Source organism: Calonectris borealis, chromosome 20 (assembly GCF_964195595.1).
Source record: "Calonectris borealis chromosome 20, bCalBor7.hap1.2, whole genome shotgun sequence".
NCBI lineage: Eukaryota > Metazoa > Chordata > Aves > Procellariiformes > Procellariidae > Calonectris > Calonectris borealis.
The window spans coordinates 8793499-8862935 of record NC_134331.1 but is presented as its reverse complement, the minus strand read 5'-3'; the positions used below and the strand labels follow the sequence as shown (position 1 = coordinate 8862935).

General features: G+C 44.5%; 3 protein-coding genes across 3 annotated transcripts in view; all 3 read left to right on the top strand.

The window, feature by feature from the left end:
- Nucleotides 1–14335, top strand: part of LOC142091031 (myosin heavy chain, skeletal muscle, adult-like) — a 17227-nt gene extending 2892 nt beyond the window's left edge. Inside the window, exons 9-38 of the mRNA XM_075169752.1 lie at nt 5–108; nt 189–327; nt 1046–1164; nt 1261–1410; nt 1784–1954; nt 2445–2754; nt 2910–2983; nt 3647–3734; nt 3829–3946; nt 4113–4236; nt 4322–4458; nt 4560–4815; nt 6995–7237; nt 7346–7522; nt 7605–7750; nt 7838–7928; nt 8017–8406; nt 8576–8702; nt 8878–8996; nt 9592–9788; nt 10067–10250; nt 10337–10502; nt 10675–10799; nt 10993–11301; nt 11402–11605; nt 11892–12017; nt 12112–12282; nt 12369–12473; nt 12618–12713; nt 14048–14335. Coding sequence (XP_075025853.1) covers nt 5–108; nt 189–327; nt 1046–1164; nt 1261–1410; nt 1784–1954; nt 2445–2754; nt 2910–2983; nt 3647–3734; nt 3829–3946; nt 4113–4236; nt 4322–4458; nt 4560–4815; nt 6995–7237; nt 7346–7522; nt 7605–7750; nt 7838–7928; nt 8017–8406; nt 8576–8702; nt 8878–8996; nt 9592–9788; nt 10067–10250; nt 10337–10502; nt 10675–10799; nt 10993–11301; nt 11402–11605; nt 11892–12017; nt 12112–12282; nt 12369–12473; nt 12618–12713; nt 14048–14203 — 4922 coding nt within the window. The 3' untranslated portion in view covers nt 14204–14335. The remainder of the gene's footprint in view (nt 1–4; nt 109–188; nt 328–1045; nt 1165–1260; nt 1411–1783; nt 1955–2444; nt 2755–2909; nt 2984–3646; nt 3735–3828; nt 3947–4112; nt 4237–4321; nt 4459–4559; nt 4816–6994; nt 7238–7345; nt 7523–7604; nt 7751–7837; nt 7929–8016; nt 8407–8575; nt 8703–8877; nt 8997–9591; nt 9789–10066; nt 10251–10336; nt 10503–10674; nt 10800–10992; nt 11302–11401; nt 11606–11891; nt 12018–12111; nt 12283–12368; nt 12474–12617; nt 12714–14047) is intronic.
- Nucleotides 14336–34250: 19915 nt separating this feature from the next.
- LOC142091023 (myosin heavy chain, skeletal muscle, adult-like) lies at nt 34251–50535 on the top strand. The gene is made up of 38 exons (XM_075169739.1): nt 34251–34457; nt 34544–34687; nt 34781–34937; nt 36527–36554; nt 36653–36764; nt 36858–36950; nt 37081–37144; nt 37237–37335; nt 37442–37545; nt 37627–37765; nt 38429–38547; nt 38665–38814; nt 39637–39807; nt 40134–40443; nt 40595–40662; nt 41446–41533; nt 41628–41745; nt 42350–42473; nt 42560–42696; nt 42801–43056; nt 43846–44088; nt 44322–44498; nt 44585–44730; nt 44813–44903; nt 44992–45381; nt 45533–45659; nt 45825–45943; nt 46403–46599; nt 47016–47199; nt 47286–47451; nt 47624–47748; nt 47912–48220; nt 48321–48524; nt 48794–48919; nt 49015–49185; nt 49272–49376; nt 49520–49615; nt 50249–50535. Exons 1-38 carry the CDS (start codon nt 34251–34253, stop codon nt 50402–50404), a joined length of 5820 nt encoding a protein of 1939 aa, XP_075025840.1. The 3' UTR covers nt 50405–50535.
- An 11654-nt stretch (nt 50536–62189) lies between these two features.
- Nucleotides 62190–69437, top strand: part of LOC142091029 (myosin heavy chain, skeletal muscle, adult-like) — an 18518-nt gene continuing 11270 nt past the window's right edge. Inside the window, exons 1-12 of the mRNA XM_075169750.1 lie at nt 62190–62396; nt 62484–62627; nt 62721–62877; nt 66717–66744; nt 66837–66948; nt 67148–67240; nt 67371–67434; nt 67527–67625; nt 67732–67835; nt 67917–68055; nt 68719–68837; nt 68955–69104. Coding sequence (XP_075025851.1) covers nt 62190–62396; nt 62484–62627; nt 62721–62877; nt 66717–66744; nt 66837–66948; nt 67148–67240; nt 67371–67434; nt 67527–67625; nt 67732–67835; nt 67917–68055; nt 68719–68837; nt 68955–69104 — 1416 coding nt within the window. The remainder of the gene's footprint in view (nt 62397–62483; nt 62628–62720; nt 62878–66716; nt 66745–66836; nt 66949–67147; nt 67241–67370; nt 67435–67526; nt 67626–67731; nt 67836–67916; nt 68056–68718; nt 68838–68954; nt 69105–69437) is intronic.

The following is a 69437-nucleotide window of genomic DNA, read 5'->3' as shown; positions in this document are numbered from 1 at the left end:
TCAGACATGCTCCTCATTACCACCAACCCTTATGATTTCCACTTTGTGAGTCAAGGTGAAATCACTGTTCCCAGCATTGATGACCAGGAGGAACTGATGGCTACAGATGTAAGTAACTTACAAAACAGGTCATCTGGTGGATAGGAGCGCTGGTACATATACATTTACTTTACTGTTTCTGTTGCCAGAGTGCCATTGATATCCTGGGCTTCACTGCTGATGAAAAGATTGCCATCTACAAGCTGACAGGGGCTGTCATGCACTACGGGAACTTGAAGTTCAAGCAGAAACAACGAGAGGAGCAGGCAGAGCCAGATGGCACAGAAGGTATCAGCAGATTCAACAAACTTTCCAAAAGAGATTGTCTTTGTCACCAAAAGAAGGACTTAGGTGGATTTCAGGCTTTAAATATGCAAAAGCGTAAACTAAAAAAAAATGTGTTCAATGGCTAGATGACAGTTGATACATGTATCTCATCTAATGATACCTGTAATTTTATTCTGTGACCACTTAATAAATAAAAGATCTGGTGTACGCTGCCAGGAAGCCGGGAAGCATGGATGTCAATTCCCATAACATTATTAGTCATACTTTTGTTGGAATACACCTTGCAATCTCTGCTGTATTGTGGAGTAGTGAAGTAGTTCAGCCTTAACAGGATGGGAGGCTGTGCTCCTATTCACCCTCACCTATTGGGGGGAACTCTGACGTGAGATTTGTATTTGATTAGTCTCTGTCACAGCAGGAAGTACAATCCATGCTTCCAACTCTCTGAGTGATGTATCTTCTTGCTATACAACTAGAAAGAAAGTGTGAAGTCCCGTAGTCTTGAAGAACATTTGTAGAAACTGAAGCTCAGAAAGTGGTGTAGACTCTGAATCCTGAAGACAACAGAGAAGAAATTAGCTTTGTAGCTTTGACTCAGATATTTTTGTGCAACTCTGTAACAGTGAACACTGCTGTTACTTTTGAGACAGTCCTGCACGGACCAAATTTTAGGAATTGTCCAATATTTATTTCTCTCTCACTGTTTTCTGGTGTTTAGTGGCTGACAAGGCTGCCTACCTGATGGGCCTGAACTCAGCTGACCTACTCAAGGCGCTGTGCTACCCTCGAGTCAAAGTTGGGAATGAATATGTGACCAAAGGTCAAACTGTGCAGCAGGTAAATAGAAGATAGCTTGAAAATGGCTTGAAAGTGTACTGGAGGATTCTCCTTTGACCCTAGGAGGTAACTCTGGTCCTTTCTTCTCTGCTTTAGGTGAACAATGCAGTTGGTGCCCTGGCAAAAGCTGTCTATGAAAAGATGTTCTTGTGGATGGTTATTCGCATCAACCAACAGCTGGATACCAAGCAACCCAGACAGTACTTCATTGGTGTCCTGGACATTGCTGGCTTTGAGATCTTTGATGTAAGGAACACAGTTTTCCTAGCATTTTCATAGAAGGACAACTGAGAGTAAAGGGAATTTTGAATGAATTCTATTCATTTTTAATAGAAGTTAGTATCTTCCTACACTTATTTGCAGGGCTTTTGGAATCACCTTTTTTAATTCTGCAAAAAAATAATAATAATAGAAAACTAATGTCTTAATTACACTGAATTTGAAACCTTCTCTCTTTTCTAAAAGCAAAGCCTATCCTAGAGAGACAGCATAGGAAAACTACACAGGAAGAGGCTTTGTATTTGAAGTATCACACATGATGAATTAGGATTGCACAAGAAAACATCTTGCTATTATTGCTGAACCTTGAAAATATTGCATGTCTTTTTATGTCTGCCAGTTCAATAGCTTTGAGCAGCTGTGTATCAACTTCACCAATGAGAAACTGCAACAGTTCTTCAACCACCACATGTTCGTGCTGGAGCAGGAGGAGTACAAGAAGGAAGGAATTGAATGGACATTCATTGACTTTGGGATGGACCTGGCAGCCTGCATTGAGCTGATTGAGAAGGTATCCTTCCTGTTCAAATGTATTATACGTTGAATCTTCCATACTTGCCAAGAAACATACTTAAGAAACACGTGAGAATATTCTGGCTTTTTCAAATATATACCCTATGAAAGTGACAACAGGGTGGAAGTGGTTTTGGAGGTCATACTCAGATATCAGGACTTTTGGTGAGAGTATCTATTTCCAGATTACAAAATGAAGTTGTATAAAAGACTGTCGTGTTCTGTAAGTTCCTACCAGTAAAGAAGTTTTATAGAGAGGATAGTATTTCACAATGTCATGCTTGTAATTTTTTCATCAGCAAAGGCATTTACATAAGTTCAAATGAAACAGCAACACTGAAAAAAGTTGAGCCTTAGTTAATTTTCTCTGACTTACTTTCATGAAACGCACAGGAACAGCTTTCTCTTCTGACACCAGCAACTTTCCAACCAAGGGATGTTTCCTTTCTAATCTGTTTCTCCCTCTTGTCTGTTGTAATGTCTTCCAGCCCATGGGCATCTTCTCCATCCTGGAAGAGGAGTGCATGTTCCCCAAGGCAACTGACACCTCTTTCAAGAACAAGCTCTACGACCAGCATCTGGGCAAGTCCAGTAACTTCCAGAAGCCCAAGCCTGCCAAAGGCAAGGCTGAGGCCCACTTCTCCCTGATACACTATGCTGGTACGGTGGACTACAACATCTCTGGCTGGCTTGAGAAGAACAAAGACCCCCTGAATGAAACTGTCATTGGGTTGTACCAGAAATCATCCGTGAAGACATTGGCCTTACTCTTTGCCAACTATGGTGGAGCAGATGCAGGTCAGCTCTGTGAAAATTGTGTTTTCAGTGTGGGACAATGCTGATACAGAATTAAAGCAGTAAACGCTAAACATTTAAAGTTGTTTTGTGTTCTGTAGTCTCCAATATGCAACATCCATACTTTTAATACTTTTTTTCTTTTCTTCCATTTGCAGAGGCTGGTGGTGGTGGCAAAAAGGGTGGCAAGAAGAAGGGTTCTTCTTTCCAGACTGTCTCAGCTCTTTTCCGGGTACAGTACTGCATTTGTAATCTCTTTGTAATATGAAGAAAGGGGGCAAGATAATATTAAATCTGAAAGGGTTATTTTGCATTGCTGTCACAGTAGTAAAATTCTTTGGAAATTCTGCATCAGGTTTTCCAGGATTAATTTCAGTATTGCTAATATGTCATGTTCAAAAATAAGCATTCAGCCTAATCTTTTTTTGTTGGTGTTGTTTAGAGGGGATATTATTCAAATCTTTACATTTTTATGTCTTTGAGTTAGACTAGAACTATAATTTTAGCATTCCTGCATTTCTGTCAGGTTGATACATTGGGAAATTGAAAGTCTCCTTCTAAACATTCTCCAGGGAGATATTTATCTTATTTGAAAAAAACTCACTTTTTTTACTTAAGCAGATTGACTTTAGAAGACAGAACATGAAAAACCTAGAAGTTAATTACTTTGTGTGAAACTGTGAAATAGTACATTAGTTTCCACTGGATCAATAGCAACATAGTACTGTTTCAGTCTATTTCAATATCTTCAAATAGAAAAAATATTTGGTTTCTGTGGCTTTACCTAAGTGTTCTGAAACCCAGCTGATTTTGAGAAATTGTAAAGTCATTACCATGTCCTTGATGCATCAAACACTGGACATAGGAAACTCACATTACTAACTGGTCCCTCTAGGAGAACTTAAACAAGCTGATGACCAATCTACGGAGTACTCACCCCCATTTTGTCCGTTGCATCATCCCAAATGAAACAAAAACACCTGGTAAGACGCTCAGGCAGAAAGAGAGCTTCCTCTGACACATCTATTCCCCTCTGCACTGGAAACTGTGGTATTCTTTTATGCTCTGAATTTCTAGGTGCCATGGAGCATGAACTGGTACTTCACCAGCTGCGGTGTAACGGTGTGCTGGAAGGTATCAGAATTTGCAGGAAAGGTTTCCCTAGCAGAGTTCTCTATGCTGACTTCAAACAGAGGTAAAAGCACTGCACTTAGCATTGTTAAAAGCAACGTTGGTTCATTCATACAGGTTCATTCAGGCTGGACTCTGCTGTCAAAAATAGATATATATATATGCGCCAGTGGGGTTCAGTGTGTGTTGGTTGGGAAAAAATCTACCTATCTTCCTCTTTCTTTTCACAGATACAAGGTGCTTAATGCCAGTGCTATCCCAGAGGGACAGTTCATTGATAGCAAGAAGGCTTCTGAGAAGCTTCTTGGGTCAATCGATGTGGACCACACCCAGTACAAATTTGGTCACACCAAGGTACAAACCCCCCTTGACTCACTCACTGTGTGCCTGTGCTTTGCTCTACCTGACAGTGATGTGCTGCAACATTCCCTTTCTCAAGGTGTTCTTCAAAGCTGGGCTGCTGGGACTCCTGGAGGAGATGAGGGATGAGAAGCTGGCACAGCTCATCACTCGCACACAGGCCAGGTGCAGGGGCTTCCTGATGAGAGTGGAGTACCAGAGAATGGTGGAGAGGAGGTAGACATTCCTCATCTTCAGTTAAAGTCACTGTACCTGGGGGAAAGTGTTGACACTCGTCACACTGAAAATACTCAATGTACATTTTAATTATGCTTCAGGGAGTCCATCTTTTGCATCCAGTACAACGTTCGTGCATTCATGAATGTCAAGCACTGGCCCTGGATGAAGCTGTTCTTCAAGATCAAGCCTTTGCTGAAGAGTGCAGAATCTGAGAAGGAGATGGCCAACATGAAACAAGAGTTTGAGAAAACCAAGGAAGAGCTTGCAAAGTCTGAGGCAAAGAGGAAGGAGCTGGAGGAGAAAATGGTGGCCCTGTTGCAGGAAAAAAATGACTTGCAGCTCCAAGTGCAGGCTGTGAGTTTATCACCATTAATTTATCACCTAGAAAAGGAGTCTATACATTCAGACTGCTCTTTACAAAGCAGAAGGTCAGACTATAAAAGATCAAAAGTCAGCTATTTGGTGAATTACGTACATTATCATATGTACGTGAAGTTGAGGAAACAAGTGTCTGGCAGTGGTGTTGTGAGCACTCTAACAGCCAGTGCAAAGAAGCAGGGAGCTCCAAGAGGGAGTCAGTGCTTTCCCTTCAGAGGAAGGAGGCAGATATAGCTAGCCAACATGAAATACTCGAAGCAGAGTTTTGTCTGAACCCCCAACTCCCTTTGAGCAGATGAGTCCTGCAGGGGGTATCTCCATCTCACCAGGAGGTAGAACAATGAAATGCAAGCCAGAGTTGAAAGTGGTTCTTGTAAATTCAGGTGCAGGAAAAGCCATCCACCCTTTGCTTAATGACTAGCAGTTAATCATTCAATCAGTAATTGGGAAATACAGCTTCAAATTTCTCCTTAGTCTAAGAATATACAGACACAGAGTTCCTGTTTCCAAGAAAAAGTCATACCATCCGGGTGGGGTTCTTCTTCCCTCAGTTGTTAATTACACAAAAGAGCTCTGTATGCTTTAGACATAACTGGTATGAATCAAGGTCATAAATGACATTTATAATGAAGCAAAAGGTTTCAGGTTTTTGGAACATTGTAGTTTTTTGCATCTCTAATCTGGATTTTCTATGGTAGTTCCACTGCAAACAACATCCTGTGGTGGTAAAGTTATTAATATTTAAGATTGAGAGATCTGGCTAAGAAGTTATAGTTATTAAAAGAACATTCCTTTCCACTAAAAGCCACCTTTCCATAATGTACTTGTGTTGGGGTCCCCAACACAGTCTGGGGGCACAATTTAGAACAGCTCAGAGAGAAACTTTATTAACTATAAACACAGTGAGAGAACATTCAGACAGCATCTCTCCCTCTGCTCCCCTGTTCTCTGCCAATTGCAGAGACACAACCTATATGCTGTATCAGAAAAAAAGGAAGTGGTGAGGAAAAACAATCATTTCAATGTTAACAAAGCCAGGTACCCATCCTTGGGAGGGATGTTCTAGTTAAGTAGCTTGCTAACTTCAACAATTCTAAGGAATCAAACAGTAAATAACATGACAATATGGAGAGACTGGCTCTCGGTGGAGCTTATAGGAGTGGCACACCCAGTACTATCTTAGCTCGGAAGTGGGGAGTTGGAAACAATCATGGACTGTTAGCTTTTAGTTGAAAGAAATATTCTTTTAGTAAAGATAACTTCATAGCCAGACCTCTCAATCTTAAATATTAATAATTTTAGCACCACAATCCTATGAACCTTGTCAACACACAGCACTTCACAAAAAAAAATATTGCTTAAAAATATACACAAAAGTATTTGATATTCAATGGCACCTTACAAAGTCATCTTAATCTACTGATTAAATTACTTAAATTACCAACTAAAAATGGAACACAGTACTGAATTACCCAGTTATTTGAACACTCCCATAGAAAATGGGAACCCCGTGTTACCTCTTTTCCCTAGTACATGGAGAAAAATAAATATCCCATTGGACTTTCTTATAAGATATTTGCCTTTCAAATTCATTTGGGACAAAACAAATTCATTACACCGAAAGCCCACCAAAGAGTGAGATGATGTGGTGATCAGCTGAAACCAGCATACGCCACTCCAGACACAGTATGGAAGAATGACACACAGGTAGCTGATTTACAAGGGTAAGACCCCACTTGCACAGCAGCCTTAAGACATTTAGAAAGTGAATAATCTTTTTTCTATTATACTATTGTTGAAACTAGCAGAGCCTTTACTCCCAACATAATAATGGGTTCAGAAGGATTCAGTTACAAAAGGAAAGATATTGAATACTGTGTTTGTGAAGAGAAATGTCTCCAAGCACTTTCTCATCTAGGTAAATGAGAAATTCTCACACCTACCACATCTGTGAGACATTTTAGGAGACAGAAAAAAATTTAGGAATCAGTATTGTTTCCAACTGAGAAGCTGTATAATGCAACCCAGAAAAAAAAATGAAAAAAAAAGCAATATTAAAGTTGCTTGAGGAGAGGCCAACTTCAGGCCACATTTTAACACACACTTATATAGAAAAGTTCAGAAAACAAACGAAAAATCTGTGTCTCCCCACCAGGAAGCAGATAGCTTGGCTGATGCTGAGGAAAGGTGTGACCAGCTCATCAAAACCAAAATCCAGCTGGAAGCTAAAGTTAAAGAAGTAACTGAAAGGGCCGAGGATGAGGAAGAAATTAATGCTGAGCTGACAGCCAAGAAGAGGAAACTGGAGGATGAATGCTCAGAGCTGAAGAAAGATATTGATGACCTTGAGTTAACACTGGCCAAGGTTGAGAAGGAAAAACATGCCACTGAAAACAAGGTATGAGGCAGAAGATGTTACTTTCACAGAAAAGACCTCTGTTTTGTTGTACAGTATAAAGTTTTAAACAACATTTTTTTATCTGCACTTGCTCCCTTCTTCTCAAAGGTGAAAAACCTCACAGAGGAGATGGCAGCCCTGGACGAGACCATTGTGAAGTTGACAAAAGAGAAGAAAGCCCTCCAAGAGGCCCATCAGCAGACACTGGATGACCTGCAGGCAGAAGAGGACAAAGTCAATACGCTGACCAAAGCTAAAATCAAGCTGGAGCAGCAAGTGGACGATGTAAGCATGGTTGTCCAGAAGAACAGGACAGGTATGGAGTTAAACCTGTCTGGCAGAGCACTGATGGTCTTGTTCTGTTTAGCTGGAAGGGTCCCTGGAGCAAGAGAAGAAACTGCGCATGGACCTTGAGAGAGCTAAGAGGAAACTCGAAGGAGACCTGAAGCTGGCCCATGACAGCATAATGGATTTGGAAAATGATAAGCAGCAGCTGGATGAGAAACTCAAGAAGTAAGTGTGGCTGTGTGGCACCTGAGTGCTGGGCTGGTGCACTTGTCTTTTTTCTTTGAACTCTGACATGGTTTGTTTTGTGCAAAGGAAAGACTTTGAAATCAGCCAGATCCAGAGCAAAATCGAGGATGAGCAAGCCCTGGGCATGCAATTACAGAAGAAGATCAAGGAGCTGCAGGCAAGTCTCTGTTCCTTCTCCTCTTTCACCCAGCCTCAGGGCAGGTAAGAGGAGGGCATGGGTGTGAGGGGTCCGTAATGTTCCCCAGGCTCGTATTGAGGAACTGGAGGAGGAAATTGAGGCGGAACGAACTTCTCGGGCAAAAGCAGAGAAGCATCGGGCTGACCTCTCGAGGGAGCTAGAGGAGATCAGCGAGCGCCTGGAAGAAGCAGGAGGAGCTACCGCAGCTCAGATCGATATGAACAAGAAGCGTGAGGCAGAATTTCAGAAGATGCGTCGCGACCTCGAAGAGGCCACTCTGCAGCATGAAGCCACGGCTGCCGCCCTGCGGAAGAAGCATGCGGACAGCACAGCTGAGCTTGGGGAGCAGATCGACAACCTGCAACGAGTGAAGCAGAAGCTGGAGAAGGAGAAGAGTGAGCTGAAGATGGAGATTGACGACTTGGCCAGTAACATGGAGTCTGTCTCTAAAGCCAAGGTACAGAGATTCTGTCAGGTTACTGCCTTATGATACATGACCTGATACATGATTTTGAACCTTCTGATTACATTGTGCTATCACACACAGTTGCGTTGTTTTTCATCATGAGAACAACATGCTAGAATTTAGTGATAGTCCTCTTTCCTTACATGTTTTTTACATATAGGCAAACCTGGAGAAAATGTGTCGCACTCTGGAAGACCAGCTAAGTGAGATTAAGACAAAAGAAGAAGAGCATCAGCGCATGATCAATGACCTCAATACTCAAAGAGCTCGTCTGCAAACAGAAGCAGGTAACACACCCCCACACCTCTCTGGAATGGGAGAACTTGTAACAGATGATGACAAGAAAGAGAGTGATGTTTTACTCAAGTTGGTGTATACTCTGTCAACTGGTATACAGTGCTTTAAAGACACATTGGTTTGGTATTGCTTTTTAAATTACAGTCTATCTGTAAAATTTCTCAGGTGAATATTCACGCCAGGTGGAAGAAAAAGATGCTTTGATATCTCAGCTATCCAGAGGCAAACAGGCATTTACTCAACAGATCGAGGAACTAAAGAGACATTTAGAGGAAGAAATAAAGGTAAAGGTAGTTCCTGTAGGGGGTTTGACTTTGAATTCCGATTCCATTTTCTTTCAGAATATTTCCTACTCTCATGTAAAATCAGAATATGTTAGCCATATCATTTTAATTTGGGAGCTCTCAAACTAGATGGACAATTTGCCACCTCCCTCTCTAGTGTGGGAAGAAAAGTTGAGGAGAGCATCGCCTCCAACCTGGATACTGAGACAGAGAAGGACAACTTTAGGTCTTTATTCGGATTAATGGTGGCATATAAAAAAAGGTTGAGATATATCTAAAAAACTGCTTTTCTTATTTTACTTTTCCATAATGGAAGCTGAAACTTTAGAACATATTTAAAAAGATTCAACAATTCCCAGCTTTATAGTTGTCATTTAGACAACTACACCATCATCTCTCCTGAGGTAACATTCTAGATTCTGATGAATGAAGAGATAAGAAGCTGCTCAGAATATGGAATCAATGTACCTTTTTCCCTTGAGCTGACATTAACTGTCAGATTCAAAGACTTTTCAGCAACTTTCCCTAAGTTAATATTCTGTTGCCCCACAGGCAATTATCCCAATCCATTGTCCCAATCCCATTGTCTCCCCAGGCCAAGAACGCCCTGGCCCATGCCTTGCAGTCTGCTCGCCATGACTGTGACTTGCTCCGGGAACAGTATGAGGAGGAGCAGGAAGCCAAGGGGGAGCTGCAGCGCGCCCTGTCCAAGGCCAACAGCGAAGTGGCCCAGTGGAGAACCAAATATGAGACGGACGCTATTCAGCGCACGGAGGAGCTGGAGGAGGCCAAGTACGTGGTGATAGGATGTGAAGAAGCCAGGGGGGGCTAAAAATTCAAAGGCAATGTTGGAAGAGACACACCAAAATATTTTGAGGAATAAGTCAGGGATTTGCTTTGGGGAAGGGTAACAGAAAGTGGGAATCTTTATCCTATAGAAGTTTTAGTGCTTTAGTAAAGGCAAAGGCTAAGAACAGCATAAATGAAGCCCTTCACACTGTGTGACTGCAGAATGCAAAATGATTAAGAATGACCTTGTAGAACTGTGAGCTGTGCTTATCTCCTCCCAGGAAGAAGCTGGCACAGCGCCTGCAGGATGCAGAGGAACACGTTGAAGCTGTGAATGCCAAATGTGCCTCCCTGGAAAAGACAAAGCAGAGGCTGCAGAATGAAGTGGAGGACCTGATGATTGACGTGGAGCGATCAAATGCCGCCTGCGCAGCTCTGGATAAGAAGCAGAAGAACTTTGACAAGGTCTTTTGGGCTCCAGGCCTGGGGCTGCTGGGCAGAGCGTCCCCTCCTGATTGCCATATCCATACTCACGCCCCATTTCTCTTCAGATCCTGGCAGAGTGGAAGCAGAAGTATGAGGAAACACAGGCTGAGCTGGAAGCCTCCCAGAAGGAGTCTCGCTCTCTCAGCACGGAGCTCTTTAAGATGAAGAATGCCTATGAGGAGTCCTTGGACCACCTGGAAACGCTGAAGCGTGAGAACAAGAACTTGCAGCGTAAGTCCCTGGCCCTCCGCTCCTGGCAGGCCTTTCTCACTCTCCACCACCACCCACCGCTCCACACGGGTCTGTGCCTGCAGGTCGGCAAAGATGCCTGTCACCTTGGTGTGACAGGGCCCTTCCCATTCTGCTCTGTGACTGACCGTGCCCTTGGTCTTTGTTCCCACAGAGGAGATTGCTGACCTCACGGAGCAGATTGCCGAGGGAGGAAAGGCAATTCATGAGCTGGAGAAAGTCAAGAAGCAGATTGAGCAGGAGAAATCTGAAATCCAGGCTGCTCTGGAGGAAGCTGAGGTATATGCCCACAATCACTGGTGTCTGTACTAAAAATATGAGCAATGGGGAAATATGGCTAAAAAATGCTTGGTCCCCCTCTGTTGTGGCTGGGGAGTGCAGCCAGCTGAGATTTCCTGAAATATTCTGTAATTACCTAAAAAGCAAGCAGCAGCTTTATCAACGCCACAAATGTTTGTGTCCGCTTGTCCAGGCCTCCCTAGAACATGAAGAGGGGAAGATCCTGCGCCTCCAACTTGAGCTCAACCAGGTGAAGTCTGAGATTGACAGGAAGATAGCAGAGAAAGATGAAGAAATCGACCAGATGAAGAGAAACCACCTCAGAATCGTGGAGTCCTTGCAGAGCAGCCTGGACGCTGAGATCAGGAGCAGGAATGAAGCCCTGCGGCTGAAGAAGAAGATGGAGGGAGACCTGAATGAAATGGAGATCCAGCTGAGCCATGCCAACCGCGTGGCTGCAGAGGCACAAAAGAACCTGAGAAACACACAGGCAGTGCTCAAGGTAAGTCCAGCAAAGCTACCGAAAGAGAAATGACATCCCTGACACTTTTGGCACCCAAGCACACAGTGTCTCCTTGCAATTTCTCTTATCTCTTTGACAGGATACCCAGATACACTTGGACGATGCTCTCAGGACACAGGAGGACCTGAAGGAGCAGGTGGCCATGGTGGAGCGCAGAGCAAACCTGTTGCAGGCTGAAATTGAGGAGCTACGGGCAGCCCTGGAGCAGACGGAGCGGTCAAGGAAAGTGGCTGAGCAGGAGCTTCTGGATGCCACTGAACGTGTGCAGCTCCTCCACACCCAGGTAAGGGTGTGGTGCAAAAGCAGTTGTGTTGACACTTAACAAACACAGAGGGCTGCTGTATAGCAGAGGATAGGGAGGTACTAGAGTGGCCTCTCTGCTGCTATCCACAAGGGAAGGCAAGCTCAGAGCCCGACACCTGAGCCCACCACTCACATTTTGTAAACCACCATTTTAAAAAGAATTCCAGATTTTGAATTGCAAGCTTGAAGAGTAAAGACTCGGCTCAGGCTGTAGGTTTGGTATTGAAGACCTCAGAGCACAAGTCTGGCAATCTCTCTTTGTGCAGAACACCAGCTTGATCAACACCAAGAAGAAGCTGGAAACAGACATTGCCCAAATTCAGGGTGAAATGGAGGATACGATCCAGGAAGCCCGCAATGCTGAAGAGAAGGCCAAGAAGGCCATCACGGATGTGAGTCAGGGACTCCTTTCACTGCTTAAGATAAGTGCCTTCTCCCCAAAATGTCTCCAGCCCCAAAATGGCTTTGACCTTTTGCTCTCATCAGGCAGCCATGATGGCAGAAGAGCTGAAGAAGGAGCAGGACACCAGCGCCCACCTGGAGAGGATGAAGAAGAACCTGGACCAGACGGTGAAGGACCTGCAGCACCGTCTGGATGAGGCTGAGCAGTTGGCACTGAAGGGAGGCAAGAAGCAAATCCAGAAGCTGGAGGCCAGAGTGCGTAGGGCTGGTATTCGTGCATGAGTGAACACGTCACGTAAGTAACCACCGGGGAAGCTCCAAAGATGGGCTTCTCACTGCAGGTGCGGGAGCTGGAAGGGGAGGTTGATGCTGAGCAGAAGCGCAGCGCTGAAGCCGTGAAGGGTGTGCGCAAGTACGAGAGGAGGGTGAAGGAGCTGACCTACCAGGTAAGGCAGGAAGCCTCCTTGGGCTGACACGCCCACTCGCCTCGCAGGAAGTAAAAATTTTTGCACTTGATTGCCAAGGGGAATTGCTAACTCACATGGTGGGGAAACCAACTCATTCTCTTTCCTGTTTGCCAACTGCTCTAGTCTGAGGAAGACCGGAAGAATATTCTCAGGCTGCAGGATCTGGTGGACAAGCTGCAAATGAAGGTGAAATCCTACAAGAGACAAGCTGAGGAGGCTGTAAGTATTGCTTGTACTGGTAATGATCATCACTTTCTGAGGAGGAACACAAATCATATGGGATATGAATATGAATTTTTTGGAAATCATAGAAACTGGTGAACAATGATGGACTTCAACTGCAGGGAAAGAAATGTCAGTCATCTGGGAATGGTTTAGTGTGTGCCTACAAGAAACACTTCCTTGTAAAGCTTGTAAGGAGTGGTTACCCATGAGAAATTTAATGACTCTAGGAACATAAATCTGAGAGTATGGTTGACATTGCTTTCTTTTGGCCATGCTCCTGTCAGGGATAGACTAAGGGATGTCCTGCAATGTTTTTTATACAGGAGGACAGACTTACAGACACGGCTCACAACCAGCCTCTCAGCTGATAAATTCTTGAGCCAAGTTGCTTCCTGCATAGGCCAGTATAGACAGGTTTTTACTGTCCTGTGATGAGTGAATGATTTGTGAGAGGGACAAGTATGGGTTCAAACGGACTCATCTCCTCTAAGTTCTTCACCTTATATCAGAGAGTGCAGGCCTAGGACACTGAGCCAGAACAGGAGACAGAGATGCTTAGCTCATCTGCTGAACTAGAAATAAGTTTCAATTTCTTCTGCAAAGCAACATTCTTCATAAGACAAAGTGATGAGATATGTGACTGCAGACAGTGGCTAGAAGAGGAGGGTGGATTGTGGGGGGATGTTGTATGGCTATGGAAGAAGAAGGAGATGGGCAGTTACCTGACAGTGCTGTCACAGCACACATGGAGAAAGAAGGAGAAGCTATACTCACGTAGTGGGGAGTGGCAAGAGGGGGCAAGTGCTTCCACCCTGAGGATACCATATAAACTCATGTTTGGGGAGTATACATGTTCTTTCTTGGTAGTGCTGCTGCTCTTTCTTAGCCCTAATCTTTGCGTGTAAAGAATAACAAACTGCAGCCCAAACAGCTTTTTCTAGGGACATGGTGTAGTGGGTATGGTGGTGTTGGGTTGACGGTTGACTCGATGATCTTAGAGGTCTTTTCCAACCTTAATGATTCTATGATTCTATGATTCTCAACATCTAAAAACAGAGGCTGCTGTGCTGTCCATTCCCCTTTACACATTCCAGAGGGCAGAACAGTGATAACAGTTCAAAAGCTGGTTTAGTTGGTTGGGATGGGATACTATAAACAAGGGAGGATGAGGAGGTCTGTGTGAGGCTTCTGGGTTATCAGTGGTAGGTGGGAGATAGGAGGTCTGTGCTTTCCCCTGGGGAATAGCTACAGCCCTGCAAGGCCGAGGCACAGGAGGACTGAAACCCCTGCCCTGGACTCCTCACCACCAACTACCTCTCTCCGCACAGGAGGAGCTGTCCAATGTCAACCTCTCCAAGTTCCGCAAGATCCAGCACGAGCTGGAGGAAGCCGAGGAACGGGCTGACATTGCAGAGTCGCAGGTCAACAAGCTCCGAGTGAAAAGTCGGGAGTTTCACAGCAAGAAGATAGGAGAGGAAGAGTGAGGATGTCATGAGGCAGCAAAGTGACCTGAGGGCTGCACAAAATGTGAACCTCTCAGTCACTTTCTTCTGTAATTAGTCTCTGTACCCACCTCAATGTCTAGAGAATAAAGACTGTAGATTCCTTTGCATACACACTATGAACAGTGCCGCCTTTTTTTTTCCTAATCAAGCCTGGGATATTGCATTGCAGCACAAGTTTTCTTGCTTTTCCTGGCTGGGGGAAGGGAGAAGCTAATGCAAACTCTGGATTGAGGACCCACAAACTTAAAAGCTGGCCATTCCCGTGGAGACTACTGATAGTGCAGCCTGTGCTCTCTTCCGTCTCCAGCAGCTCCTTGCCCTGCTCCTGCCCTCACATACTCTTAATGCTCCTCCCATTGTCCTTTCAGCACATCTTTCTTTGCATGTGAGAGGCAAGAGAGGGTGGTCCCTTTCCTTTTCCCTTTCCCTGCTCTTGTTTCTGATCCTGGCAGTCACAAGCCTTAAACATCAGACTCTGAGTAAGTTATCAGAAGTCACAGTACACTGCACTGTGAAGGACTGACAGTTCCTTGACAGAGACGATATTCGGCACACAGAGCACTGTCACGACACATTGATAGTGCCCCTAAACTGTGCCATTCTCTTACCCTAGATTCCCTCAGCTGCTGCCACCACCTGCTCCTAGTTTCGCTGCAGTGGACAAAATGCTGAGCCCTGCCTGTGGCCGCGTGCTGGAAATGGGCAGCCCTTAGGGCCCATTTCTCGCACACCGCCCTGGTGGGCTCCAACACGCCTCCTCAACACATCACCTCAAAAATCAGCCTTGTCACCTCTCGCACAACAGGTTGCACGTGGCATTGCCTCAGGCAAGAGGAAAGACGAAAACTGATGGGTGTACCCCTCCGCTCCTTCCTCTCATACCTGTGCCTCCCTTCTGGCCTACCTACAGGCTAAACAGACATTATATTTTGGGGAAGAAGGGAAAGGGATGAGGGAAGAAGGGAAGGGGGAAATTGTCAAACACTTTTTCCTTCATTCAGACCCTGATCTGAACAGCAGAGCCACAGTGGGCACGTACAACTGCGAAGTCTCATGTGCTCTATCAGCCATCTCAGCTGGGTTATTCTGACGCGTTAAGCCTTGCCTCTAGTTTGGGTGAAAGACACACGGACAGTGCCAAGGTATGTTAATGACAAGCCCACAGATGTCTGCTTAAGCTGATGTTTTCATGGAACCAACAGCTCTCAGCTTCCAAGTAACTTCTGTCCCTTATTTTCAGGGGGACCACAGGAGGATTTTCTCAGAAACCTCAAAGACTGCAGGGCTGTGTGTACAGTGAATCAAGCACAGGTTAGCGGTTTGCAAGGTTTTCAAGGGAGAACTTGCCAGTGGAGTTCCTTGGGGTCATGGGAAGTGGTAAGGCCTGACACTGTCTGCTTGGTCTAAGCTTGTAGAAGTCAATGCCAGAGGCTTTGTCTCCAAATAGATGCTCACACTGCTGGGAAGTTGCAACCGACAGCTCCGTGGCTGTATGCCTATGAGAGCAATATCCAAAGGGCTCTTACCTTACCTGGCTCCCAAGTGCAGCCTCACCAGCACACCAGCTCTCACAAGGAAGTCCAGCCTGCTTCCAGTGGCACTAGCGAGTGTTGGCGAGCAAGAACCTCTGTCAGTGCTGTCTGAAGAGAGCAATGGGAGATTGCTTTAGGGTTCTTTAGGGGCAGACCTCAGTTTTCAATCACAAGGACCTTAAGAAAGCCACCCAACACCTCGCAGAGATGCCAGACTAGTCCTCTCTTCTCATGCCACTGCACAACTTTTCCCTATGGCTCCCTAGCAGACTCCCAACCTTGTTATCCCTCCTCATCCCCTGCAGTCTTTCTCCTTGCCTGACAGTGTGCATTGCTTTGCCACCACAGCCAGGGTCTCTCGTGGTGAGCCTTGCCTGCCTAAACCCACCTATGAGCTGACTGCTCCTCCTGGGTGGCTCCAGAATCTCTAGCCACACCTGCAGGCTTCTCCAAAACCTCAGGTGGGGCTGGGTAGAGTCTAGATGACACACAACATCTCATGAGTACCCCTGTTAGCTGTAATGACTTGTACAAGCATAAACTTCTGAGACTCTCTGAAATCCTGCTTTACAGACCCTGCACCATCCTTTGCCTCACATTGCCTCCACCGTAGAAGCTTGAGGATGTGTCATCAGAATGGAGGAATGCAGCCAGCAAAGCCAGGCATAAGGGAGAGAGAAGTCGGCAGGAGTGAAGAGGCGTGAGCAGGCTGATGGCTCCTAGCCACACTGGTAAGTGTGGCACCTGGAGATAGTCTGTCTGATGACTTGTACAAAAGAACTGTCACAAAGGGCATCGGTGGGAAAGGACAGCCAAGTCGCTGGAGAAGCAGCTCTTGCATTATGGGTATAACTGTGTCTGTTCTGACCTACCATAGCCTTCTTTAGACTCTGGTTTGCAAAGTCACCTGTTTCTTCCTCTAGCCTCCTGCGTGTTTCACTTGCACGCGGTTACACACCCTCTGGTATCTCTCTGGCTCTCAAGGATGTGGTCGAAAACAAAGCAGGCAGCCGCATGCTCTAAGCTCAGGGACAGGTGCACACCCTCAGGCAGGACTTGCTGTAAGCACGGCTGGGCAGTGCTGATGGGACCGAGGCTTGGCCTTGCGTCCCCAGCAAATTCACAGCTCCCTCCTGGCCCCAGCCTCCTGGGCGGGGTCCCATCAAATCGCCCATCAGCCTTCACAAGAGTCATTCCCAGAGGAGGAGACAAGGCTGCAGAGAGATGTGGACGTTGCCCATTCCGGGAGGATCAGCCCGCCATTTGTCTCCCTTCATCCTCAGTGTCAAAAGCTCAAAATAGCCCCGCTCTTGCAAGACTCCTGCGCGGGGTCATGCCTGTTTGTGTAGATGATACGTTCCACTAATAGCGCTCGAAGACATTCCTCGGCGGGTAGGTTGCCTTCTATATCTCAGCGCAACGTGCTGCCGTGTAGGAACAGGACAGCTGTGTTGTGTCCTAAGACGGCAGATGCTATTCTTATCCCAGAGAGACTTGCTCCGGCACAGCTCCTTTCTCAGCTGAAATGTTAAAAGTCCGAAACAGGCCCGAGCGTGCTCTCCCTGGTGAGAGTATAAATGAGGAGTGGTCCCTTTGAAGTCTGTGCAATGACGCTGTGCCAACCAAGCGCCTGGGGGCTCGCCATGCCCTCCTGCGGTGTGCTGTCCCATGGGGAGCACAGCAGCTGCCCAGGTGCTTCCAGGGGCTCAGTTTGGGGTGGATGGGGGTGTCACTTCTCTTGGACACCAACAAATGAAAAAGGCGGGCTTGGCTGTAGCTCTGCAAGTGTACGATTTTACAGCTGCCTCCCCTTGAGTCCCTGTCTGGGTGAAGATGAAGACAGAGGCAGGGCTTGCTCCGAGGTTCAGCAGCACTGCAGAAGGCCATGTGCCTTTGCTCAGGCTGTGCTTTCACAGCACTCCCTGAGGGAAATCAGTAGGGCTGTACACCAGAGATCCCTCAAGGGCCACCGGAGTGTCAGGGCTGCAGGAGAAGCCCTGGCCAGGCCGGTGGCTATCGTGTGGCGGTATGGAGACCCAGCTCTGCCTGCAGCAAACCAAGAAACCAAGGCCCAGAGACATCAGCTGGGACAGCGGCTGTGCCTTTCGCCTCGCCCCTTGGACTGTAGTTCAAAGGACACAGGCCCCATCAGTTTTATTCTCAGCTTGGGTCTTGTCACCTGACACCAAAGGGACAAACAGGTTCTTTCAGGGATCCTTGGCAGAAAGACGATGGCGTTATTACCAGGGGTTGGGAGCAGGGGGTACCGGTCACAGGGCTCCAGCAGGCTCCTGTCAGTCACAGGGAGCGCAGCCAGGCAGCAGCCGGCTGGGCCCACTGCTCAAGGCACCCATTGCCAGGGGGTGGCAGCATGGAGCCGCCGAGGTGGATCCTCCTGCTACAGACCAGCCACCAGGCCTCACTTAAAAATGGGTGCTCTAAAAGCTGCTGAAACTTCCGGGCCCGTGTATTATGATCAGATCACACCAGAAAGGTTAAAATCCAACCGAGTGAGTCAGCCATTCTCGTGTGTTCACAGAACAGAACAAAGACAGGTGGAATGGGCCAAAGAAGGCCTGGGAATGTTGGGGTCCCCAATGCTAAAAGAAAAGACCCTGAGCTGACAGAAGCAGCCACTGGTCAGTGTGCAGGGCCTCATTTGTACTGGGCACTCTGCTGAGAAAGGGCACCACATAGGTGCTTGGAAGCTTGTGACTATCAAAAGGCCATCACGAGGAATCAATGGCCTGCCAACTCCACCGCACACCTGGTAGAGCAGCCTAAGGAGAACGACTGCAGTACCTCTTTTGACAGCTGTGATCTGGCTGGACCTTCTGTACCAGGAGAGGCCCAGGGCTCTGCATCACCCTCACTCATCTTTGGATGACCATGAGATCCCGCCTCCACAGATGAGGACCTCCTAGACTCTCAGGCCAGCTAGGGCGAGAAAGAAAGCCTTTTGTGGCCTAAGGTGTAGATGAGTCATCCCCATAGTCTACCTTTACGCTGGCTCAAAACACACAAGTAAACACAATATTATTTCCCATGAAGTGGATGTAAAAATGGCACTGTGGAACTGAAGCAAAACTCGCCTAGACCGTCACTATTCACACGCAAAAGCAGAGGAGGGCTACAGTGGGAAGAAGAAATCCTGCCCCTCCTTTCCCTTGTCTGCCTCTCCTGTCCTGAGGTTTCCTCTTGCAGAGGAAGCCTGGGGCTGGGGTGAGAGCAATCCCCTTTCCCGCTGGGACACGTCAGCAGGACCAGCTCTCTGGGAGACAGGGCTGCTGTGAGAGGCAGGGTCAGTCACTAACACACACTTGACACACAGGCTGTCTCTCCCTTAGCGAGTAGAGCAGCACAATAGGAGAAGATCAGTGGGGCAGAACAGCAAGTGCTGAGGACGTGGCACCTGGACTAAATGGGTTTCAGGAGGAAAGGGTGGGAGTTCCAAGAGCTGAATGCCTGTCTGAGGTGGCAGCACTTTAGATGTGCCCCTGGAGCACACCTGTGATGCAAACCAAAGTGTGGGACAACAGGGAGATTTGCTTCAATAGCATTTTCCTGTTTGACACTAAGCATTAATGAAGACATGCTCAAAGACTCCCCATGCAAATAATGCTGATTGCACCATGGCAGCGTGTGCGGACCCCCAGTGAGGCAGGGACTGGGTGACACCCACCCCCAAAGACGCTGTCCCTGTCCCAAAGGGGACGGTCAGTCTGGGAGTCTCTGTGCAGCCGAGGCTGCAGGCAAAGAAGTGCCCTCCGGCTTGCAGTGCCCTAAAATCCTCTCTTTCCTCTTGCTGACAGGGCTGAAGTCTTTTCTTTACGTCTGTCCTGGCCTGTGGCAACAAGTTAGCCATGACTGCAGGAGGAGAGGGCTTTGGGAGGCCAAGCACAGGTGCTTGCCTTATTTAGGTAAGCTGTGCTTCATGCCCTTGATTTTATGGATCGCTTCTGCAAGGAAGAGTCTGTGGCCAGAACGCGACGTTTCCTTCATGATACAGCTACTGAGATGGTAACGGGCTGTCCCAGTGTAAGCCTGCCAGAGACCTGGGTCTCCAGGGCCAAGAGTCTCTGGGATAAAATCCACAATGGCACTTGGGCAACCCATCCTGGGGTTTCTACTGGCTTTTAAAGCAGCGATATTCAGTGCCACACTTAGGAACCGCACCATATAGCTGCCACATGAGCTGCCATTTTAACTGTGATTATCATAACTACCTGCCGTGGTTACCTTGTATGGCTGTTACATTGCAGACTTTGTGAAGGGCCTGAGAGCTTCTGGGAGAGGGGCATCCAAGCACTTTGGCAGGGTGAAATGGGATCAGAATTAAAAGTAGCTCTGGGAAATTGGAGAAATTTTCAGAAGGAAATTTAATGAAGGAAAACAAAGTACTTTTGGGAAGATTAGATGAGATAGACAAATGCACGGTTTATGGCTGTTGAACTAAGAAGGAAAGGAAGTGGGGGTTGTAACATATCATAAGTTAACACTGAAAAAAAAGGACATTTTAATATTTTTGAAGGTTTCTAGGCAATTTTTTCGTCTGTATTGGTGTTTGGATGTTAGTGTTGCAGACCTAGAAGGTTTCTGTTGTAGGAAACAAGTCACATTTCAGTGGGTTGGATTGGTAATTACATGAATATGGAAAAACAGTACCTTTATTTTGGAAAATATATTTTGAACAAAATAAAATCATAAAAATATTTACCATAAATTAGCAATACCATAAAATAGAAATATGATCTGCCTTACTTGAAAATTATCATATTCCTTAGGATTTTAAACTCACATCAGTCCTATAGGATGTCTTATTTTGCAGGGTTTTTTTAGGATCCTTGCAACTTGCTGTAATTTTCAATCTGAACTAATCATCTCAGTCAAATTGTGCTTTTCCTAAAACCATCTTTAGACAGATTATTCTAGCCCTACATATTGTTCTGTGCTTGAATTACAGTGTAGCTTGTAGCTTTATTGAGGATCCGATATTAGGATCCATTATTAGGATACATGTAGAACACCAGTGAGAAAAGTTTTCTTTTTCTTGACTTGTGATTATCTGCTATGTGTGGAGGTCAGGGGTTGCTTTGCACTGATGCACTATTTTTAGAGTTAAGCTGTCTGTCATCTGATCAGTACTAGTGCAAAGGTCCTGAAAAAAATATTGGTCCATAATGGCCATAAAGAAAGACCTCTCAAAGAAAAGTTTAAAATAGATGCAGCTAATGGGCTCAAATAGAGCTTCTCTCCCATATGGATGGCAAAGGATTGGCAAAGGACTGGCAGGAGCACAAAAGCAGTGTTTCAGTAATAGTAGCACAAATGGCTGAAAACATTTCCCATCACACAGTCTTTGTCAGTAAAGTAAAATTCAACAGTTCACGCTGTGAGCTCCCCATCACACCCCAGGCAAGGAGGAAATCACCTAGCACCTGAGCTTTGCTGCTCAGGTTTCATGACAGTGCTCTTACACCTCCCACAGAATAGGCACCTGCCCTGACCCCACCATGCCAGCAGCACAGCCCCAACATCAGCCCAGTACTGCTGGGAGAAATACAGTTCAGCACATTTGAAGGTTTTGCAATCAGAGCCCAAAGAGGTAAAGTCCAAGCTTAGTTAACATGTGAGTCAGACAGCAGCGTGGGGTCATGGGATGGCTCTGAGACCCTACGAGGAGTCCTGCTTCAGGAATATATGGCCAACTGGAGGGATTTGTCAGGGAGCTGAAGAGACTGATCTGTGCCGCCTGGCATGGCAGTGACCAAATGAAGTGGTCATTGCACATTTAGCTAGTTAGGCTAATATTAAAATAAATAGGTTAATTTTCCATGAACACCAATATATCCTGTCCTCCAGTGAAAGGTGTTATCCTATTATTCTCCAAACTGAAAGCAAGTTTTGAGAATACTCTTTTTTCAATGAAAATAATGAATATGGGAATTACCAATAGAAAACATCTCACATGGTATCAATACTGCAAACTCTTTCTGCACTTGAGAATGTCTTGTGTAATTTAAATAGTTTTAACGTTCAGAAGTCTTTCTTGTTTTATGAAGAAAGAAGGTAAAAATTTTGGATATAATTGTAACATCTACTTATAGCAACAAAAAGGTAGTTGTGAAAATCTAAACAAATCCATCTCCATAATGTAGCTTCTCCCTGCTTCTCTCACAAGTGTACTGTCAACAGAGAAACAAGCCAATTAATCAAGTGTCTGGTAATTTTAGCTTTTATTGCTGTCCTCATTTCTTCTCCTTTCATGCCACTCTCCAACTCCTTTTGCCTTTTCCTTGCCCTTGCATTGCCGTCAGAGTCTGTCCACCCCACTCACCTGTTCTGTAACTGAAGCTGTTCGGCTGCTTTGGCACGTGATGGAAAGGGCATCCTGAATGTCACCTCCTCAGCCAGGACCTACAGCTCACATTTCTCTGGCATTTGCTGTGGAGATAAGAGGAATTCGGGTAACCATAGAAATCTCATGCACACTCAAGAGCTGTTCCTCTTTAAGTCTAAAAGTGCTGTGTGTTAACTGTCTCTAATCTCTAACTAATTTTGCCCTCCCTCTTCACTTCTTTTCAAGACTGTTACTTTTACGCAGTAGGCAGCTACTTATGTGTCATCAGAGCAAAGTAAAGATGTTCCTGGGTTTAAAATCTACTGTTGAAACTTCCCAAGTAGAAGTCACTTCTTTTTTCCCTGCTGTGAGGTCAAATAGTATCGAGGATTGCAGAAATTAGTCTCCAAACAAAGGAACAGGATCAGAAGATAGCAAGGCCATCTCAGTCCATTCATAGGTAGCGTGAGATACAAGGATGTTCTGAAGAGCAACAGACACAAAGGTTAGCTCACTTGTGTTTTGTCTTTGCAGTAGCCAAACCAGTAACTGGCCCAATGTACCTTACATATTACCAGTTAGTTAGTCTTTTATTTGTTAGGCTCATCACTGGCTGTTCCCTAGAAATAATCCCCAACTCCTTTCCTATTCCATCCTTTTTAGCAGTGCTCATCTGAATGATAGCTCAAATCCCTGAAGGACATGTATTGCCCAGATAAACCACAAGCAATTACCTAGATATGCTAGACTAGATATTCTATGCCAGGAACAGAGAAAGCACTCATCATATTCTATTTAATTCAACACAATGCCCACCTTTCAGTAGAATAAAAAGAACTTTTTATGTGAAAAGTGTCCTTACCATCTCCAGGATCCAGTGCCCAGCCACATCTTAGCAGAAGTGTCAGAATGAGAAGCTTTGCACCAGAGAATTAGTGTTCTGGCACTTCTCCTTGTCTCATGCCAGCATTCCTGAGAGGTCTTATTTTACCCAGGGATCTTCAGTCTGTTCATTAAAGATCCACAGGCACAAAGATCCCTCTTGGCATGTTTTATAAATATTAACAGCATAGCTGAGAACAGCATTTGCAAGCTGCAAATCCCATCAGGAATTTTCTTCAAGATTAGTGTAAAAACTAACACTAAGCAATAAAAAATACTGAACATCTTTCATTTTTAACAGAAACTTGGGTGCTTATCTTTGCATTTTGTGAGCAATTCAGCATTATGAGACAACCTACTTTGTTGCATGTTGATAATTTGACTCCTTTAGTTAAAGACTTGTCATATCCTAGCACACTCATTCCCAAGATAAATTATTCTAGTAACCCTGTGGGTGTTAAATCCATTTCCTAAATCCAAGTGTTAAATAACCTATTTTGGCAACAAGAAGAAATGTGTATGTATTCCAGCTGTAGCATTTGGATTAAGTTTTTTTTCTGGGTTCAGTCTACGGAAACTAAGCTACTTCTATAACCAGAATAGAGAGAATGATTTAAAATGTTCAGAACTTGAGAGTTTTTGCTTTACTTACACAGGGAGGCTTTAGATCTCAAAGTGCTTGGGACACAAAGGAATTGTATAGAAAATTTGGAGAAAGGGTATTTTGTGCTATGAAGTATGGATTTCTCAAGGAAACATCTCATACATCTCATCTCAATCTATTCACACATCACCTGGAAATCACTTGATTTTCTGAACAGATGACCGCTATTTTCTCAAAAGCCAGTGACCTAACCCTGTGTTTTACCCACTTCACAGAAAAGAATGAAACATTAGTTGATCTGTGGAGAGCTCCTGGACTATCCAGCTTTAGAGGAACTGTGATCCAGAGTAAAGCAACAGGGACATGTAAAATTTAACTCGAGGATCTCTGGTCATAATGATCATCCCTCTGTGTAGAACAGAACAGTACTGTATGTTTTTGTCTTGCTATTTATTCAAAACATTCTGTGGTTAATGTCTTACACTGAATCCTAGACCTCTTGTTTTCTTCTGTGGAAATTTTTCCTTCAAATAACCTTCTCAAATGGTAAGTTCCTGCCTAACAGAACTGCAAGTGCAGGATGGCCACTTTGGGGTTTAAAAATAATCATAGGATATGATGAAGAAAGAACAACAGATGATGTTTCAGTTAGATGTCTTTGGAAGATTTCACAGAGAGTGAATAACCTAAAGGTTTTACTTAGAAAGTTTGATTGTAATGCCCACTTTTGTGTTTGATTTCTGGAGGCTACAGGCTGTATGTGACTCTAATGTACTGCCAAAACTTGGAACTGATGAAATATCAGGATGCCCATTGAAAAGCTGATACATTGCTATCCTCAGCTTAACAATAGGTTTTGATTGTTTCTCTTCAACTCTGCAATTAATGGAGTGGTATTTTGTTAAAAGACTGTGACTGGGGAGGAGACGGGAAAGCCTTGTCCTGCCTGCTTCACTGTGGGTCAGGTGAAGTCTTCTGAAGGGAAGACTGGACCTTACCTGATAGTGGTTAAGGAGGACAGGAAGATGAGAGGTAACTTCCAGAGTGAAGGGGAGAACAGAGGTGCAAGAAAGACATCTGAACATAAGGGCCTGCAGCAGACTGCTCAGAATAGCAGAGAGCGGCGCAGTCAGGTCTCAAAAGTATCAGCTAGAAGGATGTCCAGCAGAAACATTTGCAGAACTTGCTGAATCCAGACAATTAAAAATTCCACAGCTGAAACCAATACTGGAGAAAAAGGCCGGCTCCAGAAGGATACAAAGGGCAGGGAGAATTTTTTATTATATGCTTTCTTACTCTGACTTTTTTTCTAACGTAATTTTTCTGTTGACCTAACCAGGTTCTTCTTCCAACTCCCCAGGTCCTTTCTCCTCTGAGGTTAGCAGAGGTTCTGTCAGAGGTACTCTGACACCTCAGTAAAATTTAAAAGTTATTATTTGATTATACTGTTTTAGTAAAAGGGACAAGATACAAAGTCAGTGGCATAAATTTATGCTTCCATGTCTAGGGAAGAGCTGCAGTTAGCCTGTGAAAAGAAGCAACACCCTAACATGAAAGGCATGAGTAAAGATCGTCTGTTACAATTTTTTAGTGATAAACCTTCCGGTGTTGTTTTCCGTAAGCATATATTAGAACACTAATATATTTCGAGCACTCTTAGCAAAGGAATTTAACAGTATTAGACACAGACTGTATACTTACTGTGTACTTCTGTTATGGAAACCTAGCTGTTTCCTGCAATGAGCACATGTGAATAGTATGAGCACGAGATATGGGTGTCCAATGACACCTCAGGCAGTCCAGACACAGCTCCTTCTCTAACATGGCTCTCCAGAGGAGAAGTGGGGAGGGAATGAATTGTGAGCCACCGATTGACGATGCCCTGTTCAGATGCCAGGGCTGTTCTGGAGTTGCTTCCCCCAGATCTGCTATTCAAGTTCACTGTGGGAAAACGAAGGGATGCAGGATTTCTGCAGTGTGTCAGTAGGAACCAGGCCTAAATCAAACTGTTTGGAGTGGGAGGACAGGAGGTTACTCTGTGGGAGCAAAGAGCTAGGCAGGCAAAACGCCTTTTTTCCTTCGTTATGCTCTACCTCAGCTTTTCCATTCCTTCTTCTTGCTGGATCTGATGCCTTCCTACCCATCCAGGCAGGTCTGTTGTCCCTAGGAACAGCTGTCACCTGCAATGAACATCTGCAGGGAAGGTCTTCTTCGATATAGATGTCCCAACATCACACTTGAAGCCAGCTTGGAGCCCTAGAGCTGTGCCTGAGTAGCCCAGTGCAGAAAGCAGCCACTTGCACCTTCAGCAGGATTTTCTGGAAGTTGTGTTATTCTGATAGTGGTAGTTCCTTTTGTTGAAAATCGTGTTTGTTACCGACTCGTGCTTGACATTTCCAGCCACACAAAGTGGATGACAGCCTTTCACACACACTATCTGAATATAGTTCTGTTTGTATACATATAGGACAATGAATGTAGTTATGGCCCAGTAGGAAAGCAGTGTTGGCTGCATTTGTTCTGCAGAAAGCTCTTGAGCCCAACCTCTCAGTGAGGGAGTCACAAAGAAACATTGAAATCATAGAATCATAGAATCATACAGGTTGGAAAAGACCTCTAAGATCATCGTGTCCAACCGTCAACCCAACACCACCATGCCCACTACACCATGTCCCTAAGGGCCTCATCTACACGTCTTTTAAATACCTCCAGGGATGGTGACTCCACCACTTCCCTGGGCAGCCTGTTCCAAGGCCTGACCACTCTTTCAGTAAAGAAATTTTTCTTTAAAAAAAAAGAAAAAGTTATGCAGAAGGCCAGTGGAAAAATGACATTTCACAGAAAGACAGATGATTGAGTTTCAGCAAGGATTTCTCATTTCCCTGAACTGCTTTTTGACTTCGTTGCAATGAAATTAGATGCCAGGACAAGTTCTCCCCAGGTGGGACTGCACAGACTGCACTGCACTCCCACATGTCGTTAATACAGAACGCAATGCACTCCGAAGCATTGTGTGTGTAAGAAGTGTGGGACTGCAGCAGTCTTGCGAATCTGCATGAAAGGGGACAGAATTTCATCATAATTCTCAACTTTCATCTCCAAACAACACAGCTCCTCTTAGAATTTTTGCTCTTTGAGACTGAAAAAGAAATGTTAAAGAGAAGAATGGAGCAATTAAAAAACACTCCATTCCATTCTGAAATGAATGATGCTGTAATGAGTTTGCCTCTTGGATTCCTACAGGTGCGATAGCTGAGATTAGCTCAAGCCCTTTCCATTCCTGCAAAACTATTGCTGCATCAACTTCTCATATACAACGCACCCACATTACTGCAATCTTCTCCCTCCATTGCCTGTCCCTCCATAGAGGTTTCCCACTCATTTCTTCTTCCTCTCTTTACATCCCCAATCCTGCATTACCCCATCTCAGTTTCCCCACTGATCAGTGTCTCTCATTCTTCTCACTCTCACTCACCCAACTGCGACCTGTCCTTGGCAGGATGTCCGTCGCACTGCACGCCAGCCCTTTCCCTGCTCACGTGCAGGGTGGGACAGGCACGCATACACTGCACCTCTGCTCTCCCAGCTGCACCCGTGCTTAGTTCATGCAGGCCCATGGTCTGTCAGAGAGCAGCACATCCATGCAGACATTCCCAGTCCCTGACAGGCCCTGAGCACCTCCCAGTTCCTGGTTGGGGCATCAGGGATCCTGATCACTTGAGGAGGAGCCGCTGAAGTGACCTGTCCCCAGGCACAGGAGACACTGCTGTCTGAGTAGGCACCTGAGCCTGCTCTCCAGGCCATCGACCCACAGGAGGAGGTTTCCTACCGGAGCAGAAGCTGAGCAACTCTCAGCTCTCTCCAGCCTCACTAGCAGGGGTTGTTTGTTTTATCCCGTGAGCTTCATGCTGAGGGGAAGATAAGTAGGTCACTTGGAGTCATGCTTTTAATCTTCATCTAGTGGCAGTAGTAATGTACTTACCTATACCCAATTTCACTCTGCCATGCATCTTGTTATCCCCCTGAATTTCTTTCTACCTGCATCTTTCCCATGCCATGCCACTGTGTAAGCAGTAAAATCTTGCAAGGCATAGATCAGAGGACTTGTTCATCATATAAGTACAATCAGTGTTATGTTGGAATCTACTAATGCTTATTGACTTGAATGAATTCTCTCTAAAGACAGTCAGTAAGAAATAAATGCCATAGCAGCCAATCTTCAGGAAAAGTTGCATGACAGAACTCAGAAGACACAATTTCTCAGTACAAGGCATGATGCTACCTAACTTTTAGAGGCTCCTTTATGACTGGAATGAATCTATAAACTAGGACTTCCTAACCTACTGCCCACTGAGCAGGTGCCCTAGTGGATAAACAAATCTCCCCAAGACGTGTTTGAAATTCTTGGGACTGTACTGGGAAACCTAGTGAAAAAGTGGAAGCTAATGAGACTGCCAAAGGTATTTGATGAGCATATAAAAATTATAAATTGCACAGAATTTCACTGCTGCACTGTAATGAAAGAAGAAATGGGACCTCACAATTTATTCTCTACTGTACTGGAATTCGATGGCTGCCATAGGGCAATCTGTTTATAGTAAGATTTTAACCTAGAGAAAATGAAGACCTTCCTAGCCGAAAGTAAGAAATCAGCAGTCTTTCTCTTCAATCACTTCTTTCAAGTTGTAAAACAGAATAGATGAGTACTATATAAAGATCTGGTGCCTGTGATCACTCTTTTCCTAGGTTTATTTTTGGCAGGAGGTTCTGACACGTGAACAAGGGCCATGAGGTTTCTTCCACCAATGATCACATTGAAACTCATGGGTAAAAGTATTGAAGAAGGTATCACACTTCCAGGCTGTGAAATTTCCTTCCACGCTGTAATGTTATAAACTCGAGTCTCCAGTTCACAATGCATATCTGAAAGTAAAACTTGTGGTGAGATTCTGCCTGGCCATAGCCTGGAAATCTGTGTCTATGTACATATTTTCACTTTGACTGTTATGTGTTGCTGAATATTCTCTCTCTCTCTATCTGCTAACACAGAGCCTGATGGAGGAGAAGTCATATCTTAAGGGCTGGCAGAGAGTGAGGCAGCTGCCTGATCTCTGTCTCAAGATGGTTCTATTTTCAGCATGCCTGAGTCTCTTCTTCTCCATGGGAAATGTCAACACTGCAGCACCTTGCCCACATCGCATTGCTGAGCGGGATATTCTGTATCCAGGGACTGCTCTCACTCTGCCTCTTCTCTTTTTGATTGTGCTGTGCTTTGCTTTCAGCTGCAGTGGAGTACAGCCTTGCAGAGAAAGTAACAGGACTGGGAAAAAGTTAGTGGTGGGCAGCATCTATTTAATTTTTCTTTTTGCATTAAATCATTGTTGCTTCTTTCAGCAGACCCTTTACCAAGAGCTAGCATTCAAATAGCTGCCCTTCATGACATACCGTAAGTATTTCAGAAAGATAGCAAAGCAAATGCTGTGTAGCCCAGAAGCTTTTCACAAACACTTATGTGAGTGGCTAGATGATTAAACACTACAATTTTATTTGCAGGAGTTTCCTGTCGTATGGAACAAAGGCTTTCAAAGATAGGCTGCCTGCAAGCTTTCATTAATAACATTATTAGTCTCTAGAAAGAACCGTTAGAGGATATGGCTACAAATGATAATCATACCACAGACATTCTCACTGGCAAAGAAGCAATGAACTTTTTTCCTCTTAGTCTTTTTCACATGTATTGTTCTTCTGATCTCTTTTCCTTTTGCAACGTCTTTAAATCTAATTCAAGTGGCAAAAGTCTTTCCTTTCTAAACCTGTACTGGGAATTCATATGTATCTTGTGGTCAACATCACATGCTCTGTCACAGCTGCCATTGCTATCAATCATTTTTTCTTGCTTAAAATATATGCATTTTAATAGCATCTATGGAAAAGCAGGGAATTTTTGGTTGACGAGAATTGGAAAAAGAAAATTGTATGATATTACAGTTTTCAAATGAAATGTTAAATGTTAAATATGTCTTATTTTTCCTCACATTTAGCAAAAGTTTTTAATTACTGTTGACGCCAGCAGGACTTACTGAATTTACACTGTCATTCATTTTATTGGCACTGAATTGTTTAATGTCAAGCACTGAGCAGTTTATTGTTCAACCCCGTTGAGCACCTATATCCTTGATGGGCCTGATAAATTAACTCTCACCTTAACTGTACAACTCAACTAACAGAAAAATACACAAGTGCACTAGTGTCCTTACAGACAGTAAGGACAGCTCAAAGGTGGGTACACTTTTGAAGAACCTTTGTAATTAGATTTTTAAGGAAAAAGACAAACCCCTAAGTCTGCAACCATATGATGAATTTTGCTAACTTTTAGGAATCTCCCTAAATGTGATTTAATACCAATTTCTTGTCATGACACTTTAAACTCTCAGTTATAAAGCAAAGCTTGAGAGACCGAACAGTAAAAAGAGCTCAGTTGAAAGTTGAGCTCCCATTTAACAACAGCTTGTTCCTTTTTGAGCAGTAATCTGCACCTATACGCACACCACATGTGACTAGCAATTGGTTCCAGAGACTCTGCCTATGTAGGACCTATGAAGGGTCTTAAACACTTCATTTTAACAGCTTTCTAGATCTGCTGGTAAGGATAGTCCATTTACTGGATGAAAACATCTAAGCCAGCCCAGCTCTTGTGGAAATCTTCCAGTGCTCCTATGTAAGCAATGTTCCTTTGTCTCCTAATCAGATGATTGTAGGCCTTGTTTGCCTGTGAGGGTGGAGTTTGCAACCTGTAATCCCAGAGCAAGGAGAACAGACAGGAAATATCCACTTTTTGGGGTGTGTGTCAGGAACACAGTATCTCAGTGAATTCCTGAAAATTTCTGTCAAGACGCGATGAAAGGCCTGAAGAATTTGCTGATATGTGTTCATATGAAATCATTTAACAGATATCAGATGCCCTTACACCACTCTATGTCTGGTTAGTTCCTTAGTCTTATGCTGAAGTTACAGCCATCTCACTCAATGCATGTTCAACTTGTAGTGCTCATCATAAGTTTAACCCACAAATCAAACAGATTTCTTTTTGGCAGCGCCTAGTTGCCAGACAATTCAGATGCACACAGTGTGAAGTTCCTACACCATGCAAAATGGCAACTGTGATCCACTGGCACAACTCTGGCACTCATGTATCCATTTTCAATTATACTTCTTTTGCTGATTATCTCCTATCTAGGCAAAACATGGACAGTCTTGATCTCTTCATTTTATTTAAGTAAAAAATGCATAGTGAACTCCTCATAGCCATACTTTATAGAGAACAAGATTAAGCTCACTCATGAAGAAGAAACATTACTTTTTCTTTTCAGGAAACTTAGGAACCAAACTGTATGTCTGCAAATTCCTAATTGTCTATTTGGGAACTCTGATATATTACCTTATTTTAAGGTTAGCCTTTCTGAAGGTCTTCTGCAAGCTAAGGCAGGATGTGAAAGTAACAACATTAATTGGTCCAAGTTGTAGTACTGTCTGTAAGAGTCGATGTCTCCTAGAGGCTACTGAAGGTTTTGGATCTGCTTATGCACAGCTCCAGGAGAGTGAACCATGCAGTCTCAGCACTCCCCATCTGACAGCCTGGATTTAAAAACATGTCTGTTCATTCGCTGTGGACTACTCTGCTTAACCAAGTAGACCATGTTACATGCATGGTCCTTCCTTTTAGTTCTGTAGAGATCTTAGTGCTAGTTATCTCATACTGTCTTTGGTACTTCATAGCCCTATTGACTAGCTGATCTAAAAACTCCATTTGCTGACCTACTGTGTTGTTCAGTCAGTGGGGGAGGAGTTATGGAGATGGGCAAGTGAGCAACAATTCCTCTTCTTCCATTTTATGGGCTGTCTCACATAGGAAATGTTACCATTGTCTGAGTCTAAGAGCACTTTCAAAAAATGTTTTAGTTTCTAAAAGTGGCTTGTATGGGCAGAGCAGATGCTACACCCAAGCCCTCCATCCTAAAAGCACTGCTGAGTGACTGTCAACAGCTGGAGACACCTCAACTCACTGGCTGCTTCCCTTTCAAACTAGACCTTCCCTTGGCTGACTGCATGCCCAGAGCTGCCTGGCCACGTGCCTCACTCCTGCCTGTTACACAGCTGCATCCACATGCTAGACAACCCAACGCAGAAACCCAGAAGAGCACTACTGAGGACTGGCTTTGTCATTGACCACCGGGAAGTCAAAGATTTTCAGTCCCCAACCTGAGGGGAGAAAACCCCCAGCTCCCACACCCTGAGAGAGGCCTCAGCCATCCCTCACTCTTCTTGCATGGACGTCTTAACCTCGGGCTCTGAGCTACCAAGACCTTTCTGTCCCCTCCTCAGTCAGGACCGATAGCCGCCAGGCTGCTGGACACCACATGGCACCCCAACACCCCAGGGACTCAGCTGCAAGAGCCCCTCAGAGCAATGCCTGGCTGGCCCCACACTGGGGAACGCTGGATCCCACGGGAGGGAGGTGCCCCCACCAGCACCCCTTGGTGCCTTCTCCCCCGAGAGGCAAGAATTCACATGCACCCCTGTGCTCACCATTTCCCACTGGCTGGCTCTGGGCTCCTCCTGCGCAGGGTGCAGGGTGTTTCCATCAGCTTCCCAGTGCATGGAGCCCAGCAGTGAGCTCTGTACCTGGGCTCAAAAAAAGTGGGCACTGCAATGCTGCAGTGCTCCTTAGAATGGGCTTTACAAGCACAAGACATCACCTGATGCTGGATATTGCGTTAGATCCATGCACCATCTATGCATGTGTTATCCACTGAGCTCTTTTAACAAACCAAATGCCAATGACCAGGAGAAGAATGTGTTCAGATCTGACACAATTTAAAGCAGCTCAAGTAAGAGTTGTCACATATTTCCTCTGGCTGAACTCTGTAAATCAGGAATTTCATCTTTTTGCTCAACTGAAAACATTTCCTTTTTTACAGACATCGGGATGCTGTGATTTTTAGCTGTTAAAATCAGAAGGCACCTTTTGACCTTTTCTTCTCCTATGTTATATAGTAGATGCCATAACAATTTTCAACTCCTTCTTCATTATTAGGGACATGCAGAATGTCTTTAGGTACCTTCTGGGAAATTTAGTATCTTTTAAATATAATATCTTTTAAATATAATATACCTTTATATTTATCTTTATAATATCTTTATATCCATCAGCATCTGTATTTATCTCAAGACCCTGGAAATCACCTCAAGCACTCTATACATGAGCTGTATTTCAACAATTGATATGTTGTCCCTGCAGGAATCTGAGCTACAATAGGTTTCTGGTTTTCTATTTTCAAGAAAAACACCTTGATTTTAGTCACAATGATTTGTAGGTTTTGTTATACTCTTATTTTTCAAGTATTTCTTTATAAACCTCACAGCATCATGTGAAGAAGATAAATGCTACTACCTGCATTGTATATTTGAATTGTTGCAGCACAGTGTACCAAGCAATCTACTTGGATGGATCAGAAAGTCACGCAGAAATATGTGAGCATTAGTCCTGCATCCAAGTTCTCTAAGTGCCTTAACTGATCGAGATTCCCTCCTTATTTCTCTTTTCAAATTATTTATAGTCAATATAGCCACATAGCTGGTAAGATAAAAAAGATTTCTAATTATATCTAGTCAAATCAAATGACAATTATGTCTTTAGGTAAGTTGCCAAACAATGCTTTGCCAAAGAAGGTTGGCCAAAAATGCTTTGACCGAAGAAAGAGGAAGAATCCAGAGCATCTGCATACCAGACTCTATAAAATCTCCTGGGGACTATTTTGCCTTGCTCTCACTGAAAGTTTCAAGGTAAGTGTATGGGTTCTGTAGGATTGCAGAGACTGAGCAATTTCTCTTTATCTTGCATGTCTCACTGCCTTCTGATTGCTTCTGATAACTGGAAGGGAGGGCTTGCTGCTGATAGCTGAAATTTTCAATCTGCTTTCTATGGCATCTTTTTATTTCCAACTTAAAATTTATCTCTGGAATACTATGGAACATAAGAAGAAAGTTACCAACTTGTTAATATACTAGCGACTGATTAGAACCACTGATGTCATGACAGGCAACACCTTATTAACTGTTAGTCCAATTACCTTAAGGTAATTTTTCTATATTCATTCCCCATTTTTCATATTCATACCCATTGCAGAAAAGATTGGACTGAGCCTGATAAGACATATACAGTGTGAAAGTAAATAAGTTAACTTTCCACAGATTGTGAGCAATGAAAGGACTTCTTGAAGACTCATCACTGATAATTATGGGCAACAGAAGAGAGAGATTTGCTTTAGGTTTAGTTCTTCAGTATACAATAGTAAAATGGCAAAACACCCACCAGTATGATAATATTGCAAAATTATAATCAATATTAAAAATTCTGTTCATAGCTAGAAGACTAAAATTATTTAGAATGCTGTCTCATTCTCAAGTGGAATGTAAGTACTTAAGTGTTCAAATCTAAACTAGCTTTCAAAAGATGTTATTGAAAATTACATACCAGTTTAAATACTGGAAAAATAGAGACTGTAAGAAATTTCATCACCCGCACAGAAAACTATTGTCTAACTGAGGGAACATATCTTCTTTCCTCGTCAGAGTCTTCTGCTGACGTGTCTTCAGTAAAGTGCAGACATGACTTCTCCAGACTCTGAGATGGCCGTCTTTGGGGAGGCAGCTCCTTACCTCCGAAAGTCAGAAAAGGAGAGAATCGAGGCCCAAAACAAGCCTTTCGATGCCAAGTCATCCGTCTTTGTGGCCCATCCTAAGGAATCCTTTGTGAAAGGGACGATCCAGAGCAGGGAATCAGGGAAGGTCACTGTCCAGAGTGAAGCTGGAGAGGTGAGCAAAATGCAAGGCTTGAGAACATAACTTAATTCCCACTCCGGGCTCGTAGCTCACATACATCAGTCTCTCTTCCTTGGCAGACCCTGACCGTGAAGGATGATCAAATCTTCCCCATGAACCCTCCCAAGTACGATAAAATCGAGGACATGGCCATGATGACCCATCTCCACGAACCCGCTGTGCTGTACAACCTCAAAGAGCGTTATGCAGCCTGGATGATCTACGTAAGTACCAGCAGCAGTCTTCCTTTGGGAAGCTCGGAGGAACTGCTCTGCCAGGCTAAGTGGAAGCCAACGTGCTGTCTCCCTTCCTCGCAGACCTACTCGGGTCTCTTCTGTGTCACTGTCAACCCCTACAAGTGGCTGCCGGTGTACAACCCGGAGGTGGTGTTGGCCTACCGAGGCAAGAAGCGCCAGGAGGCCCCTCCACACATCTTCTCCATCTCTGACAATGCCTATCAGTTCATGTTAAATGGTGAGTTGCTTGATAACCCTTTAAATGATATTGTAGTGTGCACTTCAGGAAAAATCTTCCTTTTCCCTGCAGATAGTCTTTGAACATATGGAGTCACGTTTACATCATATATGTCAGTTGAGTAAACTAGAATGCCTGTCTTTAAATGAGATAAGCAGCACAGAAAGCACACTGGGAATGTTGTAGAGGGAAGTCTAGAAATTGTAATTGTGGAGTAAAAAGTCTGATGGAAAGCAGAATTAGCAATGCTACAGAAATGTTGGTGCTCTATCTTAACAAAAAGCATGGAATCAAACATTGCTAACATAATATCCATATCAGAAAGTAAGAAAGAATCACTATAAATTGAAGTTCCAAATCCAAATAAGTGCACTGTCAGAGCTTTTTTACTGCCTTAGAACCCCAAATGGTAAGGGGTTGTCAGATGAAGGAGAGAGAGCCTAAAAGGCAGGAGATACAATGGAAAATGGAAGATTGGCAGAATGGTTAGCTAAGAAATGGCTATTACCTCTCAAGAATAAGATCTCAGACTTACAATGAATAATACCACAGAAATTTTGGCTCAGTGCTCATTAGGGCAGAAGAAAACAAAATGAACTTCAGGAATTACTTGGGGGAAAAAAAAAAAAGAGAACAAAAAGAGCGGTAGCTCCATGGTATCATATTCCATTAAAAAGTGGAACATTGACATCTTGAATAATGCCGTCAGTTCTAGTTTTCTTGTGTTAAAAAAGGAGACAGTGGACCTGGAAAAGTTCACCAAGGGATAAAACAATATTCACAGGCATGAAATAAATTCAGTACGCATAACACTTTGGTGGCAGAGAAGAGAAAACTGAAGGGATATATGACAGAAATTTGTAAAATCAAGAGTTGTATAGAAATCAAGGGTTGAATAGAAAGCAGAATCAGAATTCATTCTTTCCTTCTGTCTAACATTTGAACAGCTAGGAAGCATCAAAACAACTCTCAGTTGAAACATTTTTAAAAAAGCAAAGGGAATCACAAATTGCATACAACAAACTTAAGTCCTGGATATTCTTTATCAAAGAAAATCATATGTTCTAAAGGTCTATTTCAATGACTTAAGTAAGGAGATGAATTCATGCAAAGTCTACCCAAACCATTACATACAACTATACTATGCCTGCCCCAAAAAATCCTTGAACCCAGGAGGGCCTATGGTCTGATCTTGGAAGGCTCTTGAATCTCCAGAAAGTGTCAATTCATTTTATGTTACATGTTTTAGTCACTTTAATCTTATTGACATTACAAAATAATATTTGGGTTTGGTTCTTTCTTGTATACAGAAATATCAATCTTGATTTAAAGAGAATTCTCTTAAAAAGAAGCTAGTATAATTTATCTTGCACCCATATCGAAATAAGACTTTATTTTTTTATTGAGGGAACTTCAAAAACTCCTGAAAGGGATTGAGTGTTACATTTCCAGGGCGTTTTAATTGGGAATTGGCTGTCTAGTGTTCCTGCACTCTTAATGACGCTTAAGTTCACAGTTAGTTTCTCTCATAGATTTTGATTTCTCTGCAATTGAGGAGCACTAAGAAAACTCTTTCTGTCTTTTCACAGATCGTGAGAACCAGTCAATCCTGATCACGTATGTACACCCCCTGCTCGGGTCCCTGCAAGACTCCTAAGTGCTAGGGGACCACCTGCCTGACCAGACGCTCTCTGCTTTTCTCTTTGGTTTGACAGCGGAGAATCCGGTGCAGGGAAGACTGTGAACACAAAGCGTGTTATCCAGTACTTTGCAATAATTGCAGCGAGTGGGGAGAAGAAGAAGGAGGAGCAGTCTGGCAAAATGCAGGTAAATTAATAGATGCTGGCTTGAATCAATGCTTTTCTTTGTTCCTGACATGATTTTTGGAAAGGACAACAAGCAATAATTATTGCCCTGCAGGGAACGCTTGAGGATCAAATCATCAGCGCTAACCCACTGCTGGAGGCCTTTGGAAATGCCAAGACCGTGAGGAATGACAACTCCTCACGCTTTGTAAGTTGTTGCTTTGGACAGAATCTCTCCCTCTCATTACAAGATAAGTGATGGCCCTAGTAGTATTCCACGTAAAGGAGACGTCAAAAGAACCCATCCAGGCTGAAATGCTGCCTCTACTCCTTAACAGGGTAAATTCATCAGAATCCACTTTGGAGCCACAGGCAAACTGGCTTCTGCTGACATTGAAACCTGTAAGAGACTCTCCCAGCCTGATCCTCTTCCTTCCCAAATTCCCACCTCCATGTGCGTTCCTGTGCCTAACTCTTTCTACCTTCCTTGCCAGATCTGCTGGAGAAGTCGAGAGTCACTTTCCAGCTCAAGGCAGAAAGAAGCTACCACATATTTTATCAGGTCACCTCCAACAAGAAGCCAGAGCTAATTGGTAGGAAGGATCATTATGTCTTTTTGAGGATGGCCACTGAGCAACAGGTCCCTCTATTACCTGGTTGGCAAAACTAAGCCTGTGCCTTGCCTCTTCCTGCTTTCAGACATGCTCCTCATTACCACCAACCCTTATGATTTCCACTTTGTGAGTCAAGGTGAGGTCACTGTTCCCAGTATTGATGACCAGGAGGAGCTCATGGCTACAGATGTAAGTACTATAAAGAAAATATTTTTAATGAGATTGTTAAGGCTGTTAGGTAATGCTTTTAATTCATTGTTTCGACTGCAGAGTGCCATTGACATCCTGGGCTTCACTGCTGATGAGAAGACCTCCATCTACAAGCTGACAGGGGCTGTCATGCACTACGGGAACTTGAAGTTCAAGCAGAAACAACGAGAGGAGCAGGCAGAGCCGGATGGCACAGAAGGTCCTTAGCAACTGAGCTTTTAATAAAGAAATCAGTTTTGGGAAGATACTTTATTTAGACAGGACAAAAACCGTAACTTAATCAAGTGAAAACTAAGTAATGTTTCTTTTAGTGTCCATGAAGCTGTAAACCTGATTCTCTGATCCCTGGCCTATCTTACTGAATGGTACTCCTTTGGTTAGCTTTTTGATGGGCTAGTTTCATGCATTTTTCCAGTTAGCATGCAGGGGGTTTTGACAGCCTTTTTTGAAGAGCCAACTTCCCTAGTTTCATACATAGGCTCTGGCATGTACATACTTCTCCTATTGGCAGTGCAGACCATGGCCTATTTAAATATAAGAGCTTTCTTAGATCTTGACTAAGATGTCAAGTTGTAATCTTCATGTATTTTTAAAGTGAAAGTTATTAAAAGCATTGTTTCAGTTTATAAATTTAGTTAAAATATTCAAGGAAAGGTTTCTTACGGATAACTAATTTCAAAAAAAATACCAGTCTTGGCTTTCACAGCTTACCTGTATTCAATACGCTTGCTGCGATACTACATTAGAAGATATGCAGTCAAGAATTTTGAACATTGGTGTCATTTCTGAGACACACACCCATCAATCGAAGTCCAGTCCTTGTCCTATGATCAGTTTTTTCTTTGTCTCTCTTGTCTTTCAGTTGCTGACAAGGCTGCCTACCTGATGGGTCTGAACTCAGCTGACCTGCTCAAAGCCCTCTGCTACCCCCGAGTCAAGGTTGGGAATGAATTTGTGACCAAAGGTCAAACTGTGGAGCAGGTAAAATAATTGGTTACCAGGAATACACGGTTATACGTCAGAATTTCTCTTCAGATGGTCAAAATTCCTTAAAATTTCTCTGTGCAGTAACTTTTGCACATTTCCCCTTTGCTTCAGGTGAACAATGCTGTAGGTGCTCTAGCAAAGGCTGTCTATGAGAGGATGTTCTTGTGGATGGTTGTTCGTATCAATCAACAGCTGGATACCAAGCAACCCAGACAGTACTTCATTGGTGTCCTGGACATTGCTGGCTTTGAGATCTTTGATGTAAGAATTTTGCAACAGCTTCATGGAAGGGACAATGGGTGTTAAGATAATTCTAAGACTTCTTTCATGAAGAGTCAGAGTTTTTGTAAAAAATACAATGATCAAGAGATCTCACTATGAAAAAGATTGGCCTTTTCAACCGCTAGATCTTAATAGGAAAGAAACTAATACCACAGCATGCAAGAATATTAAGCTTAGTTAAAACAAAAGAGAAAAGGAAGAAATCTGTGACAAAGTTATATGGGCCAAAGGTGTGGAAAATATTGAAAGATATTAGAAATGTTCGTGCTGTTGTTGGAAATTATTGAAAGAGATTAGGAAATGTGCATGCTGTTGGTGAAAGAACCCCAAAAGCTTCCATACCAGCGCATGGAAATATCTAAAGCCACTCTCTTAAGAACAGAAAAATATTTGAGCAGCAAATTAAAGCAGTCTTCATGATCGGGATGTTGGGAGATGCAAAGTCTAGTAATAAATTTGTTCCGATAGGAGAAGATCTGCTGAAGTTATTTCCTAAATTTGCTTTAGAATCAAGGGATTCCAAAGGGATAAGGGATAATTATCATAATTAAAGTATCCATATTATGGAGTGATAACAAACAAACAAAAAAACAAAAAAACCTCTACATTACAATGAATTAGAAGTCGTTTCTCTCTTCAGAATGCAAGTACAGTCCCACTGAAGGATTTCTGGGAAAAGGGATAGGGAAGAGGCCTTGTATTTTTCTGAAGAGATACATGAAGGATCAGAACTACACAGGGAAAAGCCTTGTGGTGACGGCAGAACCTTGAAAACATTGCATCTTTTTTTACATTTGGCAGTTCAACAGCTTTGAGCAGCTGTGCATCAACTTCACCAATGAGAAACTGCAACAGTTCTTCAACCACCACATGTTTGTGCTGGAGCAGGAGGAGTACAAGAAGGAGGGAATTGAATGGACATTCATTGACTTTGGGATGGACCTGGCTGCCTGCATTGAGCTCATTGAGAAGGTATCCTTCCTGCTCAGGTGCATTAATGTTGGAATTCTCTAGTTACTGAGGGATATATACAGAATTTGTTTATGTCTGGATTAAAATGATAAATTTCCTATTAAAGTGCTCTGTATATTCTGTAATTTGCAATGTTGCCAGCAATGGTTAAAGGTAGTTCCACAAGTAAAGGTGAAACACCAAGGCTGAAAAATGATGAACCTCAGTTGATTTTCTGTGACAGAAAGAACAGAAACAATCTTATCTTCTGATTTGTTTCACAGCTTTCTGTCCTAACACTAGCCTCTCTCCAATCAAGGAATCTTGTCTGTTGTAATGTCTTCCAGCCCATGGGCATCTTCTCCATCCTGGAAGAGGAGTGCATGTTCCCCAAGGCAACTGACACCTCTTTCAAGAACAAGCTCTACGACCAGCATCTGGGCAAGTCCAGTAACTTCCAGAAACCCAAGCCTGTCAAAGGCAAGCCTGAGGCCCACTTCTCCCTGATACACTATGCTGGTACAGTGGACTACAACATCACTGGCTGGCTTGAGAAGAACAAGGACCCCTTGAACGAAACTGTCATTGGCTTGTACCAGAAATCATCCGTGAAAACACTGGCCTTACTCTTTGCCAACTATGGTGGAGCAGATGCAGGTCAGCTCTGTGAAAATTGTATTTTCAATGTGGGAAAATGTTGACAGGAAATCAAACGGAAAACCTAAATATTTAAAAATTGTTTTCTATTCTGTAGTTCAATGTTCAACATCAATATTTTAATATTGTTTCCCCCTTCTTTCATTTACAGAGGGTGGTGGCAAAAAGGGTGGCAAGAAGAAGGGTTCTTCTTTCCAGACTGTCTCAGCTCTTTTCCGGGTATGTACCGGTTTCCTCACTTTGTCTCTTTTTGCTTGAAGAAATGGAATTTAAAATATGAAAATTGTTGTTATAACTCTTGAAGTCCTATAGCAAGAGGATGAAGAAGATTATGTACTATAGGTAAATTTTCTTTCCATTTAAATGATGGACTAGTTTCTTCTCTTTTTTCAAGATGGAATGATATACTTTCATTAATATATGAAAATGAAAACTCTTTCAAATGGTTGAGGATGTTGTCATTCAGATCTTTTTCCATACACCTCTATTTTTTAAGCTAACTATGACATTGAAATAGGTCAATTTCTTTCAGCCATCGCACACAGTTCAGAATGTTTTGCCAAATAGAGATTTTGGACTTCTGAATCTTTTCAGTACTGCTACCATGCACGATTCATAAGTAATGGAGCAATTCTGAAAAACAGAGAGGCTGGCTTTAAGATTATCACACATAAAAGCCTAGCCAGTATATTGATTCAGGAGGGCAAGCATAAGGAATTGTTCATAGGGAATGAAACTCAGGCTATCAAATGAGTTTATATCCCGTTTTTTGTAAATAATAAATTATGGTGACACAGTAACCAAATTATATTTCCTCTTAATAGTAATGTTCAACAGCAAAATATGGATGAAGACATAAGCTTTTGGACATTAATATGGAAATTTTGCAATCTTGTTTAAATCTGACAAAATATTAACTCCTTTCCATGGATGAAATACATGCAGCTGCAGGGACGCAGGTCTTTCATTTGTTGATCTAAACTTTACCTTGTAATCTCACAGGAGAATTTAAACAAGCTGATGACAAATCTACGCAGCACTCACCCCCATTTTGTACGATGCATCATCCCAAATGAAACAAAAACACCTGGTAAGGGGATCCAGTAGGAGGAAAACTCGAGCCACAGAAGCTCTTCTCCTGAGTATCAAACAGTGGGGTAGTCACTAATGGTGGTGTTTGTTAGGTGCCATGGAGCATGAGCTGGTGCTGCATCAGCTGCGGTGCAATGGCGTGCTGGAAGGGATCAGAATTTGCAGGAAAGGATTCCCCAGCAGAGTCCTGTATGCTGACTTCAAACAAAGGTAAGAGTGCTCTTCCTTCCTCCCCATTCTTTTCCTATTCCACACCTTCTATGTCTTAAATTACTTAAGTATCATATTTACTACACAGTTTGGTGTATACACTCTGTAATCACATCACGTTACAGTAGTGTACTACTGGAAAATGATGAGGTAACGCAAAAGGTTCCTTCACACATCCACTTCACATTTGAACAACAATACACGTTTCCACCTAATGTCCTAAAAATGCCTCTAAACTGTCTTTAGGGATGTCTGTCCCCATCAACGACGCAGTCAGCTGGTGCTGAAAATGACCAGCCGAGAGCTGCTGCTGAGAACAGACTGTGTATCCTAAGACAGACATTTTAACAAGGAACTGAGCTGTAAAATAAAAATGTTTCACTACCAGTTCATGATGATATGACATGGCTGATGATAAGGATTCCCTTGGACTCTGAGTTAACACTATGAAATCTTCACTTACACTGTCTTGAAAGAATGGGCTCTCCCTAATCCATGACATTACTCAGTGAGACACTCAGCTGTTGCTGCAAAGGCTGTGGGGTTCAGTCGCAGTGGTGGTTTCAGTAATGTGGATTTCTTCATGTTCTGCTTTCTCCTACAGATACAGAGTGCTTAATATAAGTGCTATTCCAGACGGTCAGTTCATGGATAGCAAGAAGGCTTCAGAGAAGCTTCTTGGGTCCATTGATGTGGACCACACCCAATACAGATTTGGTCACACCAAGGTAGAAACAAGTCCTGCGTTCACCCACTGCGTGCCTCTGTAACGCGCTACCTGAGACTGAAGTGCTACAATGTTCCCTTCCTTAAGGTGTTCTTCAAAGCTGGGCTGATAGGTCTGCTGGAGGAGATGAGAGATGAGAAACTAGCAGAGATTATGACCAGGACACAAGCCAGGTGCAGGGGCTTCCTGATGAGAGTGGAGTATCAGAGAATGGTGGAGAGGAGGTAGGCATTTCTCACCCACATATCATGTTCTCATGGTACTTGCCTAATGGAGTCTAAATTCACCACCCACAGAGTATGTAATAGCCATGTGAATTTTACTCCAGGGACTCAATCTTCTGTATCCAGTACAACGTTCGTGCATTCATGAACGTCAAGCACTGGCCCTGGATGAAGCTGTTCTTCAAGATCAAGCCCTTGCTGAAGAGCGCAGAATCAGAGAAGGAGATGGCCAACATGAAACAAGAGTTTGAGAAAACCAAGGAAGAGCTTGCAAAGTCTGAGGCAAAGAGGAAGGAGCTGGAGGAGAAAATGGTGACCTTACTGCAGGAAAAAAATGACCTGCAGCTCCAAGTACAGGCGGTGAGTATCACCGTTCATTTGTCCCTGGGAAAAGAACAATAAACAGTCAGAATGCTTCTTACCCTAAGCAGAGACCTGCAGGAAGCTGACTAATGTGCAGTAGAAAACAGTCTAGATCACACACTCTAAAGCTGAGTAAACACGCACTGGCAGGGTCATGGTGAGTCTCATGGCAGCCCCACATGAGACTCAGCATTCCTGCTGTCTGAGGAAAGAGCCGTGTAACACTAGCCAACACGTAATCCACAGCAGAGAGCTCTGAACTGGAAGGGAAATATCTCCATCTACTCAACTTTCAAAGCAGCATATCTGTCTGACAGAGTGAAGGCAACCTGAGAAGGACCCACTTTTCCTACTTACAGCTACACTAGAATGCCTTGATTACTTTCAGAAGCATGGATACTTCTTATTCAAACCCAATTAGAAAAAGGCAGTTTCTTAACACCAAACAAAACACTGCTTGCTCCACTAAATTATTCTCACAAAGCCTTTACTCCCCAAATATTAAGAGGTTCATGATGAATCAATTAAAAAGAAGCAGCTATTGAATACTTTTTCTTTCAGCTACACTCTCTGTGAGGCATTTTTAAGAGGCACAAAAAATTTGGAATCAATGTTGATTCCGGTTGACAAGGTTTCCCAGTAGACACCGGGCAAGATCTTCCGGTTGCTGGAGTGGAAGGCCACGTTCAGCCCCCATTTGAACACATGCCTACTTAGTGATACAAACGACAGAGCAAAGAAACTTCAAACTATTACAACGCACAAAAATCTGTGTCTCCCCACCAGGAAGCAGATAGCTTGGCTGATGCTGAGGAAAGGTGTGACCAGCTCATCAAAACCAAAATCCAGCTGGAAGCCAAAATTAAGGAGGTGACTGAAAGGGCTGAGGATGAGGAGGAAATTAATGCTGAGCTGACAGCCAAGAAGAGAAAACTGGAGGATGAATGTTCAGAGCTGAAGAAAGATATTGATGACCTCGAGTTAACGTTGGCCAAAGTGGAGAAGGAAAAGCATGCCACTGAAAACAAGGTACAGACATGGGGAGTCACAGAAAGGGTGAAGGGACAGATGCCTCCCACAGCAGCAGCCTGGTATCCTCAGAATGAAGCTAGGTTTGGAACATACCGGGAGCATCACAGCAGGGCAGCTAGGCAGCCCAAATGAAGAACAAGCTCCTGGCTAAGCAATGCAAGGTGAAAAGGTCAGTGCACTAGCAGTCCTGTCTTCTACACAGACTTTTGGCACTTTCTTACAATCCACAGGTGAAAAACCTCACAGAGGAGATGGCAGCCCTGGACGAGACCATTGCCAAGCTGACAAAAGAGAAGAAAGCCCTCCAAGAGGCCCATCAGCAGACACTGGACGACCTGCAGGTAGAGGAGGACAAAGTCAATACGTTGACCAAAGCTAAGACCAAGCTGGAGCAGCAAGTGGATGATGTAAGCACAGGTGTAGCTAAATGAAAAAGAAAACTTTGTAGAGGAAAGCGTAGCCAGCAGAGCACTGATGGTCTGGTTCGTTGTAGCTGGAAGGGTCCCTGGAGCAAGAGAAGAAACTGCGCATGGACCTTGAGAGAGCTAAGAGGAAACTCGAAGGAGACCTGAAGCTGGCCCATGACAGCATAATGGATTTGGAAAATGATAAGCAGCAGCTGGATGAGAAACTCAAGAAGTAAGTGTGGCACCTGAGTGTTGGGCTGGTGCACTTTTTTGTTTGTTAGTTTTAGCTCTAACATGGTTTGTTTTGTGCAAAGGAAAGACTTTGAAATCAGCCAGATCCAGAGCAAAATCGAGGATGAGCAAGCCCTGGGCATGCAATTACAGAAGAAGATCAAGGAGCTGCAGGCAAGTCTCTGTTCCTTCTCCTCTTTCACCCAGCCTCAGGGCAGGTAGGAGGAGGGCATGGGTGTGAGGGGTCCGTAATGTTCCCCAGGCTCGTATTGAGGAACTGGAGGAGGAAATTGAGGCAGAACGAACTTCTCGGGCAAAAGCAGAGAAGCATCGGGCTGACCTCTCGAGGGAGCTAGAGGAGATCAGCGAGCGCCTGGAAGAAGCAGGAGGGGCTACCGCAGCTCAGATTGAGATGAACAAGAAGCGTGAGGCAGAATTTCAGAAGATGCGTCGCGACCTCGAAGAGGCCACTCTGCAGCATGAAGCCACGGCTGCCGCCCTGCGGAAGAAGCATGCGGACAGCACAGCTGAGCTTGGGGAGCAGATCGACAACCTGCAACGAGTGAAGCAGAAGCTGGAGAAGGAGAAGAGTGAGCTGAAGATGGAGATTGACGACTTGGCCAGTAACATGGAGTCTGTCTCTAAAGCCAAGGTATGGAATTGCAGTAGAACATGCTCACAGGGTCACGGTATGGCACATAGGCTCCATCTACCAGCCACATGCTCATAAAGAAATCCCTGCTGTGAGGATAAGGCAGAGTCCAGGTGTTCATCTCCTTTCCTTCCTTGTCTTTGCTATGTAGGCAAATCTGGAGAAGATGTGCCGCACTCTGGAAGACCAGCTGAGTGAGATTAAAACAAAGGAGGAGCAGAATCAGCGCATGATCAATGACCTCAATACTCAAAGAGCTCGTCTGCAGACAGAATCAGGTGAGACATCCTCATTCCTGAGGTGCAATGGGAGGACCTGCACACCATGAGGATACCACAGGGTGCAGTATGAGAACTTGTGTCTCAGAGCTACTGATCACAGGTGCTTACAGGAACAAATAGTATTAATAGTTTAGTTACCTTTTTTCATTTTACCCTTCCCAGGTGAATTTTCACGCCAGGTGGAGGAAAAGGATGCTCTGATTTCTCAGCTGTCTAGGGGCAAGCAAGGATTTACCCAACAGATTGAGGAACTCAAGAGACATCTAGAGGAAGAAATAAAGGTCTGGAAGTACCCTACTGTCCACAACCTACATCACTCCTAAAAGCATCTAGAGAATCCTGTCTGATCCAAGATCGGTTCAACAGTTGTTCCCCAAACACATGTAGTACTGGAGGGAACACCACTAATGCACATACCCCAACTCATAAGCTAGAGAGGGAAGGAAGCATGATGGTTTTGATGCTGGAGGAAGTAATCCACAAGGCTTTCATGACATTCTGATGATGCTCTTCTAAGACAGGATTCAGACACATATGTCGAAACACTTACAGAAACAGCAGATTACTGTCCCCAGAGCACCTGTCACTAACACATCCTGATCCTCCAAAACACATTGATGAAGGCTTCATCAGCTTTGCAGTTGCCTAATTAGAGTTTCATTCTAATTTCACTGTCAGTCTCGCTGTCAAGAGGCATCTCAAGACAAGTATTCAGGTTACCAATGCCAATGCCCCCACAGGCCAAGAACGCCCTGGCCCACGCCTTGCAGTCTGCTCGCCATGACTGTGACTTGCTCCGGGAACAATATGAGGAGGAGCAGGAAGCCAAAGGGGAGCTGCAGCGCGCCCTGTCCAAGGCCAACAGCGAAGTGGCCCAGTGGAGAACCAAATACGAGACAGATGCTATTCAGCGCACGGAGGAGCTGGAGGAGGCCAAGTACGTGGGAAGTGGGATGTCGAGTGCCTGGAGAAGACTGAGACTGTCAAGGGAAATTGGAAATTGTTGTCTCTGAGAGTGGGTTAGGACAGGAATGTGACAAAGGTAGGGGTATACTGTCTTTGTGGTAAAGAGGAGAGAGGGAGAGAGAGGAAAAGTGTGCTGTGGAAAAAGCTAGGTTGGAAGGGCAAACACAGCCTTTGGGGCTAGAATGGTTAAGACAGGGCGAATACTCAGTAGATGCTAGGACACAGAAGCGATAGACCCTTTAGACTGCATGCAGTCTTGGAACAGAAAAAACACCGTGAAAAGCGCAAGGCTCAAAGCCCCCAAAGTGGCCAACGGCCCTCTCGGGAACAGTACAAAATTGGCTCCCCTCTAAGCTCTAACCTGGAGCTGTGCTTATCTCCTCCCAGGAAGAAGCTGGCACAGCGCCTGCAGGATGCAGAGGAACATGTCGAAGCTGTGAATGCCAAATGTGCCTCTCTGGAAAAGACAAAGCAGAGGCTGCAGAATGAAGTGGAGGACCTGATGATTGACGTGGAGCGATCAAATGCTGCCTGCGCAGCTCTGGATAAGAAGCAGAAGAACTTTGACAAGGTCTTTTGGGCTCCAGGCCTGGGGCTGCTGGGCAGAGCGTCCCCTCCTGATTGCCACATTCATACTCACGCCCCATTTCTCTTCAGATCCTGGCAGAGTGGAAGCAGAAGTATGAGGAAACACAGGCTGAGCTGGAAGCCTCCCAGAAGGAGTCTCGCTCTCTCAGCACGGAGCTCTTTAAGATGAAGAATGCCTATGAGGAGTCCTTGGACCACCTGGAAACGCTGAAGCGTGAGAACAAGAACTTGCAGCGTAAGTCCCTGGCCCTCTGCTCCTGGCAGGCCTTTCTCACTCTCCACCACCACCCACCACTCCACACGGGTCTGTGCCTGCAGGTCGGCAAAGATGCCTGTCACCTTGGTGTGACAGGGCCCTTCCCATTCTGCTCTGTGCCTGACCGTGCCCTTGGTCTTTGTTCCCACAGAGGAGATTGCTGACCTCACGGAGCAGATTGCCGAGGGAGGAAAGGCGATTCATGAGCTGGAGAAAGTCAAGAAGCAGATTGAGCAGGAGAAAACTGAACTCCAAGCCTCCCTGGAGGAAGCTGAGGTACACACAGTGCTAATAAATGGTGTCCAGACTGAAAGTAAGGGAATGGCTATCTGCAGAGATGGCAGGAAAGCAAGCCTAGATTTCATGAGGTTAAACTGCGTAAGAGATTACGTAGCAAGGAAGCAGTAGTTTAAGTCACTGTTCCTGCTGACTTGTCCAGGCCTCCCTAGAACATGAAGAGGGGAAGATCCTGCGCCTCCAACTTGAGCTCAACCAGGTGAAGTCTGAGATTGACAGGAAGATAGCAGAGAAAGATGAGGAGATTGACCAGATGAAGAGAAACCACCTCAGAATTGTGGAGACCATGCAGAGCACCCTGGATGCTGAGATCAGGAGCAGGAATGAAGCCCTGCGGCTGAAGAAGAAGATGGAGGGAGACCTGAATGAAATGGAGATCCAGCTGAGCCATGCCAACCGCGTGGCTGCAGAGGCACAAAAGAACCTGAGAAACACACAGGCAGTGCTCAAGGTCCGTTCAGCAAAGCTACCGAAAGAGAAATGACATCCCTGACATCTTTGGCACCCAAATGCACGCTGTCTCCTTGCAATTTCTCTTGTCTCTTTTACAGGATACCCAGATACACTTGGACGATGCTCTCAGGACACAGGAGGACCTGAAGGAGCAGGTGGCCATGGTGGAGCGCAGAGCAAACCTACTGCAGGCTGAAGTTGAGGAGCTACGGGCAGCCCTGGAGCAGACGGAGCGGTCGAGGAAAGTGGCTGAGCAGGAGCTTCTGGATGCCACTGAACGTGTGCAGCTCCTCCACACCCAGGTCAGGCACTCTGCTGGAAATTAATCCCATCAACAAGGGTTAACAAAGAATACGGTTGCTATGCATCTTGTAAGTGATTGCTATGTAAACACTTGAATAACCATGCTGTGATACGGCCAATCTAGCCAGCCACCCATGTCTGGTTTGCTGCTATGGCTCTAAAGAGAACTCGTGCGTTAAAGACTTTCATAAACAATACTCACACTTTCAACTCTTGATGTAGAGGCATTAGGTCTAACAGTACAAATCATGTCTTTCCTGTTGCACAGAACACCAGCTTAATCAACACCAAGAAGAAGCTGGAAACGGACATTACCCAAATTCAGGGTGAAATGGAGGATATGATCCAGGAAGCCCGCAATGCTGAAGAGAAGGCCAAGAAGGCCATCACGGATGTGAGTCGGGGACTCCTTTCATTGCTGATGGGGGATGTATTCTTCCCCCAAATGTCTCCAGCCCCAAAATGGCTTTGACCTTTTGCTCTCATCAGGCAGCCATGATGGCAGAAGAGCTGAAGAAGGAGCAGGACACCAGCGCCCACCTGGAGAGGATGAAGAAGAACCTGGACCAGACGGTGAAGGACTTGCAGCACCGTCTGGATGAGGCTGAGCAGTTGGCACTGAAGGGAGGCAAGAAGCAAATCCAGAAGCTGGAGGCCAGAGTGCGTAGGGCTGGTATTCGTGCATGAGTGAACACGTCACGTAAGTAACCACCGGGGAAGCTCCAAAGATGGGCTTCTCACTGCAGGTGCGGGAGCTGGAAGGGGAGGTTGATGCTGAGCAGAAGCGCAGCGCTGAAGCCGTGAAGGGTGTGCGCAAGTACGAGAGGAGAGTGAAGGAGCTGACCTACCAGGTAAGGCAGGAGGCCTCCTTGGGCTGACAGAGTTTTCTCACAGCAAGTCAGATTTTGTGCACACCATCCCCAAGGGGAATTGTTAACCTCACATGGTGGAAAACCAAGAATTCATTCTCTTTCCTGTTTGCCAACTGCTCTAGTCTGAGGAAGACCGGAAGAATATTCTCAGGCTGCAGGATCTGGTGGACAAGCTGCAAATGAAGGTGAAATCCTACAAGAGACAAGCTGAGGAGGCTGTAAGTATTGCTTGGAGAACGGGCAAGAGCCACCTTCCATCAGGGCAGCGCACTCATTGAGATGAGTATGAATACCAGGAAAGGAGCATGAAAGAAACTCCCAAGACACAACAGTCGTGGCCACGTCGTTTTACTATCGTGTCATGAGGCCTTGCTGAGTTCTGGGCACCCTGCAGCTGTCGGGGAGGAACTGAGGGAAGTTCTGCAGCCTGTTTTATACAGGAGGTCGGACTAAACAAACCCAGGGGCCGCATCCACTGACTGAAGTTAACTGAAGTCCCTGAATCTCTGGTGCTGATCACCAGCAGAAGGCTTCAGGGTCTTTCTCAACCTGATAGATCACACTGCTAGTTGGGCAGCAAGTAGTGGGAGAATAAGTACACAAATGACAAATCCACGTGACGAAATTGCTCCTCACGCATGACACGGTAGCGGTGAAGTTTTTCACAGTGGGGTCCTGAATAAGGGAGGATGAGGAGGTCTGTGTGAGGCTTATGTGTAAGCAGTGGTGGGTGGGGGATGGAAGTTTGTGCCTTCCCTCAAGGAAGAACCGCAGCCCCGCAAGGCCGAGGCACAGGAGGACTGAAACCCCTGCCCTGGACTCCTCACCACCGACTCCCTCTCCCCACACAGGAGGAGCTGTCCAATGTCAACCTCTCCAAGTTCCGCAAGATCCAGCACGAGCTGGAGGAAGCCGAGGAACGGGCTGACATTGCAGAGTCACAGGTCAACAAGCTCCGAGTGAAGAGCCGGGAGTTTCATGGCAAGAAGATAGAAGAGGAAGAGTGAGGATGTCATGAGGCAGCAAAGTGACCTGAGGGCTGCACAAAATGTGAACCTCTCAGTCACTTTCTTCTGTAATTAGTCTTTGTAACCATGTGGATGTCTAGAAAATAAAGAATGTAGATTCCTTTGCATACGCACCGTGAGCACCAGTTTTCTTTTGTTTCTCTTTTTACTGGTTAGGGCTATGTCATCGCTAGCTTTTGGGCACAGCTTTGGCTTATAACTTTTGTGCACCTATGTCACGGTACAGCTTTCTGTCATCTAGTTCCTAACTACTTATCCCTTCTTTACTTAGTGACTGGGGCAGGAATAGAAATTTAACTTCACATGAAGAGAAACCAAGGACACTAATTCCTGACAGTGACTCCTGTCAGGTCAGCTTTCCTACTGTTCTGTCCAAAAGAACATCTTATGTTATATTTACCCACACAGCACCTCAGCACTTTCCAGTTGTGCAGCAGGTCAGGTGTGTGCTGCTCCTTTTGCTGGCCACCATCCAAGGCAGATTTGTGGAGGGCTGATAACCAATCGAATTTATGGTTTCTGGGGAAGCTGACAGAATGTGGTCTTTTGTCTCCACTATGTTTGCTTCATGAATTTAATTAGATAGGGGGACTGGGAAGAGTATCACCTCCCCTTGGACTAAAACTGGAGAAGGCTGGCGACAGTTCTGTGACAATGCCTTTAATTCCCGTAAATGAGATCAGTGTCCACAAAAGCTGAGTCTCTGGCACACTACCCTCCAAAACACTACCCTGACTGGGGGAATCCTTCTTTCCTGATGAGAGAGCCCAGCTGTTCAGTGTGGTGCTTTCCTTAGTGGTATTGTAGAAACTCAAGGCCTCAACCAGGAGCTTCTCTCACCAGCCTATGGCAAGACAGGTCAGAGCAGAGAAGAGGTAGCTGCAGTAGCGCGTCAGTGGAAGGGAAACACAGCGGTGTTCCTTAGTAGCTGACATGTCCCGTCTAGCCCACTGACTTTCCACTCCATGTGCAGAAAAAGTAACAAGGAAGCTGGGCAGACAAATGGCAGCTTGATTCTGGGCCTGAGCAGAGCTCCACATGAACTGACAATGAAGACTTGAGAGCAGGGGTAAAAAGCCATCATGCTCAGTCTCAATCACTGCCTGTTGGGGCAGAGCTCAAAGGGCTGGAGCTCACTGTCACAGCCACGGCTTCTGAATTCCCAGTGAGCACTGGACCAACCCAGCATATGTAACACCTGCTGGGAAAGAACTGGTATGGGGAACTGAGGTCAGATACTTTGTGTCCTTCCAAAGGGAGTATTCCATTAAACTCAAGTCAGCCTTATATGTGAATCAACACAGAAACTTTGAAAGGGTAGATGAGCACGTGGACAGGGAGATCCAGCTGGCATAATTGACCAGGATTTCCAAAACCTTTCAGCAAGGTGCCCCAACAAAGGCTTTTACAGAAGTGATGAAGCCATGGGATAAGAAGGAAGCTTCTCATTCAGATAAATAATGCTCAAAGACACAGAATGAGGGAGAAAAGTTATATGCGCTGGGGCCTGTGTTGTTCAAGCTATTGATAAAGCAAGCTGAAGAGGTGTTGAACAGGAAGGAACACAATGTTTCCCAATGAAATAGCCCTTTTCCAGGCAGTAAGGACAATGACTGATGCCTAAGAACCACAGAAGGCTTTCATGACGCTGAGCAAACAGTGCCATTAAACAGCATGCAAAATTCAGTACAGTTAAAACCACAAAACTATACGCGTGGGGGAACTTAATGCAGTGTCACATATAAAAAGATGGACTCTGAGCTGACGATTACCCGTCAGGAGCAAGGTCTTCCACAAGTGCTGCATAACTGTGTGAAAATATCCGCTCATCTCTCAGCAGTGGTGGCAAAAGAGAAAATGAAAAGAGTCAAACTGAATTTGCAAGGAATTATGATTCCAAAGGCAATAAGGTCGATCAGACGCATGGAGGGGCTGCCATAGGAGGACCAATTAAACACACCCGGAGACTTAAGTTAGGAAAGGAGACCACTGAGTGGGCATACAAAGCAGAACTATAAAATCAGCACAGTGTGGAGAGGCTTGACAGGGATCAATGTTCTAACTGGCTCTGGCATTGAAAGAAGCAGGAGAGTGCAGAGGGCAGAAGGTGGAGGACAGTGTGTGTGTGTTTCTGTGCGCAAATCAAATGAAACTACCTGAAGGCAAAGTATTCAAAACCACAAAGACACATGGGTTCTTCACAAAGTATGCATTTAAGCTGTGGTACTCCTTGTCACTGCAACCTGAAGTATTAGGTGGATTCAAAAGAAACTCGGTCACGTTTATGGAGAGAAAATCTACTGGACGTAACTACAGAGAAACCCTGTCCATGGTGCAAAGGCTCAGAGCTGTACGGAAAGACAGAGGTTACCAGAACACTTGATGGTAACAGCTGTTACCATTTGGGAGAATGGAGGGCATCCTCCACTCCGAACCCATTTTGTGGGTAGAAAGTGAGGCTGCCAGTCATAACACACCCATCAAATGAGGTACCCCGAGGAGACACAGGTATAAACACATAGTTGCTGAATCCCACTGTTTTTATGCAGGAGATGTTTGGATTGCCACAGTAACAGCACTACTGGACCTCCATAGGAAAGCTGGGAGAAATACAGTCCAGCATACATGACAGCTTGGAATTGGAGCCTAAAGAAGTAAAGTCCAAGCTTAGCTAACGTGTGAGGCCGAGAGCAGTGTAGGGTCACGGGATGGCTCTGCTCTGAGACCCTATGAGTCACCCTGCAAGATACTGGCTAACTGGAGGCACTTCTCAGGGAGCTGAAGAGACTGATCTGGAAGGAAGGCAATATACACCTGTGCTGCCTTGCAAAGCAGTTGCCAAGTGAAGTGGCCATTGCAGCTTGAGCTGGAGAGGATATGAGGCACATTTTCCCAAATCTACTTGCTTAGAGCTCAAACAATGTCCCCACCTCTCGGGTTAAACTCAGACCTTGCCAAGTACAAGCATCGTGGAGAGAAAGGTGTATCCCCAGCAGCCTTTAGTGGAGTGAGCAGGGAACCTCCTCAGGACAGGGGATGCAGGCGCTGTTAGAGCACCCTGACAGTATGGCTGCTGGCCATCTGGTGGCACGTCGCCATCCTTGCTTCATTTCTGACCCATTTCCTTCCCTGTTCTTACCCAAGAGGTCTGTTCTCCTCCTCACCTGCCCTGTAGCAGGAGCCCACCAGCTGCTTTGATGGGTGATGGAAAGGGCATTTGGAAGGTCACCTTCTCACCAGCCAGGATCCACTGCCCAGCAGCGATTGCTTCCAGAGACGTTAGCTGAGAACATAAGAGGCGTCTGAGTAACCGTGCAACTCGGGCACTCGTTGAAGTGCAGCCCAACTTCAAATGACAGGTCTGTCCTACCAGCCACTCTGCTTACCTTTCCAGTAGACAACCTGGTCCTCCTCCACTGAGATGCTTAGTCTTTCTCAGGCTGCAGGAAGCCATGTAAGAATGTCATCACTGGAAAGCGAAGACACGACCAATAGAAAAAGCTGTGAATCAAACTCCCTAGAGGAAAGATGCATTCAATTCCCATTTCCCGCCTGTGAGGTCAGGGAAGACCTGCAGAACCTGGCCTCTGAGAGGAGAAGCAGCATGAGGAGATGGCAAAAGGCCATCCCTGTCTCTCCGTGGCTATCCTGAGATAGGATATATCTTAATCAGGTAACCCACAAACACCTACGTGGAGTAGACATGGTATGCTAGGCATGGAGAAAGTACTCCTCATATTTAATCCCACATGACTTAATGCCCATCAGCAGAATAAACAGGCTTCTTAATAAGGAAAGTGTGCCCGTACCATATGCAGGCTCCAGCACTCAGCCATATCTGAGCAGAAGGGCAGGGAAGAGGAGTTTTCCTCCAAAGGATTAGGGTGCTGGCATTTCTGTTCAGCTTCGGCTAGCATTCCTGGGAGTTCTCCTTTTACACACAGGACTGCTGTCTGAAGAAACACTGCTGAAGTGGAGGCCGGGCATTCCCTGTCAGACCGCCCATTGGGTCTGGTGACGCCTCTCTCAGATGCCTAACAAATAATTGCAGCATAACTGACAACACCATTTGAAAGCTGCACTTCTTACAGTGGATGTTTTCAAACCTCCTTTGTCTCTGCTCATGCTGGAAATGCTTCTGCTCCACCTCTAAGCACCTTGGGTTCAGTGCTGAACAAATGCAATCCCTACCCATTGCTGAACGGAGGTTTACGATATCTTTATTTTTTCACCTAAGAAGTGCCATACAACATCACCCGTGAGAGACACCATCCCACTAACCCTGTGAGCAGGAAATCCGCTCTGTGAAACAAATTAAAAAATCTGGAAGGAAGGAAGGAAGGAAGGAAGGAGGGAAGGAAGGAAGAAGGAAGGAAGGAAGGAAGGAAGGAAGGAAGGAAGGAAGGAAGGAAGGAAGGAAGGAAGGAAGGAAGGAAGGAAAGAAGGAAGGAAGGAAGGAAGGAATTGTGGATGCTTTGGTGACACACTAACATCTCACCTCTGCTGTAGGTCCCACTTCAGCAACCAGTGTTCTCTATCAAGTCTGCTTTGCCACACACTAGCTCAAAGCTAGATCTTCCATGTCACACGATCCACTGGTGATTCTCAGGGAGCACTGATCCCTACAGGCATGCTCTGCTAATCCGGACAGCATGGTTGGTAACACCAGCATGCTGCAAATCCCACAGGGACTGCTTTTTCAAAGTCATCTACCAGAACCACAAACTTTACCCCATCTTTCTGGGCTTAGCAGAAGAGTAGTAGATTCAGCTCTGTCTCACAGAAGCATTTTGGAAACAGCCGAGAGAGGGTTTGACCCCACCCTGGCCTTTCATGTTTCCGGGCGTGGCTTCTTACTTTACCAGGGACGTGTTAAGTATTGAACTTAACAGTATGTGTAATACCTCTGTGAAACAATGGTTCCAGCAGCAACTGGGGGGAAAGCCCGCATTGGCTGGGAACAAACACTGTGGGGCCCAGGTCAAGGAATAGTTTTCTGCGAAGCCTCAAAGGGCTAGCTGAGGTATGAGGTCTGGCAGCCATGTCCACCGGCTGGTACAAGTCAGTATCCCTCCTGCAGTGTGCAGGGCCAGCAGACACCTTCCTGCTTGCAGACGGTCACAGGCTTCGCTGCCAACAGGAAGCACAGTGTGACACAAGGAACCAATGGGCAGGCCCAAAGTATATTTGATCTGCGCTTCGTAGTTGGTTGTATTTAGGGGCACAGGCACATCAGTTTCTTTCAATCAGGCCCATTCAGCAGCACAGACTTTGTGCCTTCTAGTTGCTCCATGGGATCTTGCTAAAGGCAGAAGATTTGGAAGAAGTTGCTTGGCCATCAGTGCTGCAGGTAATGCCTTCAGCTATCAGCTATCTAGAACTGTCAGCAGGGCACGAGCAGCTGGGGGGTGGAGTGTAAAGAAGGAAGGCCGGGCTGGGGAGATTGGTGGAGGAAGGGGTAACTAGTTGGAGGAACTACTGGGAACGGAGCAGCTAACAAGAATGGCCAGGGTAGCAGGATCAGCTAGCTGGAAAAATGGGCAGCTCAGTTTAAGCCACGCCATCCATTGGCTTACGACAGTTACGGGACTTCACCTCCACAAGCTGTGCTGAGGTGTTTTCCAGGAAGAGGAACAGTCGGCTGGCTGCTACTTAGTGGCCTGACTAAAACTTCAGAGAAGAGGACTTTACATGATCACTGAGGCACTTCAGGATGGCTTGGGAAAAGAGGGATGGCTTATCCTATTATGTTGCCCTGAATAATACCCCTCCTCAAAATGCCTGTGAAATCCATGGTGCGGCTGCTTTAGGATGGCTTCATGGATAAAGGAATCTAATGAGAGTAACAAAGGTACCCAACGCTATTGTGAAAGCATGAACGGCGTGAGGGTGACCTTCAAAGACTTAGATGGGAGCTCACCAACTCAGCTACCTTTCTGCACTGGAATTCACTGCTGCCAAGGTTAAATTTTACACCACACGTACTGACACCCAAGAGTACTGACCCCTTCTTGAACTTTGCTCGTTGATTCCCACGTGGTCCAACTGGGTTTGCTTTAGTTGCTTCTCTCTGGGCAGAAGGGAAGACCTGTGGTCCTGAAATGGAGGCCAGAGGCTTGCAACCATGCTTCTTCTCCTGTTATTGCAAGCTGGCCAGGAGGTCCTGGTCAGCTTGGTCAGGGGTGGAAGGAGTGGAGGACCTAAGCAGGAGGCCTGAAGGTGGTTCCTTCTCCACGACAATGTTCTCCATGACAATGACATGGAGATACTGGGCCTGGAATTTCCTTCTAACTAGACGGGTTACAAGGCTGATGCTGCTGCTCTAAGAATTAATTCTCATTAATTTCCTAAAGGAAAAGTTACAGCTTATGTTTATGAATGGTAGGCATGCTGAATGGGTAGCATGACTGGGAATGGGACTTCTCCAGTGTTCATTGCTGCTTCTGTTTACTTTGTATTACAGCGAAATGTTTAAAGCTGAGCCTGGAATAGTGTAATGCTCAACCCTGTCATCACCACCGCTGGGCCTGACCTACCGAGCTTGTACCATATTTGCGCTACAAGACAACTGAAAGAAGGATAAGAAGACACATCTGGTGCCACTTGCAGAAGTCACACAGTGGTGGGGACACCACTATTTCATGGAGAGTTTTTGTGGTTTTTTAGCTGAACTCACTAGCAGAAGCATTCTCAGTGCCAAGACTGAACCTCTACATGCAATAGTTTGGAGAATTTTGCTTGCTTTCAACAATCCTCCTGACTATTACTTGATTAATAGCAGTCACCTTTCGAGGTATGTTTTGCTCCGTCACACCAGACACAGCCCACACATCTGTAACTGCTTTATGTTAACTTCCATTGCGTGTACCTGGGGACTAAGGTATCAATGCAGAGCTATTAATAGACAGAAGTCAACTTCTGTGCTGAGCACAGAAAGTCCAAATAGAGCTCCATTGCAACTGCAGTTTCTTCTTCAAGAGGTAGCCAGCGCATACATTCACGCTGTGGATTTGTTATCTGCTGCTAGCACTTGACCAGAGAAATGTTCCGTCAAAGGACAACCTCCTCCAACACCTTCCAGCTACGTGCAGGGTGAGGTGGGACAGTGTGCCGTGTGCTGCAGTTCTTCTGCACCCTGAGCAGTCAGGCAGCCTTCCACATCTTCCTTTCAGGAAGCAGCTGTCTGTAGTTTTCTGGGTTCTCCTTTACACATCTCCTAGTCGTCTTCTCAGCTACAAATGGTCTTCTCTTGGAATATTTTTCCTTCTAAATCTGAATGGAAGTCAGCTCATTACCTCTCCCTGACTCTGCCCACAGTCAGTTAGGGAACTTGCAGATGAAGTTGCTAAGCCACTCTTTGTCATATTTGAAAAGTCGTGGCAGACTGGTGAAGTTCCCAGTGACTGGAAAAGGGGAAACATAACCCCCATTTTTAAAAAGGGAAAAAAGGAAGACCTGGGGAACTACAGGCCAGTCAGTCTCACTTCTGTGCCCAGCAAGATCATGGAGCACATCCTCCTGGAAAGTATGCTAAGGCACATGGAGAACAGAGAGGTGATTGGTGAGAGCCAACATGGCTTCACGAAGGGCAAATCGTGCCTGACAAATTTGGTGGCCTTCTACGACGGGTTACAGCACTGGTGGATAAGGGAAGAGCGACTGACGTCGTCTACCTGGACTTGTGAAAAGCGTTGGATACTGTCCCGCACAATATCCTTGTCTCTAAAATGGAGAGACAGGGATTTGACGGGTGTACCACTCAATGGATAAGGAATTGGCTGGATACTCGCACTCAAAGAGTTGCGGTCAACGGCTCGATGTCCGGGTGGAGACCAGTGATGAGTGGTGTCCCTCAGGGGTCCGTATTGAGACCAGTATTATTTAACATTTTTGTTGGGGACAGTGGGATTGAGTACACCCTCAGCAAGTTTGCAGATGACACCAAAGCTGAGTGATGTGGTTGATAGTCTAGAGGGAAGGGATGCCTTCCAGAGGGACCTTGACAAGCTAGAGAAGTGGGCCCGTGCAAACCTCATGAAGTTCAACAAGGCCTGGTTGGTGCAATCCCAAACACGGATACAGGCTGGGCAAAGAGTGGATTGAGAGCAGCCCTGTGGAGAAGGACTTGGGGGTATTGGTGCATGAAAAACTGAATATGAGCCGGCAACGTGCGGTTGCAGCCCAGAAGGCCAACCGTATCCTGGGCTGCATCAAAAGAAGTGTGGCCAGCAGATTGAGGGAAGTGATTCTGCCCCTCTACTCTGCTCTCGTGAGACCCCACCTGGAGAACTGTGTTCAGCTCTGGGGCTCCCAGCATAAGAAAGACATGGACCTGCTCGAGTGGGTCCAGAGGAGGGCCACAAAGATGATCAGGGGGCTGGAGTACCTCCCCTATGAGGACAGGCTGAAAGAGTTGGGGTTGTTTAGCCTAGAGAAGAGAAGGCTCTGGGCAGACCTTATAGCAGCCTTCCAGTACTTAAAGGGCACCTACAGGAAAGATGGGGAGGGACCCATTATCACGGAGTGTAGTGATAGGATGAGGGGTAACGGTTTTAAATGGAAAGAGGGTGGATTTCCATTCAATATTAGGAAGAAATTCTTTACTGTGAGGGTGGTGAGACACTGGAACGGGTTGCCCAGAGAAGTTGTGAATGTCCCTTCCCTGGAAGTGTTCAACGCCAGGTTGGATGAGGCTTTGAGCAACCTGATCTAGTGGAAGGTATCCCTGCCCATGGCAGGGGGGTTGGAGCTGGATGGTCTCTAAGGTCCCTTCCAACCCAAACCATGCTATGATTCTATTTTATGATTCTATACACGGTAGGAGTGAGTGCACCCTCAGCAAGTTTGCAGATGACACCAAGCTGAGTGTTGCAGTTGATCCAAGAGTGGGAAGGGATGCCATCCAGAGGGACCTTGATGGGCTTGAAGAGTGAGTCCATGTGAACCTGATGAAGTTCAACAAGGCCAAATGCAAGGTCCTGCACCTGGGTCAGGGCAATCCCCACTACCAGTATCTACCAGGGGATGACTGGATGGAGAGCAGCCCTGCAGAGAGAGGTGATTCTCCCCTTCTACTCTGCCCTCATGAGACCCCACCTGGAGTACTGTATCCAGCTTGGGGGCCACCAGTACAAGAAAGACATGGACCTGCTCGAGCAGGTGCAGAGGAGGGCCACAGAAATGGTCCAAGGACTGGAACATCTCTGCTACGAAGAAAGGCTGAGAGAGTTGGGCCTGTTCAGCCTGGAGATGAGAAGGTTCTGCGGAGACCTTATAGCAGCCTTTCAATATATAAAGGAGGCTTACAAGAAAGATGGAGAAAGACTTTTTACCAAGGCCTGTAGCGACAGGACAAGGGGCAGAGGTTTTAAACTGAAGAGGGTAGATTCTGGCTGGATATAAGGAAGACACTTTTTAAGACGAGGCTGCTGAGACACTGGAACAGATTGGCCCCAGAATTTGGGAATGACCCACCATTGGAAGTGTTCAAGCTCAGGTTGGATGGGGCTTTGAGCAACCTGATCTAGTCAAAGATATCCCTGCCCACAGCAGGGGTGTTGCACTAGATGCTCCTTTTAAGGTCCCTTCCAATCCAAACCATTCTATGATTCTGTCCTCTAACTTCTGCATGTCCATGGGAGTCAGAGATTGCCCAGAGAGGCAGGACTTCAGATGCACCCCTGCGCTCACTGTTTCCTGCTGGTTGTTTCTGGGCTCCTCCTGGGCAGGGCACAGGGCGTTTCCATCAGCCTCCCCATGCCCAGCGGGGCAGGGAGCCCAGGGGGTGAGCTCTGAGTTTGAACTCCAAAAAAGTGGGTGCTGCAGTGCCAGAGCCCTCCTTGGAACAAGCTCTTCATGCACAGGCCAGTGCTAGATGCTGGATATTACCTTGGATCGCAGGCATCATTTTCCTGATTTTGCCCCTGTGTTATTCACCGAGCTTTACCCACTGAGCTCTTTTAATAACCAAAATGCCAATGACCAGGAGAAGAGCGTGTTTAGATCTGACCATGTTTAAAGCAGCTCAAGTGACAGTGCCCTTTTCCTAGAACTAGATCAGTCACTTCCCAGGACTACCGGCAAATTCCCCCTTTCTCAGAGTACCAGCATTGTACAGGACTGCCTACCACCCCTCATGTTCTGGTATAGGCAGCACTGTGTTGATAGCTTTTGTTCTTTTGTTGCTGGAACTGTATGAATGTGTAAACGTGCAAGATATTTGTGACGGGATGGGCGTGCTGGGCTGAGGATGTATCAGAGAGCAGAGCATCTCAGACTGTATGCTCTGTGTGTGACTGTGTGTGGAGTCGTGTTTGGATGGAGGGGTGCTTTTTTGGAGTTGTAGGTAGTGAAGGGCTACAGGGACCTCCCCTGCTTCCTGACTTGGTTCATGACATTGCTTGATATATGTTGACAGTGGATACACGTATGAGGAACAGGCTTAAGCTGTTTAGAAGGTTACTTTGCATTTTTGGCTCTGTCATGCTCTTAAAAATCTGTACTAAAGGTGGAGGTACAGTAAAATCTTTGTTAGTTACTTTAGTGCTAGTCACTAAATATTACATATTTATACTTAATGAGCTTTGTACCTAATGCATTTTTGTATGTACGTTATCCTTCAACAGGAATGTTTAGAAAAAGAATGTAATTGTTTCTTTGTCTTGGGCTGCATCTCAGTTCCCAAGAACGTTGTATGTAGGAACTTGGACTGTAAAACATTTTGTTTCTCTTGTTTCAAATATTAGATAAACATGAGTTAAATTCATTTAACAAGAACATTTTACCTTTTTTTTTCACACAGTTTATCTACTGCCTTTAATGCATTTCTTCATTAGCCTCAGAACATCATGTGGAAAACATTAATGTTATCTGCACAGTACAGCTGAAAGAGTTGCAGCACAGACATGCAATACAAATTTGCCTTGAGTCCAGGAGGAAATCACTGGAAATGCAGCAATAGAATCCATAAGTCCTACATCCAAGTTCTCCAAGTGCCTTGACTAATTGAGATTCTCTCCTTAAGTCTCTTGTCAAATTATTTATAGTTGATACATTCACATCAGTGGTAAGATACAAAATATTTCTAAATATATCTGGTCAAATCAAATGACAATTATGCCCTTAGTTAAGTTTGCCAGACAATGCTTTGCCAAAGAATGTTTGCCAAAAAATATTTTGACCGAAGAAAGAGGAGGAATCCAGAGCATCTGTCAACCAGACTCTATAAAAGTGTCTTTGCAGCGCTCTGCCCTGTGTCCAAGAAAAGTTTCAAGGTAAGTGTGCTGGGTCTAGTGATTTGTTGAAATTAGGCACCCCCCTTTATTGCATATTATGCAGTATATTCTTCCCTCTGAAACTGGTTTCCAAATAAGTTTTTCCATCTGCTTTCAAGGCAACTGTATATTTTCTACCTATACCTTTTTTTGAATTTTACATAAGAATAAGAAGCTTCTTTTAACATAATTCATATTCTCAAATATGACACTGTACAATCTGTACAGTGTCATAAGACACAAATAACAACAATTTTTAAAAGGTTATTTCTGTATTATTCAAGGATGAAAACAAGATTTTTCTCTTCTGGGTTTAAATCAGTAACAGAAGGAAGGCTAATTTTGATCATTTTAGCAATTCTAGTATGTGCTTAATTTTAAAACATTGGAAAAGGTCTCCTTGCAAGCAAGGTACTTTAATGATCTATTGATGCTACATTTCTTTTCTCCCACAGGCTTCTCCGCTGACTTGGCTTTAATAAAGTGCAAACATGACCTCTTCAGACTCTGAGATGGCTGTCTTTGGGGAGGCAGCTCCTTACCTCCGGAAGTCAGAAAAGGAGAGAATCGAGGCCCAAAACAAGCCTTTTGATGCCAAGTCATCCGTCTTTGTGGTGCATCCTAAGGAATCCTTTGTGAAAGGGACAATCCAGAGCAAAGAATCAGGGAAGGTCACTGTCAAGTCTGAAGCAGGAGAAGTGAGTAAAAACCAATGCTTAAAAACTGTGCAATTCCCAGTCTCAGCTCTTAGCTGACATACATGCATCTCTCTCTTCATCTGACAGACCCTGACTGTGAAGGAAGATCAAATCTTCTCTATGAACCCTCCCAAGTACGATAAAATTGAGGACATGGCCATGATGACCCACCTCCACGAACCCGCTGTGCTGTACAACCTCAAAGAGCGTTATGCAGCCTGGATGATCTACGTAAGTACCAGCAGCAGTCTTCCTTTGGGTAGCTCGGAGGAACTGCTCTGCCAGGCTAAGTGGAAGCCAACGTGCTGTCTCCCTTCCTCGCAGACCTACTCGGGTCTCTTCTGTGTCACTGTCAACCCCTACAAGTGGCTGCCGGTGTACAACCCGGAGGTGGTGTTGGCCTACCGAGGCAAGAAGCGCCAGGAGGCCCCTCCACACATCTTCTCCATCTCTGACAATGCCTATCAGTTCATGTTAAATGGTGAGTTGCTTGATAACCCTTTAAATGATATTGTAGTGTGCACTTCAGGAAAAATCTTCCTTTTCCCTGCAGATAGTCTTTGAACATATGGAGTCACATTTACATCATATATGTCAGTTGAGTAAACTAGAATGCCTGTCTTTAAATGAGATAAGCAGCACAGAAAGCACACTGGGAATGTTGTAGAGGGAAGTCTAGAAATTGTAATTGCGGAGTAAAAAGTCTGATGGAAAGCAGAATTAGCAATGCTACAGAAATGTTGGTGCTCTATCTTAACAAAAAGCATGGAATCAAACATTGCTAACATAATATCCATATCAGAAAGTAAGAAAGAATCACTATAAATTGAAGTTCCAAATCCAAATAAGTGCACTGTCAGAGCTTTTTTACTGCCTTAGAACCCCAAATGGTAAGGGGTTGTCAGATGAAGGAGAGAGAGCCTAAAAGGCAGGAGATACAATGGAAAATGGAAGATTGGCAGAATGGTTAGCTAAGAAATGGCTATTACCTCTCAAGAATAAGATCTCAGACTTACAATGAATAATACCACAGAAATTTTGGCTCAGTGCTCATTAGGGCAGAAGAAAACAAAATGAACTTCAGGAATTACTTGGGGGAAAAAAAAAAAAGAGAACAAAAAGAGCGGTAGCTCCATGGTATCATATTCCATTAAAAAGTGGAACATTGACATCTTGAATAATGCCATCAGTTCTAGTTTTCTTATGTTAAAAAAGGAGACAGTGGACCTGGAAAAGTTCACCAAGGGATAAAACAATATTCACAGGCATGAAATAAATTCAGTACGCATAACACTTTGGTGGCAGAGAAGAGAAAACTGAGGGGATATATGACAGAAATTTGTAAAATCAAGAGTTGTATAGAAATCAAGGGTTGAATAGAAAGCAGAATCAGAATTCATTCTTTCCTTCTGTCTAACATTTGAACAGCTAGGAAGCATCAAAACAACTCTCAGTTGAAACATTTTTAAAAAAGCAAAGGGAATCACAAATTACATATAATATACTTAAGTCCTTAATGCCTATCAGTTCATGCTAACTGGTAAGTTGCATGTTTTTCTTTAAAATTATTAGGCTGTGAAAACTTTCAGAGGAAAAAAAAAGTCTTTTCACTGCAAAATACTTCAGTTTAATGGTGTTGGAAGGGTGGAGGTCCTCTCATCATTGGAAATATTTTCTTTACCGGACAGCATCATTGAGATCATGTTTCTAGCAATCAACATTAGAATTTACTCTTCAAGATATCTGGGAGGATATGGTTTAACGCTGAATACATTCTCAGATTTTTCTTTAAAGAAATTTGGATAAACTTTTAAAGTTCCATTTTTTTCTTAGTTGAGAGGATTGTTCTTTGAATGATTTGCTTTGCAGGACTGAAGTCCGCTAGGGTGGTGTTCTCTAAGTAAGATTGGCGTAAAGGGAAAGGAGACTCAACATTGAAGCCAATGCTTCCTATAGTGGTTTTACGAAAACTCAGGAAGCAGTCTTAGTCAGACATTACAGTGAAACCTGCTTGGAAAGTTGATACTTTCTCTCCATCTCAGAAATGATTTCTTCTTTTCCATTCATTAATATAAATGGAAGCAATAAGAAAGAAGGGTAATGAAAACTTTCTAGCATTGTCTAAATCTCCAGACTTTCAAGAAAGAGCAGATTAGTCAGAAAAATATTAAACGAAGAGGCATATTTTAATTTGCTAAAATAAATCTTGTTCCCCCCTCCCTCCCCAATTACTGTATTTAATTCTGTAGTACTTAGAATGGTAAGAAGGATAATTGGAAGAGAATACTATGAAAATGGAACAATAATAAATTGATATTTGGTTAGTGTGTTTTATCATGGCAGTATTTATGTAAGTCATCATACATTTACTCTTGCTGTCAACTTCAAGAGATGTGCAGGAACTTGGTGAACGCAAACCCAGACTTTTCCACTAGGAGTTAGTTACCTAATGGCTTAGTCTCTTCAGACTGCATGCAGATTATTGGAAAACACCATCCTAGAGGCATAGAACAAATGTAAATCATCTGGCAAAAAGCACTTTCTTTGAAAGCCAGTCGAGCTACACAGCCTATTAAAGTAGATTATTAAACACACATAGACTTTCTTCAGAGCATAACTCTGGCTAGTTAACTGTGAAAACACAAGAAGGCATGCAAAATTAAAGGTTTGAGAACAACTTGCAGCACGCATAAAAACTTATGCTTATTTCTTTTTCAAATACATGAGGAGCAGAAGGGCTTAAAATTAGTCTGTAGAGTCTGTAATGACACAGTCAAAATGTAAAAAGACAACTTGGAAAATATAAGATCATATCAGAACAACTAAATGAGATTTTCATTTGTTTACCTTAAAGCACTGTGGAAAGTATTCATTTCTGGAACTCCTCCTTATGGTGGGATTCATCAGAGGAACTTCTTCTGATTGAAGTGTCCTTAAAAAAACCCAACAACAAAATAAACACTAGCAAATTGCCAGGACAGAATTCAACCAGGCATTCCAGTGGAACTCTACAGATCAAAAATTCTCACTGAAAATTGCCTGGAAAACGGCGAGTGTTACACTAACTTTTAAAAAGAGTTGTGAGGGAGTTTTAAGGAACAGCATACCAGTAAGCTTGATTTTTGTAAAAGGCAAACTGCCAGCAATTTCTAAACAAGGCAATTCTGGGCATGTGAATACACGTGACTTACCAAGAAAAAAAAGATCCTTTTTTTTTAAAGATAAGTCTTGTCTTACAAAACTACTGATTTTTTTTAACAAAGGAGAGCTGGTCAAGGTAACCTATCTGAATTCAACAAAGATCTTCAGTACAGTTGATAAAGCAGATATTCTTAGCATATTTTTTCATGCTTACATTCACTACGAGCTATAGAATTGAGAAGGTTCAAAAAGAACTGGTTAAGAAAAATGAAGACATGATAAAAATGGGGTTTTTTAAGTTTTTCATAGTGCAGAGATTTTATCAATGAAGTCACACTGGCATCTGTTCTGGGACTTCTGCTGTTCAACATTTTTTTAAATGATCTGGAAATTATTAGAAGCTTTCTGATTTGACTAAGTCCTTCAGGCCAGTAAAGATGAAGTCTAACAGTGAAGAATTTCAGAGGGACTTTATGACATTAAATGATCAAATTATTATTCAGTGATGTGGCAGCAAACTTTGGTCAACAAGAATGTAAAAGAATGGACATAGGAAAAAACCCCAAAAGATGGGCTCATTGCTGACAACTGCTGCTTCTGTTATAGATATCGTTTATTACAGCTTCAAAAATTTTGGCTCAGTGGTCAGAAATCTACAAAATAACAGGTTGAAAGGTGGAGGTCATTGAGCAAGAAACAGAAAACATCATTGTACCATGGTGGTTACCCAAGGAATGTCTGTACCTTGTGTACTGTATGCATTTCTGCCCTTCCTTTTTCAAAAAAGAATATAGTAGAAATGGAACAGGTCAAGACAAAGATGAAAAGGTTTCTCAAAGGTATGGCAGGGCATCTACTCAGGTAACTCTATACAAATGGTTTGTGCTACTTTATAAAATTACGCAATGCATGGAGAAGATGAATAGACAAGGAAAGAGTTCATGGAAAACCAAGCTCAGTACCAACCACATTTTTTTCCTTTTAACCACAGTAAGCGGGAACCACAGCTACAGCTGGGAACTTTAAAATGTTCAAAAGGAATTAGGGGTGAAGGCACACAGGTTATGAAGGGAATTAGCTGCCTACTGCTAGTGCATCTTCTAAAAGTCCCAGTCATATTTTTACCCAGGATATTCATGATACATATTAATAATCTCTTTGTTTCTGCCTCTTTCACAGATCGCGAGAACCAGTCAATCCTGATCACGTATGTACACCCCCTGCTCGGGTCTCTGTGGGGCTGCCAGGGGGACCTCCTGCCTGACCATACGCTCTATGCCTCTCTCTTTGGTTTGACAGCGGAGAATCCGGTGCAGGGAAGACTGTGAACACAAAGCGTGTCATCCAGTACTTTGCAACAATTGCAGCGAGTGGGGAGAAGAAGAAGGAGGAGCAGTCTGGCAAAATGCAGGTGAGTCAGGAAGAACAGACTGAACACTTGGCATGTAATTGCCATATCAGCTAAACACTGTAACTGAAAAATTATCATCCTGTAGGGAATGCTTGAGGATTAAATCATTCATTGATAGATACTAGCTTGAATCAATGCTTTTCTCTCTTCCTGACATGATATTTGGAAAGGACAACAAGCAATAATTATTGTCCTGCAGGGAACGCTTGAGGATCAAATCATCAGCGCTAACCCACTGCTGGAGGCCTTTGGAAACGCCAAGACCGTGAGGAATGACAACTCCTCACGCTTTGTAAGTTGTTGCTTTGGACAGAATCTCTCCCTCTCATTACAAGATAAGTGATGGCCCTAGTAGTATTCCACGTAAAGGAGACGTCAAAAGAACCCATCCAGGCTGAAATGCTGCCTCTACTCCTTAACAGGGTAAATTCATCAGAATCCACTTTGGAGCCACAGGCAAACTGGCTTCTGCTGACATTGAAACCTGTAAGAGACTCTCTCGGCCTGATCCCCTTCCTTCCCAAATTCCCACCTCCATGTGCGTTCCTGTGCCTAACTCTTTCTACCTTCCTTGCCAGATCTGCTGGAGAAGTCGAGAGTCACTTTCCAGCTCAAGGCAGAAAGAAGCTACCACATATTTTATCAGGTCACCTCCAACAAGAAGCCAGAGCTAATTGGTAGGAAGGATCATTATGTCTTTTTGAGGATGGCCACTGAGCAACAGGTCCCTCTATTACCTGGTTGGCAAAACTAAGCCTGTGCCTTGCCTCTTCCTGCTTTCAGACATGCTCCTCATTTCCACCAACCCTTATGATTTCCACTTTGTGAGTCAAGGTGAGGTCACTGTTCCCAGTATTGATGACCAGGAGGAGCTCATGGCTACAGATGTAAGTACTATAAAGAAAATATTTTTAATGAGATTGTTAAGGCTGTTAGGTAATGCTTTTAATTCATTGTTTCGACTGCAGAGTGCCATTGACATCCTGGGCTTCACTGCTGATGAGAAGACCGCCATCTACAAGCTGACAGGGGCTGTCATGCACTATGGGAACTTGAAGTTCAAGCAGAAACAACGAGAGGAGCAGGCAGAGCCGGATGGCACAGAAGGTCCTTAGCAACTGAGCTTTTAATAAAGAAATCAGTTTTGGGAAGATACTTTATTTAGACAGGACAAAAACCGTAACTTAATCAAGTGAAAACTAAGTAATGTTTCTTTTAGTGTCCATGAAGCTGTAAACCTGATTCTCTGATCCCTGGCCTATCTTACTGAATGGTACTCCTTTGGTTAGCTTTTTGATGGGCTAGTTTCATGCATTTTTCCAGTTAGCATGCAGGGGGTTTTGACAGCCTTTTTTGAAGAGCCAGCTTCCCTAGTTTCATACATAGGCTCTGGCATGTACATACTTCTCCTATTGGCAGTGCAGACCATGGCCTATTTAAATATAAGAGCTTTCTTAGATCTTGACTAAGATGTCAAGTTGTAATCTTCATGTATTTTTAAAGTGAAAGTTATTAAAAGCATTGTTTCAGTTTATAAGTTTAGTTAAAATATTCAAGGAAAGGTTTCTTACTGATAACTAATTTCAAAAAAAATACCAGTCTTGGCATTCACAGCTTACCTGTATTCAATATGCTTGCTGCGATACTACATTAGAAGATATGCAGTCAAGAATTTTGAACATTGGTGTCATTTCTGAGACACACACCCATCAATCGAAGTCCAGTCCTTGTCCTATGATCAGTTTTTTCTTTGTCTCTCTTGTCTTTCAGTTGCTGACAAGGCTGCCTACCTGATGGGTCTGAACTCAGCTGACCTGCTCAAAGCCCTCTGCTACCCCCGAGTCAAGGTTGGGAATGAATTTGTGACCAAAGGTCAAACTGTGGAGCAGGTAAAATAATTGGTTACCAGGAATACACGGTTATACGTCAGAATTTCTCTTCAGATGGTCAAAATTCCTTAAAATTTCTCTGTGCAGTAACTTTTGCACATTTCCCCTTTGCTTCAGGTGAACAATGCTGTAGGTGCTCTAGCAAAGGCTGTCTATGAGAGGATGTTCTTGTGGATGGTTGTTCGTATCAATCAACAGCTGGATACCAAGCAACCCAGACAGTACTTCATTGGTGTCCTGGACATTGCTGGCTTTGAGATCTTTGATGTAAGAATTTTGCAACAGCTTCATGGAAGGGACAATGGGTGTTAAGATAATTCTAAGACTTCTTTCATGAAGAGTCAGAGTTTTTGTAAAAAATACAATGATCAAGAGATCTCACTATGAAAAAGATTGGCCTTTTCAACCGCTAGATCTTAATAGGAAAGAAACTAATACCACAGCATGCAAGAATATTAAGCTTAGTTAAAACAAAAGAGAAAAGGAAGAAATCTGTGACAAAGTTATATGGGCCAAAGGTGTGGAAAATATTGAAAGATATTAGAAATGTTCGTGCTGTTGTTGGAAATTATTGAAAGAGATTAGGAAATGTGCATGCTG

Excerpts from the sequence above, each read along its gene's own strand:
- LOC142091023 (XM_075169739.1), top strand. The coding sequence starts at position 34,251 with ATGACTTCTCCAGACTCTGAGATGGCCGTCTTTGGGGAGGCAGCTCCT. Across the intron at positions 45,382-45,532 it reads AGTCTGTCTCTAAAGCCAAG|GCAAATCTGGAGAAGATGTG; the intron begins GTATGGAATTGC and ends TTTGCTATGTAG. Across the intron at positions 45,660-45,824 it reads TCGTCTGCAGACAGAATCAG|GTGAATTTTCACGCCAGGTG; the intron begins GTGAGACATCCT and ends TACCCTTCCCAG.